At 42.6% G+C, this 72,089-nt stretch overlaps 4 protein-coding genes across 7 annotated transcripts; 3 read left to right on the top strand and 1 right to left on the bottom strand.

Moving 5' to 3' along the window:
* Window positions 1-21,981: 21,981 nt before the first annotated feature.
* LOC308235531 (N-formyl peptide receptor 2-like) lies at window positions 21,982-22,986 on the top strand (the record flags this gene model as incomplete). The annotated part of the gene is made up of 1 exon (XM_080644439.1): window positions 21,982-22,986. One exon carries the CDS (start codon window positions 21,982-21,984, stop codon window positions 22,984-22,986), a length of 1,005 nt encoding a protein of 334 aa, XP_080500565.1.
* Window positions 22,987-30,046: 7,060 nt separating this feature from the next.
* On the top strand, window positions 30,047-31,051 carry LOC308235860 (N-formyl peptide receptor 2-like; the record flags this gene model as incomplete). The annotated part of the gene is made up of 1 exon (XM_080645037.1): window positions 30,047-31,051. The coding sequence occupies one exon, from the start codon at window positions 30,047-30,049 to the stop codon at window positions 31,049-31,051; it is 1,005 nt and encodes a 334-aa protein (XP_080501163.1).
* Window positions 31,052-34,589: 3,538 nt separating this feature from the next.
* Window positions 34,590-41,435, top strand: LOC308235856 (N-formyl peptide receptor 2-like). Its single transcript, XM_080645032.1, has 2 exons — window positions 34,590-34,637; window positions 39,576-41,435. Exon 2 carries the CDS (start codon window positions 39,587-39,589, stop codon window positions 40,640-40,642), a length of 1,056 nt encoding a protein of 351 aa, XP_080501158.1. The 5' UTR covers window positions 34,590-34,637; window positions 39,576-39,586; the 3' UTR covers window positions 40,643-41,435.
* A 17,226-nt stretch (window positions 41,436-58,661) lies between these two features.
* Window positions 58,662-70,653, bottom strand: LOC308235649 (uncharacterized protein). 4 transcript variants are annotated; one of them, XM_080644676.1, is made up of 6 exons: window positions 70,476-70,653; window positions 69,555-69,695; window positions 64,374-64,531; window positions 63,096-63,222; window positions 62,730-62,825; window positions 58,662-61,939 (listed from the first exon to the last, which is right to left on the bottom strand). In XM_080644676.1, the coding sequence occupies exons 3-6, from the start codon at window positions 64,455-64,457 to the stop codon at window positions 60,186-60,188; spliced, it is 2,061 nt and encodes a 686-aa protein (XP_080500802.1). In that variant the 5' UTR covers window positions 64,458-64,531; window positions 69,555-69,695; window positions 70,476-70,653; the 3' UTR covers window positions 58,662-60,185. The 4 variants fall into 4 exon arrangements, with proteins under 4 accessions (XP_080500802.1, XP_080500803.1, XP_080500804.1 ...); XM_080644677.1 differs by having other exon boundaries at window positions 64,374-64,469; XM_080644678.1 differs by having other exon boundaries at window positions 64,374-64,469; window positions 69,573-69,695.
* Window positions 70,654-72,089: the final 1,436 nt, after the last annotated feature.

The following is a 72,089-nucleotide window of genomic DNA, read 5'->3' as shown; positions in this document are numbered from 1 at the left end:
CACACAAGAGGGGCCGGGAGGGGCAAGTGAACTGAACGAGGGTAAGAGGAACCCAGGGCTCCCTGTGCTTCTCAGTGGCCCCAGGACCCCAAGAATAAACCAACATGGCACTGGTTTTAACAGCATTTAGGGCACAGATCGGGCCCTTTTAGAAACTCAAGTACCCGACTGTTTTCCTCAACCTCAATCCTCTGTGGGGTGCAGAAGTTCAACCCTCTCAACAGCAAGATCTGGGCGTCCAGGAACTTTCTCTCTCAAAGAATCAGGGTAAATAAAGGAGCAAATACTAAGGTGAGAAGAATCAGAGGTAAGCAATGAAAGGCAGAGATGACAATGAGAGACAGGAACCGGAAACAGAGACAGCTCCCGACGAAAGGCAGAGAAGCTGAGACAGTTGGACAAGACAGAGCACTCCTCACCCACCCACCACGACCAAGACTGGTCCCATAATCCTCTGTTCCTGTGGAATTCTCTGAAAGGCTTCTAGCCCAAAGAGATGAAGGTTAGCCAAAAATTTTAAGTTTTATCCAAGGGTATCAGGAGTGATATAAGGAATTACGGGGAGACAGAGACAGAGGTAAGGGCAGTCGTCTTAAAAACATTATTCCCATGGCTTTGTATCAATTGGAATGCTTTCAATTATAACTAATTTATAATTTACAATTATCAATAATAATAAAAGGGTAATATGCTAATTAGACCGGACGTCCTTCTGGACATCATTCCGGACTAAGCCAGGCCAGAGGAAAGCAAGCCCGGGTCCCAGGTGCCAGAGGGAAGCTGGTGCCGGCAGCCAGGGGAAGGAAGGCCTACTCTTGCACGGATTTCATGCATCGGGCCTCTAGTACCTAATAATGGCTTAAACCAAGACTACAGTCACAGTTCACAAGAATTTTGGAGCTGGGTAGTGCTAGGTTAGGTTCTGTCTGAATAATATCACCAAGAACCATGTTTAGCCCTAACCGGTTTGGCTCAGTGGATGGAGCATCGGCCTGTGGACTGAAGGGTCCCAGGTTCGATTCCGGTCAAGGGCATGTACCTGGGTTGCGGGCACATCCCCAGTAGGAGGTGTGCAGGAGGCAGCTGATCGATGTTTCTCTCTCATCGATGTTTCTAACTCTCTATCCCTCTCCTTCCTCTCTGTAAAAAATCAATAAAATATATTAAAAAAAAAAAAAAAGAACCATGTTTATTTTAATCAACCCCAATGTGATGGATTTCTTCCTGGAGATTGCCACCTCATGGCAGTAAGATGGCTGCCATAACTCCTGACTCACACGATAGTATCCCCAGCCATAAATATGCAGATGAAATGGGGAATCCCTGAAGATTTTTAATCAGAAGTGGGATATGTTCAGTTCTGTATTTTACACAAATTTCTTTGGGGTCATACATAAAGGACAAATTTTAGAAGGCTGCCAAGTAAGGAAGGATAAAAAGTGTGGATGTGATCAAGAGTCAAAAGGAAGTCAAAGTTGCGAGGAATTAAAATGAACAGCATGGCTGAGGGCACTAGATAGTGAGGAAAAAAAAAAAAAAACAAGAGGCATGGGACTCCACAGAGAGTAACTGACAGATTCCCAGGTATCTATATAAGTCTGGCTAAACAGACACATAAAAAGATGTTCAATTTCACCCATCATCAGAGAAATGCCAATAAAAACCACAATGAGATTCCATCTCACACATATTAGAATGACTATCATCAATAAATCAACAAACAACAAGTATTGGTGAGGATGTGGAAAAAAGGGAACCCTCAGGCACTGTTAGTGGGTATGCAAATTGTTGCAACCACTATGAAAAACAGTATGGAGGTTCCTCAAAATTTGAAAAATAAAACTACCCCTGACCCAGCTATTCCACTTCTGGGTATTTATCCTAAGAAATCCAAAACACTAATTCAAAAATATGTATGCATCCCCATGTTCATTGCATTATTATTTACAATAGCCAAGGTAAGAAAGCAACCTAAGTGCCCATCAATAGATGATTGGATAAAGAAGATGTGGTACTTATATACAAACGGAATATTACTTGGCCATAAAAAAATAAAATCTTACCATTTTTGACAATATGAATGGACCTAGAGCAAGCATGTCAAACTGAAAGGCTAACATGGGCCAAATAAACAAGGTTTAAGTTTATGTGGGCTGCAAAAAAAAAAAGCTTCAATTTTCATAGAAACATAGGTTTATTTTGATAGAGACATGCTGAACACAAAGGGCTGAAATAAATGAGTCATCGTTAATAAGTATTCATTGTGGGCTGCATGCGGCCCGCAGGTCGGAAGTTTGACATGCTTGACCTAGAGGGTATTATGCTAAGTGAAAGAAGTCAAAGACAAATACCATATGATTTCACTCATAGGTGGGATCTAAAAAATCAAAGTAAACAATCAAAACAGAAACAGACTCATAGATACATAGAACAAACTGATGGTCTTCAGAGGGGAGGGGAGGTTGGGTGTATGGGTAAAAGAGGTAAAGGCAGTAGGAAGTACAAATTGGCAACTACGAAATAGTCATGGGAGTGTAAAGTACAGCATGGAGAAGACAGTCAATAATATCGTAATAACTATGGATGGTGCCAGGTACGTAATAGACTTATCAGTGGGATCACTTCGTAAGTTATATACATACATGTCTAACCACCGGGCTATACATCTGAAAGCAACATAATATTGAATGTCAAATGTCATTGAAAAATAAAAAAATAAAATAAAATGAAATAAAAGTCGGGCTGTTCTTCCTGGAACGGCATGTTTCTCACAAGGCCTTTTCCTGAAACATAAGAAGGTTCTGTTTTGTTCCTTGCTACCAAGGGGCTCCTGATTAACCAGGATCTGATAAAATGGACGAAGGCAACATGACTAGGATAAAGAAAAGAAGAAACGTTTCAAATGGAGTCCCATTCTGGAGTGGCCCCACTACCTAACCTGGTTAAGGCCGAAGGGGAAATGACATTGGGGTTAACCTGGGGCAAACTCTTGCCTGTGCTGGAAGAACCCCTCACTTCTCTGGTAGCTGATGGTCTGAAATGGCCTCTGTGAACAGCCATGTCTCAGTAAGTCAGGGTGCCTGAGACGGGGAAGCCAGATTGTTCGGGCTGGACACCCAGGTCTGCCCTTGAATAGTTCTGCAACTGGTAGAGTCATTCGACCCAGAGGTCAGCAAAATGTTTTCTGTAAAAAGCCAGATAGTAAATAGTTTACATTTTACAGGCCCTAGGGTCTCCATCACAACTCCTCAGTTCTGCTGTTATAGTATGAATACAGCCATAGGCAATATGTAAATGATGAGCATGGCTGTGTGCCAATAAAACTTTATTTAAGGACACTGAAGTTTGGGTTTTATATAACCTCATAGAATATTATTTTTAAATAAGTTTTTTTTAAAAAACAAAAGACAGGAATTGAACCGGCAACCTCCTGGTGCACGGGCGACACTCAACCAACTGAGCCACACCGGCCAGACAGAATATCCTTCTTTTGGTTTTCTTCAGCCATTAAAGAATGTAAAACCCATTCCTGCCTCATGGGTCATATAAAAACAGGTGGATGTGACCCTGATTTAACTTCCCTGAAGCTCAATCACCTCATCGATGAATTCAGATTAATAATACCTACAGAGGACTTTTTGAGCAAAACAAATAAGCTATTTCATACAAAGCACTTAGCATGACTTCTTGTGCACTAAACATTATCTATATGCTAGAAAAAAAATCTCAATCTTGTTTTACAGTCTCTCTGGGTGAAACTAGCCACACTGAAGGCTTCAGCCACACCTCAGTTAATAGTCTCCAAATACTTGTCTCCAGTCGGACTTTGCTCTGAAATTCCAGACATCATGGGCTCCTCTGTCCCTTCAGGCCCACCTCCAGAATGTGATCTCATTACCTTCTCCTATAAGTCTGTATTTTGGAATGAATTGTGTGTCTCTCCCCCCCCCCCCCCCGCCCCCCGCCCCTGCAAATTCATAAGTTGAAGTCCTAAACACCAGTACCTCAGAATGTGACTGTGTTAGGAGCTAGGGTCTTTCAAGAGATCACAAGTTAAAATGAAGTCGTTAGGATGGAACCTGATCCAATCTGACTGGTGTCCTCATAAGAAGAGATCAGGACACAGATACGCATAAAGGAACAACCATGTGACAACACAGGAAGAAAATGACCATCTACCAGCCAAGGAGAGAGGCCTCAGGAGAAACCAACCCTGATGGCACCCTAATCCCGAACTTGCAGCCTTCTGAGCTGTGAGGAATCAATTTTTCTTTAAGCAACACAATCTGTGGTATTTTGTTAGGACAGCCCTAGAAAACTAACATTCTGCTTCTCCTCATGGAATTCCATCTCACTGATGGCCCTCAAATCTGTCAAATGACAACAGTGTGGTGATTTTAAAGAAAATGGCCACAAAATTCCTTGACACGTCTCCCACTGAGAGCTAGGGCCTATTCCCTCTCTCCTTGAATCTGGGTGGGGTTGGGACTACTTTGACCAATGGAATGAGGTAGGGATGATGCCGCATGAATACCGAGGCTTGGTCAGAAAAGGTCATGAAGCTCTCCTGGCTCTCCGGGAATAATCATTCTGCGGGAAGGCAGCCATCATGCAATAAATCTGGTCACCCCAAGGCTGCCAAGCTTCAGAGGCTTGTGTAGGTCATTCCAGTCCCAGCCTCGCTAAGTGTTTGAGTCATTCCCACTGAAGCACAGACTTGTGAATGAAGGAGCCTGAGATGACTTCAGTCGGTCCCCTTCAAGTCACCCCCAAACCTTTGGGTCTTTGGGCAGAAACAAGCATCTCTGTGCCTTATTCTAAATTGCAGCCCACACAATTTATCAACCCAATAAAATGGTTGTTGTGTACATGTACATATAGATGCCTCTGCCCCAATATTTATACACACACACACACACACACACACACACACACACACACACACACACGTTAGTCTTTCCTGGCACAGAGCTCATCAAACCTTGTAAATTCCTAAGTGAGCACTAGGAGTGTCTTTTGTTTCTAACAGGTGACTGTGGTGGGCTCCTGGATGGGGGCTGGTCACCACAAAGAGCAAACCATGATTAGAAGCTTGGAATTTTCAACTAGTCCTGCCAACCCCCATTCTCCAGAGAGGGGAGAGGGGCTGAAAATGGGCTTAATAATTGATCATGCCTACATGAGAAAGCCTTCATAAAATCCCAATAGTACACAATTCAGGGAGCTTCCAGGTGGGTGAACTGCATGGGGACAGAAGTGCCTGTGCCCCAACCTCGCACCATGTATGTCTTCATCTGTACTATCATATCCTTTAATCCTATCTAATAAAAGAGTAATATGCAAATTGACCATCACTCCAACACACAAGATGGCTGCCCCCATGTGGTCAAAGATGGCTGCCCCCATGTGGACACAAGATGGCCACCATAAGATGGCTAGCAGGGGAGGGCAGTTGGGAGGGACCAGGCTGGCAGAGGAGGGAAGTTGGGGGTAACCGGGCCTGCAGGGAAGGGCAGTTGGGGGGGACCCAGGCCTGCAGGGGAGAGCAGTTGAGGGGGACCAGGCCTGCAGGGGAGGGCAGTTAGGGGTGACCAGGCCTTCAGGGGAGGGCAGTTACAGGTGACCAGGCCTGCAGGGGAGGGCAGTTAGGGGTGACCAGGCCTGCAGGGGAGGGCAGTTAGGGCAATCAGGCTGGCAGGGGAGCAGTTAGGCATCAATCAGGCTGGCAGGGGAGTGGTTAGGGGGTGATCACTCTGGCAGGCAGAAGCAGTTAGGGGCAATCAGAAGACAGGCAGGCGAGCAGTTGGGAGCCAGCAATCCTGGATTGTGAGAGGGATGTCCAACTGCCCGTTTAGGCCCGATCCCGGTAGGGTTGGGCCTAAATGGGCAGTTGGACATCCCTCGAGGGATCCCAGATTGGAGTGGGTGCAGGCTGGACTGAGGGACACACACACCCTGTGAACGAATTTTGTGCACTGGGCCTCTAGTCCTTTAATAAACTGATAAGTAAGTGTTAAGTGTTTCCCTGAGTTCTTCAAACTAATCAAACCTATGGAGGGCATCATTGAAACCTCTGATCCAGGGGTGGGCAAACTTTTTGACTCGAGGGCCACAATGGGTTCTTAAACTGGACCGGAGGGCCGGAACAAAAGCATGGATGGAGTGTTTGTGTGAACTAACATAAATTCAAAGTAAAGGAGTGGAGGGGAGAGCAAGAGAACCAGATAGAACATCTGGATCTGGCCCACGGGCTGTAGTTTGCCCAAGGCTGCTCTGATCTGTAGTTGGTTGTTCAGAAGCACAAGAGACAACATGAACTTGTGATTGACATCTGAAGTGTGGATGGAAGAAGGGTGGTCAGTCTTGTGAGACTCAGCCCTTAATCTGTGGGATTTGATGCAATCTCCAGAATTGAGTTAAATTGTAGTACACAAAGCTGGTGGAGGAGACGTGCTTGTTGTTGTTGAGGGCAGGGAAGACTCCACACACTTTTTGTGACTGGAAGTAAAGTGTTCTAGGTAAAAAGTAAAGGAGACACACACACACATACACAGTGGGGAAGAACTGAGTTTTCCCCTACACAGTTGTTTTACATAACTATGTTTCTGAGTGGTTTTTATGTACTAACTAGAGGCCCAATGCATGAGATTCATGCAAGAATGGGCCTTCCTTCCCCTGGCTGCCAGCACTGCCTTTGCTCTGGCCCAGAGCCGCCTTTCAGCCTTCCCACACTGCCCAGAGGCCCAGAGCAGCTGGGGTGGTGCGGAACACCTGTGTCCCGCCCTGCCCCCGTCTGCTAGGTGCCTGCGTATGCAAATTAATCCACCATCTTTGTTGTGTTAATTTGCATACTCACTCCTGATTGGCTGGTGGGCGTCATGAAGGTATAGTCAATTAGCACATTGCTCTTTTATTAGGTTGATAGTAACTGGAGCCACAATCAAGAAATGTGGGATTCATGAAGAGTCCTCCTGCCCTGGCCACTGTGGCTCAATGGCTAGATCATCGACCCGCCCCCAGAAGGGTCATGGGCTCAATTCCTCGTCAAAGGCACATACCTGGGTTGCAGATTCCATCCCATGTGTGGGGGGCAACGAATTGATGTGTCTCTCTCACACTGATGTTTCTCTCTGTCTCTCCTCCCTCTCTCCCTTCCACGCTCTCTAAAAATCAATGGGAAAATATCCTCGGGTGAGGATTAACAACAAACAAACAAACAAAAGAGCGCTCCTTCTTTATTCATTCCCTATAGCCATCCAGTCTCCAAGGCCAGTCGGCTAAGCCTGGACAATCTCTCCCCAAATCACATCTCCTCCCTATTACACTATTCCTGACCTGGTGGCTCTTCAGCAGCTTGACCTTGATCTCCTGCAACATCCTCCACTCTTGGATCTCTGCCTCCAATTGGGAACATTCTCAAACCCATCCCTTTGCAGGACTCTAGGACAATTTTCCACCTGAAGCACACACCCAACAAATCCCTGTCCTGCTTAAATGGCTTTTCATTTTCCGAAGGAGAAATTCCAAGTCCTTCTTGAAGCATTCAAGACCCACTAAGCAATGACCCTGTCACCTTCTACAGACTCATCACTTATTGCTCTCTGCTTCGCCATGTGCCCCAATAACCAAATGTAGCCTATTTCTTGGGCCTTTCCTGTGAACTTTCACTCCCCTCAGCCTGGAATGCAATTCTCGTTCTTCTCTTTGAGTTTCTCAGCCTAGGTGTTACCTCCTCCAGGAAGTGACCCTAAACCCTGTCAGTATGAGTTAGCTGTTCCTTTTTTGGGGGGGGGCGGGTCCCATAATGACCCAAGAATCTCCCTATCACTACATATACCCCACTCTTTGGTAATTAAGCACTTCACTCTCTAATATCTCCATACACTTGGTCAGTTTCTCCAGGGTAGAGTCCATGACTGATTAATCTCTACCACCCCTTGCTCCTTGATAAATGAACTCCATTTTATTCAGTTGGCAATATACCTTCATCCTAAGCCAATTTAGTCAACCAAAATCTTTTTTAATTTTGCCAGGGATTGAGCTACAGATGGGTATGTCACTCAGTTCTGCCAATGGAAGGTAAGAAGAGGTCCTATTTGCCTCTAGAAAGATTTTCCTTCTTCATTAAATGAGAGAGGTATGTGAATAGAGTCCATTTTTTCTGCCCAATTCCCTCCCTTCTGGCTTCAAAGGTTATGTAGATATGATGTCTGGAACAGTAGCAGCCACTTTGTGGACATGTTCAAGGAATCACCAAAAGAAAACCAATAGGATAATAGAGTGGAAGGATTAACTCAATTTTTTAAAAAAAATGTTTTTATTAATTTCAGAGATGAAGAGAGAAGGAGAGATAGAAACATCAATGATGAGAGGGAATTATTGATCAGCTGCCTCCTGCACGCCCCCTATTGGGGATCTAGCCCGCAACCGGGCATGTGCCCTTGACCGGAATTGAACCCGGGACCCATCAGTCCACAGGCCATTGCTCTATCCACTGAGCCAAATCAGCTAGGACAACTCAATTCTTATTCAGACTCAAGAACCTATCTCCTTTCCATTTAAAAAAAAATAATGTTTTCATTGTTTAATTGATTCACAGGTTTGCTGTAACGTATACCTGAAAATATCCAATTATACAGTGGTTTGAGGGGTGGAAATTGTCTTTATCTCTTTCTCTTGGACTCTTATTTTCTGTCTCTCCACTTTTCTCCATGGTTGTATCCACTGGGTTTGAGAAAAACACTGTATTATACTTGTGATGGTACCTAAAACTCAGACAGGGCCCATTTCTGCAGACTCACAAATTATCTTTCAGGAGCAAAGGTTAGAAGATCAATCTTGGTGATGGTGTTGGGTGTTCTTTTTTTGTGTAATACATATATATTTATTGATTTCAGATAGGAAGGGAGAGGGAGAAAGACAGAAACATCAATGATGAGAGAAACTCATTGATCAGCTGCCTCCTGCACGCCCCCTACCAGAGATCAAGCCTGCAACCCGGGCATGTACCCTGACGAGGAATCAAACCATGACCTCCTGGTTCATAGGTGTACGCTCAACCACTGAGCCATGCTGGCTGGGTGGATGTTCTTGATTACTCTTTATTTTAGCACCACTATGGTTTAAAAAAGAAACATATTTGGTCTTTGTCCCAGGTTCTAGGGACAAGGCTAAAACCCTTGCAATTTATTGAGTAATGAATGGAAGGGTATTATTTTATTCATGAGGAGCCCCCTCCTTTTTTTTAAATCCCTACCTGAGGATATTATTTTCCATTGATTTTCAGAGAGAGTGGAAGGGAGGGAGGAGGGAAAGAGAAGAGAGAGAGAGAGGGAGAGAAACATTGATGTGAGAGAGACATATTGATTGGTTGTCTCCCACATATGTCCCAACTGGGGCTGAGTATCTAATCTGCAACCCAGGTACGTGCCCTTGACCGGCAATCGAACCCATGACCCTTTGATGAATGGGCTGATGCTCTAACCATTTAGCAACACAGGGCAGGGCAATGAATTTTTGTTAATGAGGTGATTTGAATAGCCTCAATGGGACCAAGTGATGAAAGCTTTGGAACTTTTAGCCTCACACACCAACTTATGAGAGGGGGAGAAAGGCTGGAGACTAAGCTCTATAACTCTTTTTTTTACAGTGTAAAATTTTTATATTTAGAATTAGGCAGCTGGACTCAGTTTAGATGATTCCAATTTTGTTGGCAACATCCAAAGCATCATAGTCAGGAGCCAGTCGAACATATGCCTTCTTCTCGCCATCAGTCCTGATCAGGGTGTTGACCTTGGCCACATCAATGTCATAGAGCTTCTACACAGCCTGTTTGATCTGGTGCTTGTTGGCCTTGACATCCACAATGAACACCAGTGTATTGTCTTCTATCTTCTTCATGGCTGACTCGGTAGTCAGGGGGAACTTGATGATGGCATAGTGGTCAAGCTTGTTTCTCCTGGGTATAACTCTTTTTAAAAATAAGTTTTTATTGATTGTAGAGAGAAGAAGGAAAAGGAAGAGAGTGATAGAAACATCAATGAGAGAGAGTGATCGATTGGTTGTCTCCTGCAAGCCCCCTTCCAGGGGATCAAGCCCACAACCCCGGCATGTGCCCCCACCAGGAATTGAACAATAACCTCCTGGTTCATGGGTCAATGTTCAATCACTGAGCCACATCAGCCAGGCTATAACTCTTGAATAATGAAATTTGATGAACTTCTACGCTCGTGAACACATCAACATAGGGAGGCTGGTACTCCCAGAAAGAACATGGAAGGTCTGTGCACACACTCCCCCCGTACCTTGCCCTGTGTATCTCTTCCATTTAGCTTTCTTGAGTTGTAACCTTTATAATAACCTGACCAACATGTAATTTGTCCTCCTGATTTCTATGAGCCATTCTAGCAAATTATCCAACCAACGGAGAGGGTCGGGGCAACGCCTGACTTATAGCTGCTCAATTGGAAGTACAGTTAGAAACCTGGGATTTGCAATTGTCAATGCAAAGTGAGAGTAGCCTTCTGGCATTGAGCCCATTACCTTGTGGAATCTGGCCCTAATTCCAGATAGACAGTGTCAGCTTGAATTGTAGGATACCCAGTTCAGATCCACGGAGAACTGGAGAATTTCTTGATGGAGAACAAACCCACACATTTGGTGGCAGAAGTGGTAGGTGAGTAGAGAAACAATTTTTTAACTATCATCTCTGGTTTTTATTATTGTTGTTTGCCTCAAATTCTTCTCACCTCAGTACTTGTACCTTTCATTTCCCTGAATCTCTGAAAGAGAAAGGGCCAGGATACCCAGCCCTTTGATATTTAGAGGATTGAACTCCTGTCTCCCACAGAAGGTGGGAGGCAAGGGGAACATTCAGACATAAAGTTCCTAAGGATAGCATGCTGACGCTATATCGAGAGAGACTTATAGGAACTGAAAAAAGCTCTGAGTTTCTGTCACCTGACTGATTCCAGCCCCATTGTCCCTCCCCCTTGTTCTTCAATAAAGTGCTGAAGCCCTCCTGCCTGAGTTATCCACAGGAACATAGGAACTGGCCACAGGAACAGGGTCTCAGCTGGTGGTAAGTTGGAAGCCTGATAATTTAAAAATTATTATTTGAATATCTACTATGTGGCAGATACCTCCTGAACTCTAGAGCTGGACTGTCCAATAAGAATCCACTTGCCACATATGATTATTGAGTTCTTGTTAGTCTGACCCGAGAGGTGTTGTAGTCAAAAATGAATTTCGTATATTCAAGACGTAGTACAAAAATGATACAAAATATCTTAGTGGTAATTCCTATATTAGTTACATGTTCAAATTATATATTTTTTGAAATGTTGGGTTAAATAAAAATACTATTAAAATTAATTAATGTAGCCCTGCCAGTGTGGCTCAGTTGGCTGGACATCGTCCCATGCACTGAGGGATTGCCAGTCCGATTCCTGGTCAGGGCACATACCCAGGATGCTGCTTGGTCCCCAGTGGGCGGCATGCAGGAGGCAGCTGATCGATGACTTTCTCTCTCCCTCTAAAAATCAATTAAAATAATTTAAAGGTAAAAAAATGAAATTAATATATTATTAAAATTGATTTCTTTTACTTTGTAAAAAATTGCAAGTCACATAAGTGGCTTGCATTTATGTTTTTATTGGACAGAGTGACTATAGAAATACAGTACTGAAAAAACTTGGTAATCTTTGTAGCATATGTACTAATGTGGAGGGTGTTTAGAATAAAAATAAATAAATAAACAAATAAACAAGAACAGTACCTAGTGAGACAGACTATACCTGGGGTAGCTGCTTTACCTTGTGGGTCAGCAAGGCCCTCTCTGAGAATATAATATCTAAGCTAAGAATATTGAGAAAGAGCCAATGTGGGAAACTTGAAAGAAAGCATAGTAGGCAGAAGGAACAGGGGATACAAAAGCCCTGAGATGGCAGTGAGGTTGGCATGTTCAAGAAATCGAAGGAATTCAGTGTGGATCCATCACAGTGTGTGAGAGGACAGCAGGTGAGAGAGGACCGCGGATGTGTGAGGTCTGAGGGTTACCCAGGGCAGACCCACAAGTGCTTGGTGAGCTTGAGTTAGGAGTTTGGGAGCCATTGGAGGGTGTTGAGCAGAATAATGTCATGGTATGATTTGTGTTTATAAAAGGTCATTTGGCTTGTGTCTGGAGAATGGGCTGGGGCGGGGGGGGGGTGGTGGGCGGGGGGGTGCAGCATCAGTGGTAAGAAAAAGTTATTTACAAAGTTAGTGCGAATAAACAGTCAGACAAGGACCATGGACAAGGGTAATGGTAATAAAAATGATTCCAGGTGTCAACTCAGTTGCTTTGTAAATAGAATTGATTGACTTGGATTGGATGGTCAGGGAAAAGGAAATCAAGGATAAGTATTACATTTGGAAATTCAACTACTGAATGTTTTGTCTCCAAATAGGCACAGAATATTGGGTGAGTAGCAGATATGAGAGGACGGAAGAACTAAGAGTTGGGCTTAGGCAATGTTATGTTTGGGGTGCCTATGGGATTCCCATGGGGGAGATGTCAAGAGTCAGTTGGTTTCATATCAGGCGAGGACTCTGCGGAGAAGCCAAGGCTGATTACATAGATCGGAAGTTATCAGGGTAATGTTACAAGCTATGAGACTGGATGACATCGCCTATGCAACAAGTAGAGAACAGAGGAGGCAGGAGCATCACATTTAGAGTTAAATTTAGAGGAGAAAGAGGCTTCTGGTCAAGATGGCAGCATAGGTAAAAGTGGTACTCGCCTCCTCTCACAACCACATCAAAATTCACAACTCAGCCTTGGCCAGTTTGTCTCACTGGTTAGAGCATAGGCCTGTGGACCAAAGGGTTGTGGGTTCGATTCCTGGTCAAGGGTACCTCTGTTGCAGGTTCACCAGCCCTGGTAGGGACAGGTGTGGGAGGCAACCAATCCATGTGTCTCTCTCACATGGATGTTTTCCTCTCTCTCTCTCTCTCTTCCTCTCTCTCTCCCTCTCCCTCTCCCTCTCCCTTGCTCTATCTAAAATAAATTTAAAAAAATACTTTTTAGAAAAATGAACAATAAAATGGCAATAAATGCATATCTCAACTATTGAATCTAAAAATCAAAATAAATGAACAAGGAATCCAATGAATAAAAGAAAATGATGAATAAAATAGAACCAGAGGCATGGAAACATGGAACAGACTGACAAATCTCAGAGGGGGGCCTGGGAGAGATTAATCAAAGAACTTATATGCATATATGCACTATCTATGGACACAGACAATGGAGTGGTAAAGGCCTGGGGTGGGGTGGGAATCAGGTGGAAGGGGGCTGGGGGGAGGGGAAAGGGGGGACATCTGTAATACTTTCAATAATAAATGTTTTTTTTTTAAAATTAGAGGAGAAAAAGAAAGTAAATAATACTGAGTTGAAGTAGCCAACGGAGCTTTTTGTTTTGTTTTGTTAAATAAATCTTTATTGTTCAGATTATTACACGTGTTTCTTTTGTTTTCCCCCCATAGCTCCCCTCCACCTGATTCCCCAACCCACCCCATGCCCTTAACCCCCGCCACTGTCTTCATCCATAGGTGTAAGATTTTTGTCCAATCTCTTCCCGCACCCCTCACACCCCCTACCCCCTGAGAATTGTCAGTCCACTCCCTTTCTATGTCCCTGATTCTATTATATATACCAGTCCATTCTGTTCTTCAGATTTTTTATTCACTTGATTTTTACATTCATTTGTTGGTAGGTATGTATTTGTTGCATTTTGTTGTTCATAATTTTTATCTTTACCTTTTTCTTCTTCCTCCTCTTCTTAAAGAATACCCTTCAGCATTTCATGTAATCCTGGTTTGGTGGTGATGAACTCCTTCAGCTTTTTCTTGTCTGTGAAGCTCTTTATCTGACCTTCAACTCTGAATGATAGCTTTTCTGGGTAGAGTAATCTTGGTTGTAAATTCTTGCTGTTCATCACTTTGAGTATTTCTTGCCACTCCCTTCTGGCCTGCATAATTTCTGTTGAGAAATCAGCTGACAGTCATATGGGTACTCCCTTGTAGGTAACTAACTGTTTTTCTCTTGCTGCTTTCAAGATTCTCTCTTTGTCTTTTGCCCTTGGCATTTTAATTATGATGTGTCTTGGTGTGGTCCTCTTTGGATTCCTCTTGTTTGGGGTTCTCTGTGCTTCCTGGACTTGTAAGTCTATTTCTTTCACCAGGTAGGGAAAGTTTTCTGTCATTATTTCTTCTAATAGGTTTTCAATATTTTGCTGTCTCTCTTCTTCTGGCACCCCAATAATTCAGATGTTGGTATGCTTAAAGTTGTCCCAGAGGCTCCTTACACTATCTTCATATTTTTGGATTCTTTTTTCTTTTTGTTTTTCTGTTTGGGTGTTTTTTGTTTCCTCATATTTCAGATCTTGGTTTGATTCTTGGGGTCCTTTGATCTACAGTTGAATTTCTGTATATTCTTTATTTCAGACAGTGTATGCTTAATTTCTGACTGGTCCTTTTCCATTTTTTTGGCATTCTCATTAAGGTCCTTGAAGGTCTCACTAAGCTCCTCGGAGGTCTCATCAAGTTTCTCTGCAGTTTTTAGAAGATTCTTGAGTAACCTTATAAATGTGGTTTTTAACTCTATGTCCAGTAGTTTGCTTTCCTCCATTTTTTTCATTCGTGACATGTTTCTTTGTCTCCTCATTTTGCTGCTTCCCTGTGTTGATGGAGTGGTTTTCTGTGGTAGGTGACCAGTGGTTCAGCCTATCACCTGAGGTGGACACTCTTGGTACACCCTTTTGTGGGCTGAGTGCAAAGTCTTGGTGTAGTTAAGCCTTGATTGCTGTTGGTACACTGGGAGGAATTGACCTCCAGGCCAATTGGCTGTAAGGACCCGCTGTGTCTATAATGGAAGAACTGCTGTGCTAGAAACATGCTTATGGGGCAGGACTTGCTTCAGTGGGGCTTTGGTGCTCACTGAGTCTGCCTCTTGAAATGTGTCACTTATGGATGTGAGTAGTTGAAATCTGGTGTCGTCTCACACTGACCACTAGATACACTAGCTTCTGGATCTCCAATGGGGTGCAGGTCAGCTACTGTCTGAGGCCACCCAGCAGGCGCTACAGCGAAAACTACAGTTTTCTCCTCTTTGCTTGGGGTTTGGAGGTTTTGGAGCTGTCTGACCAGAGCTGCAGTTTGTTAGGTTAAGCTGCTATAGGGCAGACCATTTATATGCAAAAGCCGCCGCGTGGAGCTTGGGTGGGTTTGTAGATTGTGTGGGGCGGGGTCTCAGGGAGTCACTAGGCTAGGGCGTGGCAAACAGCGATGGCTGACAGTCAGCCGTCTCTGCGTCTCCGCGTTTCCAAGTCCCCGCGTCCCACGCCCCAGCACAATAAACAATGATTGCTGCATGCACCTCTGCAAGAAAGCCACCCTCACTTTCCGACCCGATGGCAGACAGTCCAGCTTCTCCCCATAGGAGTTTGGGTCCCCAGTGTCTCCCCAGAGACTGGAGTTCAGAGTAATCGGGAGCTTGTCTCCCTTTGGGTTGAAAAAAGCAGTGCACCCAGTCGCCCGCCGCCAGCCCGATTTGCGCACCTCCGTACCTCAGCTTTTCAGCACTTGTGCACGTCTCAATGCTCTTTTCTCTTTCCTTCTAGTAGTAGAACTTCCACTCAGCCAGCTTTCCCGTGGTTCTGGGTGATAGACGTTTTGTCTTTCAGTTGTAGTTTTGAAATTGTTGTGTGAGGCAGCAGTTTAGGTGTTTACCTATGCCGCCATCTTGGTTCGGATCTTGGCCAACGGAGCTTTAAAGACAACCAAAGTGTGTGCGTTTTACCATCTAAAGGCATAAAAAATGTGTTTTCAGAAGGAGGATGTGGTTTATGGGTCTCATGTCACTAAGATATCAGGATAAGACCTGAGAAGGCACACTGGGGCGGTGACATGGAGGCCATAGGCTTCCTTAAGGGGAGCACAGTCCGTGGAGTGCTCAGGACCTAAGTCAATTTGCAGTGAGTTCAAGAGAAAAACTGAGGTGACAAGTGGAGACACTGCCTTTTAGCGTTTGGCTGTGAATACTCTCCACTGTGAGAATTTTCTTGAGAGAACAAGGCTGAAGCTGAAAAGGAACTTAGGCCAAGGACAGTTTCTTTGTGAAGGGAGGGGCTATGATCATGTTTTTCTGATGGAATGGTCTAGTAGAAAGAATATCTTGGGGAAGTTTTGGCAGATAAGTGATATTACGATAGGGAATTTTTGGGAAGGTGGGATAGAGAGAGGGATCCAGAGCAAACATGAAGGGGGAATGAACAAGAACTCTTGACTCACTCACTAACAGGGACAGACAGACTAGAGAGTTTGCTTGAGAGAAGGCTAAAAAGTTCACAATCATTACCCTTTTCTCATTAACATATTAGTCAAGGGCATCAACTGAGAGCAGGAATGGGGAGGAGGTTACGAAGTCTGAGGAGAAATCAGAACTTCAAAACATGAAAATGCAAACATGATGAAGAAAGAGAGGAACATAAAAAGGGACTGCTGAGTTTCCATGTGAAATCTGTGGTCATAAATTCGGTGGTGCCCCGTAACAATTCTGATCTTGGGCAGGTCACTTTCTCTGCCCAATGTATGATAATACTAATCCAAAAGCAAGGATGTTGTCATTGGAGTTGATAAATTGTCCTGTAAATGACACCTTTTATGAGTCACTGAATAGCAGCCATCATAACCCATTTGAGCACCATCTGTGGAACACAAGCTCTCCCCCAACCTGCAATGAGAGTGGGCCCATAATTTCACAATTTTGCCGCATTGACCTTTCCCTAACTATCATTGCCCAATCATCCTTCCTTGTTGTATCAACATTTTTAAACCAATAATTTAAAAGATTGTTGAGCTCATCATATACTCTGAGGCCCCTGTAGGGTGTCGACTGGGTGGGCAGAGAGAACTGACCCTGTAGAGGAAGTATGGGGTGGGAGAAAGTTAAGAGGAGATTTCTGGTGGAATCCTGAGCTCAAATTCAGGCTCTACCTCTTACTAACTGGGGGCTTTCAAAAAAATGAATATAACCAGTTTAAGTCTTCACTTCCTGATCAGTACAATGGTTATACTAATTATAACTACCATGATTCCATATTTTAAAAGTCAGAGAGTATGCTTAGTGCCTTACACATATTCACACATGCAATCCTCAAGAGCCATATAAGAGGACTTTTCCTGAGGATTAAGAGAGGAGCTCTTGGCACATACAAGATGTTCGCAAGTAGTTAATACAATGATTATGAACATTGTTCTTGACCTGAACTTGAGCTTCCACAATGTATGGTCCAGGATTGTGTCCTAGGACACAGGACAGAGGCTGGTGAACACCAAGAGTCCCCACGTGTTAAAGACACTTGGTCCACCCTAAAAGATTTCCATATCTATTCTCATCTAATCCTCACCTAAAAATCTGTTTAACCAGAAAATCACCCTATTCTGTAGAGGAGCAAACTGTAGTTCAAAGAGATATCACTAACTAAACACTCATATTGGGCAAGGTGTCAGAGAGGAGATTAGAATACAGATTGACATAACTCCAGTGACCAACACTACAGTATAATACTGACTCTCAGCTAGAGGTGATTTTACCTCCTGGGGACATTTGACACTTATAACTGGAAGGTGTTGCTACTGGGTTCTTGCAGAAGAAGGCCAGAGAGGTGGATAAACATTCTACAATGTAGAGGACAGTCCCCCAAAACAAAGAATTATCCACCCAAATATCAATGTTGCCAAGACTGAGAAACCCTGCCCTACGTGAAGCAATATCCCATAGACAACTGGGTAGAAGTGTTAAGTGAAAACAGGAATAAAAGAACAACGAAAAAAAGAAAATGAAGTAAATTGTCATACTAGGGTATGGTCATCTCCAGGAAATATTGGGGGAGGGACCTTTAAAAGACAGTATTTACAGTGGCAAAGGCAGTGGCTCTGGAATCAGTTCAATCTGGTTTTCAAAGCTTGCTGTCTCCACTGACTGGCTGGGCTCATGACGGTGAACAACTACTGAAACCCTTAGACCATGATTTCCCCCTGGTGAAAAAGGGATTATAATGGATGTCTTGCAATATTGTTTATATTTTTTTAATTTCTTTCAGAGAGGAAGGGAGAGAGAGAATCATTGATCAGCTGCTCTTGCACGCCCCCCACTGGGGATCGAGCCCACAACTCGGGCATGTGCCCTGACCAGGAATCAAACTTCAACCTCCTGGTTTGTAGGTTGACACCCAACCAGTGGTGAGCCATGCTGGCTGGGCTTGCAATATTATTATACGTACTAAATGTACATCGGTGCTCAAAAATTGGTATGTCTCTTCAGGAAGCAAATTAGCCTAGGCTAAGATGATTCTCAATTTTTTAGGCCATACAAAATTACCCTAGATGTTATGCAATGAGATTCGAGGATGGGTTAATGAATGTGCATTTCAACAGCCACCCTGGGTGTTTCTGATAAAGCTCATAGACCAGAGAATGAGGAACTTGGATAGGTGGAATAGACAAGTGGGTCACACAGATATTGGGTTGAATCTGGAGGCAACAGTTACAGATGTGTTCTGGTCCAGAGGCAAATACTACTATATTTTTGTGGATTCCCATTCCTAAGAGCAAACAAATTTATGCCAAAAGCTCCCCAGGATATCTTCCCCTAGTGTTATTGTACAGGATTTGGTTATGTTCCACTGCTAAAATACTCCTTTGCAAAGCAAAGCAAATTCCAGCTACCAGTGAGACTATCAGGATTTGCCTCTAAAGATGGAGAGGAAGCCCTAACCAGTTTGGCTCAGTGGATAGAGCGTCGGCCTGCGGATTCAAGGGTCTCAGATTCGATTCCAGTCAAGGGCATGTACCTTGGTTGCAGTACGCGGGCACATCCCCAGTAGTGGGTGTGCAGGAGGCAGCTGATTGATGTTTCTCTCTCATTGATGTTTCTGACTCTCCCACTCCCTTCCTCTCTGTAAAAAATCAATAAAATATATTTTTTTAAAAAGATGGAGAGGAATATCTTCCCTGAAGAGTGAGAAACTAAATATAATTGAGTTTGGTCAGCAGAGAAGAATGGGGGAGCCCAACCATGTGGCTCAGTTGGTTGAGCATCATCCCATGCACCAAGAGGTCGCTGGTGAGATTCCCAGTCCGGGCACATGCCCGGATTTACAGGCTCGATCCTGCGTAGGGGATGTGCAGGAGACAGCCGATAGATAATGTTTCTCTCTCTCTTTCCTTCTCCCTTCCCCTCTCTCTCAAATCAATAAAAACATATTTTAAAAATATATCCTTGGATGAGGATTAAAAAAATTTTTAAAGAAAAAAAATTAAGAAATGGATATTGGGTGGGAATCCAGCAGTGAATGTCACAGTGGTGTAGTAGAGGAAGGACTGGAAGTCAGATCAAGCTGGACTGAAGTCCTACCTCTACCACTTACTACCTGACCTTCGAGGTTTCATAATTGCTCTGAATATCAATTTATTCTTATGAAAACTAGATATAATGGCCATAATAGAGTTGTGTGTTAAGTCAACTGGATATATATACACTGAGTGGCCAGATTATTATGATCTCTGAACACATAATAATCTGGCCACTCAGTGTATATCCTATATAATAAAAGGCTAAAATGCAAATTGTCCCCTCAACCAGGAGTTCGACCAGCAGGCAGGCCGGCCAACTGCCCATGTCCCTTCCCCCTTGCCAGGCTGGCCGGACCCCACCCATGCATGAATTCATGCACCGGGCCTCTAATATATATATGTACACTGAGTGGTGAGCTTATTATGCGTTCAGAGATCATAATAATCTGGCCACTCAGTGTATATATAACATTGCCATTTAATAGAATGCATGGTTTTCAATAGGAACCCCACAAATATTTTTTAAACATTTAATCATTTTTATTTATTTTTTGTTTGTTTTTGTTAATCCTCACCGGAGGGTATTTTTCCATTAATTTTTTTTAGAGAGAATGGGAGAGAGAGGGAAAGACAGAGAGGAACAGCCATGTGAGAGAAACACATCAATTGGTTGCCTCCTGCAGGAGCCCTGATCAGGGCTTGAGCCGGGGAGGACCTGCAACCAAGGTATATGTCCTTGATGGGAATCAAACCCAGGATCCTTTGGTCCACAGGCTGATGCTCTATCCACTGAGCTAAACCAGCTAGGGCAGAACCCCACAAATATTAACTAAACCTATTACTCTCAAATTCTCTATGCCACAGATACTAAAGCTATGCCATGGGTGAAAATTCCTTGTATCTCACACAGAGAAGAGCTCCATGGTAAACAGGGACAATGGAAAACAGAAGGGCCGAATTCACTAACTTCTTCCAGCACAGACTCCTCAGAATGTCGTGTTACAATATATGACCAGTAACTGTTCAAGACTGCCTTCAGCCATAAACTCAAACCACACCTGACAACTTTATTTTTTATTTTTTTTTTTAAATATATTTTATTGATTTTTTACAGAGAGGAAGGGAGAGAGGGATAGAGAGTTAGAAACATCGATGAGAGAGAAACATCGATCAGCCGCCTCCTGCACACCCCCCACTGGGGATGTGCCCGCAACCAAGGTACATGCCCTTGACCGGAATCGAACCCGGGACCCCTCAGTCCGCAGGCCGACGCTCTATCCACTGAGCCAAACCGGTTTCGGCACACCTGACAACTTTAAAGACTAATCCATCAATAGATCAAGGATTCTCACAGGGGAGGAACAGGAGCTGGGAGTCTGTGACAACCTGGGGCTGGAAGAGGTTGCTGAGCCTGCCAGCATCTATGCATTGAGTCATGGGTGGAAGAGTTGTGACCATACTCACTCTTGAGTCTAGTGCTCCCTCACTGTGCCCATGATGCCTCCCATCGATTTTCTGTTGTTTACACAACCTCAGCTCAGGATTCTGTTGATGGACAGGAGCCTTGTAACACTCTTGGTTAAGTAATTAGACTAATAGGTAGAATGTATGTTAATAATTATGGGAATACTAGGGGCCCGGTGCACGAATGAGGGGTGGGTCCCTCAGCCCGACCTGCACCCTCTCCAATCTGGGAGCCCTCAGGGGAACCCTTTCCAATCCGGGAGTTTATGTCTGTCTTTGCAATCATATGAGCAAACTGTCTGAGACCCCAACCCAGTTTGGTTTGTTGCTCACAGAATAATAGAGTCTTTTTTTTTTTTTCTTTGCTCCATTGATGGAGATTTCCTAGAAGTTGCAGGGTATCTTCCCTTTAATTTTTCCTAGACACTCTGATTTTACTTATGTCTCCCACCTTTGCTTTCCCTCCATCCCCCAACGCAACAGTAACTTGCTCCAGGCTCACTTTGCTCTAGTGTCTAGGAGATCTGTCTGCCACCAGAACTACGATTCCCAGCATTCCTGTTCCTCCCCGTGCTCTTGGTGTTCCCTTCCTGCTCTATTTCCATCCCAAGGCCTCCTGCTCTGCCAAATCCTCCAAGCCACCAGCTCTCCCTCTCTGCTCTCTGTCTGGCGGCTTGGTGAGCCATGTCCCCCAAGCCACTGCACTCTCCACTGGCTCTCCTGCTCTGCTCTTTGCCCGGTGGCTTGTGGGGAGCAAACGAGGGAGCCACATTCTCCCCAAGGCGCCGGCTCACCTGCTCTGCTTTCCGCCTGGCGCCTGTGTATGCAAATTAAACCGACATCTTTGTCGGGTTAATTTTAATACACACTACTGGTTGGCCTGTGGGCATCACGGAGTTACGGAAAACTTACATGTTTCTCTTTTATTATATAGGATGGAAAACTGTCCTTTTCCAAAGGAACAACCAAGAATCTGTCCAATTGTAGTGACTAGCCACAAGGTTCAGGAGAGTGGGTTTGGAGAGGAGGCTCTAGTGGAAGTTGTTGGCCTGAACAGAAATGCTGTAGTATGGTGCACCGCTGACACATTCTCATTGTTGAAATGTTTCAGGTGAGGACAGGATGGAAACTGGCTACACTGCTCTGCAGATCTTCTTATTTGTGGCGCATGGGATCACCTGTGTCCTCGGCATCGTGGGAAATGGGCTTGTGATCTGGGTGGCTGGATTCCGGATGGCGCACACAGTCACCACCTTGTGTTACCTGAACCTGGCCTTAGCCGACTTCCTCTTCAGCGCCACTCTGCCATTCTTCATGGTTGTAAATTCTATGCAGGCACGATGGCCTTATGGCTGGTTCCTATGCAAGTTATTTAACATTACGATAGATACAAACCTGTTTGCAAGTGTCTTCCTCATTGCTTTCATTGCACTGGACCGCTGTATTTGTGTCCTGCATCCAGTCTGGGCCCAGAACCACCGCACTCTAAGTCTGGCTAAAAAACTGATCATTGTACCCTGGATTCTGGCTCTACTCCTTAACTTGCCAATTCTCATCTTCTTTACTACATTGAAGGATGATAATGGGGATATATACTGTGCATTCAACACTGACTTCTGGGGTGACATCAGTGAAGAAGAGAAGTTGCAGAGGACCGTTACCTCAGTAGCAATCATAGGGATCAACCGGTTTGTCATTGGCTTCACTCTACCGATGTCCATCATCGCCATCTGCTATGGGCTCATTGCAGCCAAAATCCGAAACAAGGGCATGATAAAGTCCCGCCGTCCCTTACGGGTCCTCACAGTTGTCGGAGTTTCCTTTTTCATTTGCTGGTTCCCCTTGCAACTGTGTCTTCTTCTGAATACACTCTGTACCAGAGCAGTATCTGAAGGAAAGTACAACATCATTCTTCTCCTGGTATCTCTAACCGGCACCCTGGCCTTTTTCAACAGCTGCCTCAACCCAATGCTCTATGTCTTCCTGGGGAGAGACTTCCGAAAGAGACTGATCCACTCCCTGCCTGCCAGTCTGGAGAAGGCCCTGACTGAGGACTCAGCCCCAACCAGTCACACAACAACCAAATCTGCTTCGCCTCCTACAGAGGCCGAATTACAGGAGATGTGAGGTGACTGGGATCATTTATGAGCTTTGCCTGCTCCTGTCCTGCTCCTTCTTCCAGCTTCATCTTATCTTAGGTCATACTGAGTGTTAGGTAAAATTTCCCTGGCCAAGAGACTGTAGAAAGAGACTGAGGGACCCATTATTACACTCAGAGTTTATTAAGAAACATACATACAAGGCTCAGCTTGGGAGGTAGCAAGATGACATGGATGTCCTTCCTGCCACATGGCAGGCAATAAGGAGTTTATAGGACAGTGCAGATGGATGGAGGTACTGGAAAATAACCCACCTCAGTTAAAAAGAAAAAATGCCTTATATACTTGCCCAAAACACAGTGAGGGGCCGTCCGAGGAACCAGCATGCCAGGGGCTTTGGCAGGGGTTGGACTGTCTTTGAGGGAATTTCTGGAAAGCAATCTCTGCTCTGGCCTGAATCAAGCTGGATCTGGCTAGACAGTCTGGCAGCGATCACATCAGTGAATAGCCTCTTCTCCACGCTGAACCGCTCATCATGAAAAGTACCTTGGTGACCCCTGATCTGGGGGGAAGAAATGGGCATCAAGGTATATTGCCCTTATTTTTGGTTCTACCCTGGGGGTAGGTGGTCATGGGAAAGAATACAGGGATAGGAAGAGGAAGATGGATGGGGAATCTGTAAAGCCTAGATGAGAGAGTATATTAAGGCAAAAACTTTAGTATTTCATCATGAATGTTTCCTGTAGATTTGTTTTTATCTATTTTTTTTATATCTGAAAACAAGTTTCTTATTCCTACTTTACTAATGGTTTGCTTCTTTTTTAAATCACGAATAAGTGCTAGACTATATCAAATGCTAATTCAGCTATAAGTTGATCTTATTAATTATATCATTTTACTTACACCATCATAAACTGTATTTATTTTTGAATGTCAAATTACCTTTGTATTCATAGAATAACCACAGCTGGTCATGATATATTTTGTATATTTCTAATTAATCTCACTAGATGAGTTTGGAATTTCTGCATTTATGATTCTGTAAAGATGGGTTTAGTCTTTTACTTTCCTCTTATATCTATGTCAGGTTTTACATCAAAAGAAAAAGAGCTGGGAAGTGATTCCTCCAATACTATTCTCTGGTGTTATATTTTTTATTAACGTTTAGAGAAATTCACCAGTGAAGCAAGTTGAGTCTTGGGCTTTCTTTTTGAGAAGACTTCTTAGGAGACTCAATTCCTTTAATAACCTCACACTATTCAGACCTTCTATTACCTCTTCTGTGTGTTTTGGTAATCTGTGACGTTCAAGGAATTTAGCCATATTTTCCAAATGGTCAAATTTATTGGTATGAAAGAGGATGACAACTGTGTTACAGTACTTGGTAGGGGTATCTTTACCTGATAAGAATGTAATCTACCTAAGGGCAGGGTTTGGCCTTCATTGTTCATGAATGAACCCCAAAACCATATGTGTAAAATAGTGCCTGACATGTGATAGACACCCAAGAAGGAGTTATACAATTAATGACTCAGTAAATAATAGCATCATCCTGCTATCAACTGAAGACCTTTAATGTAAAATTAAATGAACTCTGAATTCATCATGATTGGGGGCCTGTTTATTGCACTCTCGCTGCCATTCCCAAGATTTTTACAAATCCTCAAGTGGTTTATCTTTCTATGAACACCTCAGATTTTGACTTTCTGTTTCAAATAAAGTACTCTGGCTAACTGTTGACTAGTGTCTTTGCTTTGAAATAAATCAATCTACAGTAGTTCTCAGCCTTTTTTCTTGGTTTCCGCAAATAATCACTCACACGTTGTTATCTAATGTGTAACAGAACATCCTGATGCATTGGCAAAGGTGAACTCAAAATAAATATTCAAATGCAAAAAAATGTTGGTTTCAGTCCCTGGTTCCTACAACTGGCATCTAAACACTTGCAATTTCCAAAATGATAGAAGTGTCTTTTATTTATTTTTTAAAAGTTTCCTGCACGCTTCTGTTAATTTTGTTTATTTATTTATTTTTGTTAATCCTCACCTGATGGTTTTTAGAGAGTGGAAGGGAGACCGAGAGAGAGAGAGAGAGAGAGAGAGAGAGAGAGAGAGAGAGAGAGAGAGAGAAACGGGGAAACCTCAATTAGTTGCCTCCCACACATGCTCCAACCAGGGCCTGGGATAGAGCCTGCAACTGAGGTACAGGCTCTTGGCCAGAATGGAACCTGGGACCCTTCAGTCCAAGGGCCAATGCTCTATCCATTGAGCCAACCCACCTAGGGCTAGAACTGTCTTTTTATCATGAGGAGTCCCTTTGGATCACACCAGAATTTATGCTAATGAGGTATGTTAGGGTGGACCCCTAGGTAGCCTCAGTAGGACCTAGTGATTAAATTTCAGCTCAACACACTGACTTCTGGAATCAATAGCTGGGAAGGTGCTGGATATTAAGCTCCATAAAAACTCTTGAACCATAGGACTTGATGAGTTTCTAGGTAGTTGAACACATCAAGGTATTGGGAGGATAATGACCCAGAGCGAACTTGAAAACGATGTGCACACACATCCCCCATACCTTGCCCAATGCATCTCTTCGATTTGGCTGTTCTGAGTTGTAGTCTTAATAATGAATTACTAAACAAGTATCAGTAAATTCCTTCCTGAGTTCTGTGAGCCATCCTGGGAAAACATTGTACCTAAAGAGGGGGTCTATGGGGACCCCTGATTTACAGCTGGTCAGTCTTAAGTACAATTGGCAACCTGGGACTCCCAAGTGGCACCTGAAGGGGGGTAGCCTTGTAGCACTGAGGCCTGTACCTTGTAGGATCTGACCCTAATTCCAGACAGTGTCAGACTGAATTAGACTGTAGAACACCCAGGTCAGGTCCACAGAGAACTGGAGAATGTTTCAGTACAGAACTCACCCACACCTCTGATGTCTGAAGTGTTGTTTGAGTCCAGAAACAAGGTTTTTGCCTCCAAATCCTCTCACATCAGTAATTGTTTCTTTCATTTCCCTGAATTTCTGAAAGAGAAAGGGCCCGGACATAAAACATCCTTGGCCCTTGATATTTAGAGCACTGAACTCCTGTTTCCCACAGCAGGTAGGAGGTGAGGGAAATATTCAGACACTAAGGTTCTAAAAAGAGTACCCTGCCCTAGTTGGTTTGGCTCAGTGGATAGAGCATCAGCCTACAGACTGAAGGGTCCCCGGTTCAATTCCGGTCAAGGGCACATGCCTGGGTTGCGGGCTCGATCCCCAGTAAGGGGCATGCAGGAGGCAGCTGACCATGAATCACATCATTGATGTTTATATCTCTCTCTCCATCTCCCTTCCTCTCTGAAGTTAATAAGTATATATTTTAAATAAATTAATAAAGTACCCTGACAACATATCCAGAGTGTTTTATGGAAATTGCAAGAAGATCTGGGCATCTGTCACCTGACTGGTTGAGTCCCATTGTCCCTCCCCCTTGTTCTTCAATAAAGCATCTGCCGTAGCCCTCCTGACACAGCAAGCCAGGAACTGGACACAGGAACAGGTCGCAGCTGGTGGTAAGTTCCACGCCTGAGGGTTTAAAAATGGTTATGAGGGCATCTATTACGTGGCAGATACGTCCTGAGCTCTAGAGCTGGACTGTCCAGTAAGAATCCACTTGCCACATATGACTATTGAGTTTTTGCTAATCTGACCTGAATTGAGCTGCAGTCAAAAAAATGAATTCTGCTGAAACCGGTTTGGCTCAGTGGATAGAGCGTCGGCCTGCGGACTGGTGGGTCCCGGGTTCGATTCCGGTCAAGGGCATGTACCTTGGTTGCAGGCACATCCCCAGTGGGAGGGGTGCAGGAGGCAGCTGATCGATGTTTCTCTCTCATCGATGTTTCTAGCTCTCTATCGCTCCCCTTCCTCTCTGTAAAATATCAATAAAATATATTTTTAAAAAAAATGAATTCTGATATTCAAAGACTTAGTATGAAAAAGGAAGAGAAAACGTCTCATTGAAAATTCTCAGATTGGTTAGGCTCAAATGATAGCCTCTATGTGTTGAGTTAAATAAAATAAATTGTTAAAATTTCTTTCTTTTACTTTTAAAATATCATATTACATATGAGACTCACAGTGTGGCTATAGAGATATAACACTGAATGAATTACGTAGTCTTCTGCTGCATGTGTATGACTGTAGAGAGTCTTTAGAAAAAAAGAAAATAAATGAATGGACAAAGAAACAAGGACAGTCCCTGGTGACACAGGCTGTTCTTGGGAAAGCTGCTTTACACTGTTAGTCAGCAAGGACACCTGTGAGAATATCATATCTAAGCTGAGATAGCAATATTTCAGAGTGCCAGATGTGGGAAGCTTAAAAGGAGGGTCATAGAAGGCAAAAGGAACAGAGGCTGAAAAAGCCCTGAGATGGCAATGAGCTTGGCACATTCAAGAAATCAAAGGGATTCTGTGTGGATTCATCACAGGGTGTAAGACGACAGTGGATCTATGAGTTCTGAAGGGTGCACGTGCAGACCCACGAGTGCTTGGGGAACTTGCGTTAGGAGTTTGGAAGCCATTGGAGGGTGTTGAGCAGAATAATGTCGTGGTATGATTTGTGTTTCTAAGACAAATTTGGCTTCTGTCTGGAGAACGGATTTGGGTGGGGACAGCATCAGAAGTAAGAACAAGCGATTTGGAAGGTTAGTACAGATCTGCAGCCAGATAAGAGATACAGACAAAGTTTATGGTGAGAGGAACCATTCCACATGTGGACTCAGTTATTTTGTAGAGAGACTTGATTGACTTGGATGGGATGGTCATGGAAAGGGGGTGCAAGGATGTGTTAGATTTGGAGATTTAACAATTGAGTACTTAAATTACAAACAGGCACGGAATACTGAGAGAGGTAGATTTGGGGGAAGTCAAGAGTTTGGTTTATCCGAGGCAACCTTCGGATTGGGAGGAGAAAAGGATAGTAAATAAGACTGAGGTGAAGTGGCCTATTGAGCTATAAACACAACCAAGTTTGTGTTGCGTGTACATTTTATCATCAACTGGCATAAGAAGGAGGAAGTGGTTTATGGGTCCCACCTAACTGAGATATCAGGATAGGAACTGAGAAGGCACTACTGGGGGAGTGACGCGGAGGCCATGGGCATCCTTAAGGGGAGCACAGTCTGTGGAGTGTTCAGGACCAAGCCAATTCGCAATGAGTTTAACAATAAAGCTGAGGTGACAAGTGGAGACATTGCCTTCTAGTGTTTGGCTGTGAATACTATTCACCAAGAGAATTCTCTTGAGAGAACACAGGGCTGAAGCTGAAAAGGAGCATGGGCCACGGGCGGTTGCTTTGTGAAGGGAGGGCATATGATCCTGTTTGTGTGAGAGAATGATACAGCAGAAAGAAAATCTTGAGGATGTTTTGGCTGAAAAGTGACACTGCAGGAGGGGCATTGTTGGGAAGGTGAGAGAGAGGGGGAAATCCAGAGCAAACGTGAAAGGGGAATGAACAAGAACTCTATACACTATACAGGTACAGCTATATAGGGGCTACAGCTTAAGAGAAGGCTAAAAGTTTCACAAACAATTATTACCATTTACTCATTAAAATATGAGGCAAGGGCATCTGCTTAGAGCAGGAATTGGGAGGAGTTTAAGAAGTTTAAAGAGAGCCAGGCCAGGGTGGTTCAGTGGTTGAGCACTGACCCACGAACCAAGAGGTCACTGGTTCGATTCCCCATCAGGGACATGCCCGGGTTTTGGGCTAGATCCCCAGTTTGGGGCATGCAGGAGGCAGCTGATTGATGTCTGTCTCTCATCCATGTTTCTCTCTATCCTTCTTCCTTACCCTCTCTCTAAAAATCAATAAAAACATATTTAAAAAAAATAAGTTTGAGAAAAAAGAAGTACTGAAACCATTATTTCCAAACCATGGAAATGCAAACATGATGACAGAGTAAAATAACAAGGGACTGCTGAGTTTCCATGTGAAATCTGTGTTCATCAATTCAGTGGGGCCCCTTAACAATTGTAACATTGGGAGGTCACTTCCTCCCATCATCCCGTGGATGATGATACCAACCCAAAAGCAAGGATGTTGTCATTGGAGTTGATAAACTGTAGTATAAATGACACCTTTTATGAGACACCAAATAGCAGCCATCATAATCCACCTGAGTACCATCTGGAACACTGATTCTCCCCCACCCTGCATTCAGAGAGTGGGCCCATAATTTCACAACTTTCCCTCATGGGCTTTTCCCCACCTGTCATTGCACAATCATCCTTCCTTGTTGTATCAACGTTTATATATGATCCCCACTTTACATAATGCATGGTTTCCAGTAAGAGCCCGCAAATATTAACCGAACCTATCAGTCTCATATTCCCTATGCCAAAGCTATACCATGAGTGAAAATTCCTTGTATCTCAAACAGAGAAGAGCTCCATATCAAACAGACAATGGAAAACAGAGGGTTGAATGTAAAGAAGGGCCCCTTCACTGACCTCCACCACCACAGACTCCACAGGATGTAACATGTTACAATATATTACCAGTAATTGTTCGAGCTATAAACTCAAACCACATTCTAAAATTTTAAAGACTAATCCATCAATAGGTCAAGGATTCTCACGGGGGAGGAACAGGAGCTGGGAGTCTGTGACAACCTGGGGCTGGAAGAGGTTGCTGAGCCTGCCAGCATCTATGCATTGAGTCATGGGTGGAAGGGTTGTGACCATACTCACTCTGAGTCTAGTGCTCCCTCACTGTGCCCATGATGCCTCCCATCGATTTTCTGTTGTTTATACACCCTCAGCTCAGGATTCCGCTGATGGACAGGAGCCTTGTAACACTCTTGGTTGAGTAATCAGCCTAATTGGTAGAATGCATACTAGTAATTATGGGAATATGGAGAAGTGTCCTTTCCCAAGGGAACAGCCAAGAGTCTGTCCAATTTTTAGTGACTAGCCACAAGGTTCAGGAGAGTGGGTTTGGAGAGGAGGCTCTAGTGGAAGTTGTTGGCCTGAACAGAAATGCTGTAGTATGGTGCACCGCTGACACATTCTCATTGTTGAAATGTTTCAGGTGAGGACAGGATGGAAACTGGCTACACTGCTCTGCAGATCTTCTTATTTGTGGCGCATGGGATCACCTGTGTCCTCGGCATCGTGGGAAATGGGCTTGTGATCTGGGTGGCTGGATTCCGGATGGCGCGCACAGTCACCACCTTGTGTTACCTGAACCTGGCCTTAGCCGACTTCCTCTTCAGCGCCACTCTGCCATTCTTCATGGTTGTAAATTCTATGCAGGCACGATGGCCTTATGGCTGGTTCCTATGCAAGTTATTTAACATTACGATAGATACAAACTTGTTTGCAAGTGTCTTCCTCATTGCTTTCATTGCACTGGACCGCTGTATTTGTGTCCTGCATCCAGTCTGGGCCCAGAACCACCGCACTCTAAGTCTGGCTAAAAAACTGATCATTGTACCCTGGATTCTGGCTCTACTCCTTAACTTGCCAATTCTCATCTTCTTTACTACATTCAAGGATGATAACGGAAATGTATACTGTGAATTCAACATTGACTTCTGGGGTGACATCAGTGAAGAAGAGAAGTTGCAGAGGTTCTTTACCTCAGTAGCAATCATAGGGATCAACCGGTTTGTCATTGGCTTCACTCTACCGATGTCCATCATCGCCATCTGCTATGGGCTCATTGCAGCCAAAATCCGAAACAAGGGCATGATAAAGTTCCACCGTCCCTTACGGGTCCTCACTGCTGTCGGAGCTTCCTTTTTCATATGCTGGTTCCCCTTTCAACTATGTCTTCTTCTGAATACACGCTGTGCCAGAGCAGTATCTGAAGGAAAGTACAACATCCTTCTTCTCCTGGTATCTCTAACCGGCACCCTGGCCTTTTTCAATAGCTGCCTCAACCCAATGCTCTATGTCTTCCTGGGTCAAGACTTCCAAAAGAGACAGATCCACTCCCTGCCTGCCAGTCTGCAGAAGGCCCTGACTGAGGACTCAGCCCCAACCAGTCACACAAAAACCAAATCTGCTTCGCCTCCTACAGAGGCCGAATTACAGGAGATGTGAGGTGACTCGGATCATTTATGAGCTTTGCCTGCTCCTGTCCTGCTCCCTCTTCCAGCTTTATCTTATCTTAGGTCATACTGAGTGTTAGGTAAAATTTCCCTGGCCAAGAGACTGTAGAAAGAGACTGAGGGCCGAAACCGGTTTGGCTCAGTGGATAAAGCGTCGGCCTGCGGACTAAAAGGTCCCGGGTTCGATTCCGGGCAAGGGCATGTACCTTGGTTGCGGGCACATCCCCAGTGGGAGGTGTGCAGGAGGCAGCTGATCGATGTTTCTCTCTCATCGATGTTTCTAACTCTCTATCTCTCTCCCTTCCTCTCTGTAAAAAAATCAATAAAATATATATTTTTTTTTTTAAAAAAAAGAAAGAGACTGAGGGACCCATAATTACACTCAGAATTTATTAAGGAAACATACATACAAGGCTCAGCTTGGGAGGTAGCAAGATGACATGGATGTCCTCCCTGCCACATGGCAGGTGATAAGGAGTTTATAGGACAGTGCAGATGGATGGAGGTACTGGAAAATAACCCACCTCAGTTAAAAAGAAAAAATGCCTTATATACTTGCCCAAAACACAGTGAGGGGCCGTCCGAGGAACCAGCATGCCAGGGGCTTTGGCAGGGGTTGGACTGTCTTTGAGGGAATTTCTGGAAAGCAATCTCTGCTCTGGCCTGAATCTAGCTGGATCTGGCTAGACAGTCTGGCAGCGATCACATCAGTGAATAGCCTCTTCTCCACGCTGAACCACTCATCATGAAAAGTACTTTGGTGACCCCTGATCTGGGGGGAAGTAATGGGCATCAGGGTATATTGCCCTTATTTTTGGTTCTACCCTGGGGGTAGGTGGTCATGGGAAAGAATACAGGAATAGGAAGAGGAAGATGAATGGGGAATCTGTAAGCTTAGATGAGAGAGTATATTAAGGGAAAACCTTTAGTATTTCATCATGAAGTAAGATGTTTCCTGTAGATTTGTTTTTATCTATTTTTTTAAATCTGAAAACAAGTTTCTATTTCCTACTTTACTAATGGTTTGCTTCTTTTTTAAATCATGCATAAGTGCTGGACTCTATCAAATGCATATTCAGCAGTCATTAAGATGATCATATTATTTTTACCATTTTACTTACACCATCATAAACTGTATTTATTTTTGAATGTCAAATTACCTTTGTATTCATAGAATAACCACAGTTGGTCATGATATATTTTGTATATTTCTAATTAATCTCACTAGATGGGTTTGGAATTTCTGCATTTATGATTCTGTAAAGGTGGGTTTAGTCTTTTACTTTCCTCTTATATCTATGTCAGGTTTTACATCAAAAGAAAAAGAGCTGGGAAGTGATTCCTCCAATACTATTCTCTGGTGTTATATTTTTTATTAACGTTTAGAGAAATTCACCAGTGAAGCAAGTTGAGTCTTGGGATTTCTTTTTGAGAAGACTTCTTAACAGACTCAATTCCTTTAATAACTTCACACTATTCAGACCTTCTATTACCTCTTCTGTCTGTTTTGGTAATCTGTGACGTTCAAGGAATTTAGCCATATTTTCCAAATGGTCAAATTTATTGGTATGAAAGAGGATGACAACTGTGTTACAGTACTTGATAGGGGTATCTTTACCTGATAAGAATGTAATCTACCTGAGGGCAGGGTTTGGCCTTCATTGTTCATGAATGAACCCCAAAACCATATGTGTAAAATAGTGCCTGACATGTGATAGACACCCAAGAAGGAGTTATACAATTAATGACTCAGTAAATAATAGCATCATCCTGGTATCAACTGAAGACCTTTAATGTAAAATTAAGTGAACTCTGAATTCATCATGAATGGGGGCCTGTTTATTGCACTCTCGCTGCCATTCCCAAAATTTTTTCAAATCCTCAAGTGGCTTATCTTTCTATGAACACCTCAGATTTTGACTTTCTGTTTCAAATAAAGTACTCTGGCTAACTGTTGACTGGTGTCTTTGCTTTGAAATAAATCAATCTACAGTAGTTCTCAGCCTTTTTTCTTGGTTTCCGCAAATAATCACTCACACGTTGTCATCTAATGTGTAACAGAACATCCTGATGCATTGGCAAAGGTGAACTCAAAATAAATATTCAAATGCAAAAAAATGTTGGTTTCAGTCCCTGGTTCCTACAACTGGCATCTAAACACTTGCAATTTCCTAAATGATAGAAGTGTCTTTTATTTATTTTTTAAAAGTTTCCTGCATGCTTCTGTTAATTTTGTTTATTTATTTATTTATTTTTGTTAATCCTCACCTGAGGGTTTTTAGAGAGTGGAAGGGAGACCGAGAAAGAGAGAGAGAGAGAGAGAGAGAGAGAGAGAGAGAGAGAGAGAGAGACGGGGGAACCTCAATTAGTTGCCTCCCACACATGCTCCAACCAGGGCCTGGGATAGAGCCTGCAACTGAGGTACAGGCCCTTGGCCAGAATGGAACCTGGGACCCTTTAGTCCGAGGGCCAATGCTCTATCCATTGACCCAACCCACCTAGGGCTAGAACTGTCTTTTTATCATGAGGAGTCCCTTTGGATCACACCAGAATTTATGCTAATGAGGTATGTTAGGTTGGACCCCTAGGTAGCCTCAGTAGGACCTAGTGATTAAATTTCAGCTCAACACACTGACTTCTGGAAACAATAGCTGGGAAGGTGCTGGATATTAAGCTCCATAAAAACTCTTGAACCATAGGACTTGATGAGCTTCTAGGTAGTTGACATCAAGGTATTGGGAGGATAATGCCTCAGAGAGAACTTGAAAATGATGTGCACACACATCCCCATACCTTGCCCAATGCATCTCTTCGATTTGGCTGTTCTGAGTTGTATTCTTAATAATGAATTGCTAAACAAGTACCAGTAAATTCCTTCCTGAGTTCTGTGAGTCATCCTAGCAAATCACTGTACCTAAGGAGGGGGACTATGGGGACCCTTGATTTACAGCTGGTCAGTCTTAAGTACAATTGGCAACCTGGGACTCCCAAGTGGCACCTGAAGGGGGGTAGCCTTGTAGCACCGAGGCCTGTACCTTGTAGGATCTGACTCTAATTCCAGACAGTGTCAGAATGAATTAGACTAAACTTTCTCCCAGGTCAGGTCCACAGAGAATTGGAGAATGTTTCAGTATAGAACTAACCCACACCTCTGATGTCTGAAGTGTTGTTTGAGTCCAGAAACAAGGTGGTTTTTTTTTAAACCAATAACTGTGTTTTATTGCTTGCCTCCAAATCCTCTCACATCAACAATTATTTCTTTCATTTCCTTGAATCTCTGAAAGAGAAAAGGCCTGGACACAAAACATCCTTGGCCCTTGATATTTAGAGCACTGAACTTCCATAGCAGGTGTGACAAGAGGGGAATATTCAGACACCAAGGTTCTAAAAAGAATAAGCTGATAACACATCCAGAGTGTTTTATGGAAATTGCAAGAAGCTCTGAGTTCCTGTCACCTGACTGGTTGAGCCCATTGTCCCTCCCCCTTGTCCTTCAAAAAGCAGCTGCTGAAGCCCTCCCGTCTGAGTTACTCCACAAGAAGACAGGAACTGGCCACAGGAACAGGTCGCAGCTGGTGGTAAGTTCCAAGCCTGAGAGTTTAAAAATTGTTATGAGAGCACTTATTATGTGGCAGATACCTCCTGAGCTCTAGAGCTGGACTGTCTAATAAGAATCCACTTGCCACAAATGACTATTGAGTTCTTGCCAGTCTGACCTGAGATGAGCTGCAGTCAAAAATGAATTTCATATACTCAAAGACTTAGTATGAAAAAGGAAGACAAAATGTCTCATGGAAAATTCTCAGATTGGTTATGCTCAAATGATAGTCTCTATGTGTTGAGTAAAATAAAATATATTATTAAAATTTATTTAGTTTACTTTAACAAAATTGAAAGTCACAACTCTGGTTCTATTGGACAACATAAATATAGGGATATAGCATTGAATGAAATATGTAGTCTTCTGTAGCATATGTGCTAATGTGCAGGGTATTTTGATATAAAAAAACAAGTAAACAAGGACAGTCTCTGGTGATATAGGCTGTTCCTGGGATAGCTGCTTTGCACTGTGCATCAGGCGGGACCTCTCTGAGAATAGAGTATCTAAGCTGAGATAGGACTATTCAGAAAGAGCTAGATGCGAGAAGCTTGAATGGAAGGGCAAAGGAGGCAGAAGGAAGAGAGGATGCAAAAGCCCTGATATGGCAATAAGCGTGGCATGTTCAAGAAATCAAAGGAATTCAGTGTGGATCCATAACACTGTATGAGAGGATAGTAGGTCTGTGAGGTCTGAGGTATACACCTCCCAGATCCAGGAGAACTTGATAAGCTTGAGTTAGGAGTTTGGAAGCCATTGGAGGGTGTTGAGCAGAATAATGTCATGGCATGATTTGTGTTTATAAAAAATCATTTGGCTTATATGTAAAGAGAGAATGGATTGGGTGGGGGTAAGGGGACAGCATCAGAAGCAAGAATAAGCTATTTGGAAGAATAGTGCAAATATGCAACCAGACAAGATCTATGGACAAAGTTAATGGTGATAAAAATTATTCCAGTTACTTTGTAGATAGAATTGATTGACTTAGATGGGTCGGTCATGGAAAGGGGATTCAAGGATGTGTCAGATTTACCGGTAGAGATTTAACAACTGAGTGCTTAAGTTCCAAATAAACACAGAATATTAAGAGGGACAGATTTGGGAGGATGGAAGAACTAAGAGTTTGATCGAGACAATGTGAGGTTTGGAAGGAGAAAAAGCTAATAAATTGGCCCTAGCTGGTTTGGCTCAGTGGATAGAGCATCAGCCTGCAGACTGAAGGGTCCCAGGTTTGATTCCAGTCAAGGGCACATGCCTGGGTTGTGGGCTCGATCCTCAGTAGGGAGTATGCAGGAGGCAGCCGATCAATGATTCTCTCTCATCATTGATGTTTCTATCTCTCTCTCCCCTCTCCCTTCCTCTCTGAAATCAATAAAAAATACTAAAAATAAAAAAAAAGAAAGCTAGTAAATTGGTCTGAGATGAGGCTGTCTATTGAGCTATAAAGACAACCAAGAGTGTGTTGTAGGTACATTTTATCATCTAAAGGCATATGCAAATGTGGTTTAAGGAGGAAAGGATTTATGGCATCCTACATCACTGAGATATCAGGATAAGAAATGAGAAGGCATCACAGGAGCAGTGACATGGAGGCCATAGGCCCTCTTACGGAGAGCACATTCTATGGAGTGCTCAGGACCTAAGCCAGTTTTCAGAAGTTTAGGAGAAAAGCTGAGGTGACAAAATTCACTAAAAGAATTTTCTTGAGAGCACAGGGCTGAAGCTGTAAGGAACATGAGCCAAAGGCAGTTGCTTTGTGAAGGAAGGGGATATGATCATGTTTGTGTCCTACGATGATTTAGTAGAAAGAAAGTCTTGGGGATGTTTTGGCAGAAAAGAATAGTGATATTGCTGGAGGGTAATTTTTGGAAAGGTGAGACAGAGAGAGGGATCCAGAGCAAACTTGAAGAGGGAATGAACAAGAACTCTTGATTTACCCACTGTATGAACTGGAATGAATAAGAACTCTATTCACTAAAACAGATGCGAGTAGATTACAGATGCAGGTAGATTGCTTGAGAGAAGGCTAAAAAAGTTCATAAATAATTTCTAGCATAGTCTCATTAAAATATAAGGCAAGGGCATCAGGTGAAAGCGGGAATCGAAACCTTAAGAAGTTCAAGGAGAAAGCAGAACTGAAACAATTATTTCAAAGTATTAAAATGGGAACATGATGAAGAAATAGAGTAAACTAATAGGAAGCTTATGAAATCTGTGGTCATAAATCCAGTTACCCTTAATAATTTAGACACTGGGAAGGTCACTTCCTCTGCCAGGACCATGGATGATGATATTTATCAAAAGCAAGGATGGTTTCACAGGAGTTGATAAACTGTCCTGTGAATGACACCTTTTATGAGTCACCAAATAGCAGCCATCATAATCCATCTGTGGATCACAGGCTCTCCTCCACCCTTATTGAGTGGGCTCATAATTTCACAACTTTACCTCAATGACCTTTCCCCACCTGCCATTGCACAATCATCCTTCCCTGTTGTGCCAGCATATTTTAAACCAATGTTTTAGACATAATTGAGCACATTATAGCTCCTGAATGAACTGGGAGGTGCTGAGTGGGTGGGTAGAAAGAAACTGACCCTGTTTAAGGAATATGAGGTGGGAGAAAGTTTAGAGCACATTTCTGGTGGAAGCCATCGGCCTGAACTCAAATGCAGGTTCTACTTCTTTCTAAATGGAGGTTTCAAACAATTAATGTAACCAGTTTAAGCCTTCACTTCCTCATCTGTACAATGGCTATACTAATTATAACCACTATGATTCCATATTTACAAAGTCGCAAAATATTCTTAGTGCTTTAAACATATTCATGCATGTAATCCTCAAAAGCATGAGAATTGCAGTGAGAGTTAAAAGAGGAGCTCTTGGCACATGAAAATGTCATAAGTAGTCATTACGGTTATTATGAGCATTGTTCTTGACCTGAATTTGAGCTTCCACAATGAATAAACGAGGACTGAATCTCAGGACACAGGACAGAGACTGGTGAGCATCAGAGGTTCCCCTATGTTCAGCCTAAAGTATTTCCATGTCTATTCTCATCTAATCATCACCTACAAACCACACTAACCACAAAGTCACACCATTCTGTAAAGGAGGAAACTGACCTTCAAAGCAGGTGTCAGAGAGGAGATTAGAATACAGATTGACTTAAGTCCTGAGCCCAGCACTACACTATGACACTGACTCTCAACTGGGGTGACTTTCCCCCAGGGGACATTTCACAGTGTCTGCAGAGACTTTTGGTTGTCACAGCAGAAGGATGCTGCTAATGGCATCTATTCGATTATGGGTAGTAATATCTAGAGGCCAGGGATGCTGCTAAACATCCTACAATGTACAACACAGTCCCCCACAACAAAGAACTCCCCAGCCCCAAATGCTAGTGTTGCCAAGGTTGAGAAAACCTGCACTACATTAATCAACATCCCATAGAAGATTCGGTAAAAGCGATGAGTGAAGACAAAAGAAGGGAAGAAGAATGAAAAGGGAAGGAATGAGGCAAATTGTCATGGTAGGTTATGGATATCTCCAGGTAATCTTGGGAAGATCCTTGAAAGGCGGTATTTACAGAGGAAAAGGCCGTGGCTCTGGAACTGGTTCAATCTGGTTTTCAAAGCTTGTTCTATATACTGACTGGTTGGGCTCATGATGGTGAACAAACTGCTGAAACCCTTGGATCACAGTTTCCCCTTGGTGAAGAGGGCTCAAAATGGATGTCGTGCAATATTATGACAAGTATTAAATGTACATAGGCACCCCCAAAATTGAGAGACATCTTCCCTGAAAAGTTTTCAAAATTGGGTTTGGTTAGCAAAGAAAATTGGGGGAACAGATGTTGGAACAGAATCCAGCAATGTCTGTCACAGTTGTGTAGTGAAGGAAGGACTTGAAGACAGCTCAAGCTGGTTCAAGTCCTTCCTCTATTACTTACCTACTAAGTGACTTCCACAGGTCTTCTAATTGCTCAGCATATCAATTTATTCTTATGAAAACTGGAAACAATGGACATTATAGAGTTGTATGAAGGTCAAACTAGATCCCTACATAGGTACCTAGATCACCACTAAAGATAATGCCTGGTCTCTAATAAAACCCCCACAAATATTAACTAAATCTATTAATCTCATATTCTTTATGTCACAGACACTAAAGCTATACAGTGGGTGAAAATTCTTTGCATCCCAAATGGAGAAGAGCTGCATATCAAAGAGAGACAATGAAAAACAGAGGGTTGAATATAGAGAAGAGCCCCCTTCTCTGACCTCTTCTAGCACAGAATCCACAGGATGTAACATATTACTACATATTACCAGTAACTATTCAAGATCCTCTTTGACTATAAACTCAAACCACACTCTAAGACTAGCACCATATTCAGCAATGCAATCCTCAAGAGCCATGTGAGGGGAGTTGTGGTGAGACGAACACCACAGTAGGTCAAGGTTTCTCACAGGAAGAGGAACAGGAGCTGGGAGTCTGTGAGAAACAGGGGCTGGAAGAGGTTGCTGAGCCTGCCAGCATCTATGCATTGAGTCATGGGCGGAAGGGTTGTGACCATACTCACTCTGAGTCTAGTGCTCCCTCACTGTGCTGAAGATGCCTCCCATCAATTTTCTGTTGTTTATACACCCTCAGCTCAGGATTCTGCTGATGGACAGGAGCCTTACAACCCTCTTAATTAAGTATCAGCCTAATTGGTAGAATGCATACTAGTAATTATGGGAATATGGAGAACTGTCCTTTCCCAAAGGAACAGCCAAGAGTCTGTCAAGTTTATAGTGACTAGCCACAAGGTTCAGTAGAGCGGGTATCCTGTTTGGAGAGGAAGCTCTAGTGAAAGTTGATGTTGGCCTGATGTTTTCACAGCTGATAAATTCCCATTGTTGAAATGTTTCAGGTGTGGGCAAGATGGAAGCCAACTTCTCCATCTCTTTGAACATATCTGATGAGATGCTCCATGAGTCTACTGGCTACACTGTTCTGCAGATTGTCTCATGGGTGATTCAAGGGATCACCTTTGTTCTCGGCATCCTGGGCAATGGGCTTGTGATCTGGGTGGCTGGATTCCGGATGGCACGCACAGTCACCACCTTGTGTTACCTGAACCTGGCCTTAGCTGATTTCTCTTTCCTGGCCACTCTACCATTCCTCATGGTGTCAAGTATCATGAAAGAACAATGGCCTTTTGGCTGGTTCCTATGCAAGTTAATTCACATTATAGTGGACATTAACTTGTTTGGAAGTGTCTTCCTCATTGCTTTCATTGCTCTGGATCGCTGTATTTGTGTCTTGCACCCAGTCTGGGCCCACAACCACCGCACTGTAACTCTGGCTACAAAACTGATCATTGTACCCTGGATTCTTGCACTAGTCCTTACCTTGCAAATTTTCATCTTCTTGACAACAGTAAATGATAAAAATGGGAATGTGTACTGTACTTTCAACTTTGCATCCTGGGCTGACACCCCTCAAAAGTGGCTGGAGGTGGCCTTCACCGTGATGACAGTTAGAGGGGTCATCCGGTTTGTCATTGGCTTCACTATGCCAATGTCCATCGTCGCTATCTGCTACGGGCTCATTGCTCTCAAGCTCTCTAAAAAAGGCATGATTAATTCCAGCCGTTCCTCACGGGTTCTCACTGCAGTTGTGGTTTCCTTCTTTGTTTGTTGGTTCCCCTTTCAACTGGTTGCCCTTCTGAACACAGTTTGGCTCAGAGAGATATTGCTCGGGAGTAAGTACAAAGTCCTTGATATCCTAAGTACCCTACTGGAAGCCTTGGCCTTCTTCAACAGCTGCCTCAACCCAATGCTCTATGTCTTCATTGGCCAAGACTTCCGAAAGACACTGATCCACTCTCTGCCTGCCAGCCTGGAGAGGGCCATGACCGAGGACTCAGCCCCAGGCAGTGATACAACAACCAAATCTGCTTCACTTCCTATAGAGACTGAGTTACAGGCAATGTGAGGGGGCAGGCAGACATTTTCAAGCTCTGCCTGTTCCTACCCTGATCCTGGTTCCAGCTTCATATTACCTTGGGTCACAATGAGCCACTCATCATGAAAACTACTTTGGTGCCCTCAGTATGGTGGGAAGAAATGGACTTATGGGTATTATTTCTGTCATTTTTGGCTTTGGCACCACAGCATATACCCTGGGGTTAGTGGAGGTGGGAAAGAGTGATAGTGAATCTATAAAACTTAGATAAGAGAGTATATTAAGTGGACAACTTTGGTATTTCACCATTTAGTAAGATGTTTGCTATGGCTGTTTTGTAAGCTTTTTTTTTTATCAGACTACAGAATTCTTTTTCTATACCCAGCTTATAAGAGTTTCTTCTTTTTTAAATCATGAATCGCTACTGCACTGTATCAAATGCGTTTCTGAATATGTTAAGATGATCATATTATATTTTCCTTTCATTTACATCATAAATTATATTCATTTTTTATTATATTCTTATTGATTTCAGAGAGGAAGGGAGAGAGAGGTAGAAACATCAATGATGTGAGAGAATCATTGACTGGGGATTGAGCCCGCAACCCAGGCATGTGCCCTGACTGGGAATCGAACCATAACCTCCTGTCTCATAGGTGGACGCTCAACCACTGAGCTACGCTGGCTCAGCGATTATATTCATTTTTTAAATTTTTTTTATATTCAATTTTGAATGTTAAAGTACCCTTGTATTCCTAGAACAAGCCAGACTTGCTCACGATGTATTTTATATATTTCTAATAAATCTTACTTGACTGGTTTGGAATTCTGCATTTATGTTTATGTGAAAATTGGTCTGTTCTTTTGCTTCCCTCTAATGTCTGTGTCAGGTTTTACATCATCTTATAATGGCCTCCTGGAAAGAGCTGGGAAGTGATTCCCTGATTCTTTTCTCTGGTGTTATCCTATATAATAAGAGAGGAATATGCTAATTATCCATTACGCCATGAGGCCTAACGATCAACAGCATAAAGACCAGATCATGGATCTGCAGGAGGGTGGGGCAGCGAACACAAGCGGGTGGCAGAGAGCTACAGGAGGGGGCAGTCAGCAAGCTATGGGGGCGAGGGGAGCTACAGGAGGGTGGCAGCGACCTACTGGCGCACAGATTCGTGCGCAGGGCTACTAGAATCTTTATAAATGTGTAGAGAAATTTACCAGTGAAGCCAGTTGGGGCTTGGGTTTCCTTTATGAGAAGGCTTTTAATAACAGGCTCTATTATGTGAATAGTGGTTAGAATCTCCAGATTTAAGTACTTTGGTACTTCACCATTTAGTAAGATGTTTGTGTTAATCAACTGACTTTCAAGGGAAAGAGTGACTGTCAGTTTTAATCAACTGTGACTTTCAAGAAATTTAGCATTTCATACAAACTATCCAATGTATTGGCATGCAACAGTATAACTATTTACAGTACTTGGTATGGCCTCCTTTACATAATGAGAATATAAGCTCTCTGAGGGCAGGAATCTGGTCTGTACTGTTCTCTAATGAATCATGATGCCCAAGGTGTAAAATAGTGACTGATATGTGATAGATACTTGACACGTAGTTATTGAATTAATGAAACAATAACCAGTACCATGCAGGTGTCAAGTGAGAATCTTTGATGTCCAATTAAAATTCTCTCTACACTAGCTGAAACCGGTTTGGCTCAGTGGATAGAGCGTCGGCCTGCGGACTGAAGGGTCCCAGGTTCGATTCCAGTCAAGGGCATGTACCTTGGTTACAGGCACATCCCCAGTAGGGGGTGTGCAGGAGGCAGCTGATTGATGTTTCTCTCTCATCGATGTTTCTAGCTCTCTATCCCTCTCCCTTCCTCTCTGTAAAATATCAATAAAATATGTTTTTTTTAAAAATTCTCTCTACACTCATGTCATGAATGGAGCCATGTCCACTGAACTCTTATCCCCATGCCCACAATTTTCACAAATCCTCATTCTGTTTACATTTTTATGACCACGTCAGATTTTGACTTTCTATTTCACATAAAGTACTCTGGCTGTTGACTGATGGCTGTGTTTTCAAATAAATCAGTCCATAATGGTACTCAGCCTCTTTTCTTGCTTTCTTCAAATAATCACTCACAGATTGCCCTTTATTGTGTAAAATATTTTCCTGACTTACTGGCAAAAAAAAAAGTATTCAAAATTCATGTTAGGTAGTCTTCTTATTAAAAAAATCCTTGCCCTAACTGGTTTGGCTCAGTGGATAGAGCATCGGCCTGCAGATGCTAGGGTCCCAGGTTTGATTCCGGTCAAGGGCATATACCTTGGTTGCGGGCACATCCCCAGTAGGGGGTGTGCAGGAGGCAGCTGATCGATGTTTCTCTCTCATCAATGTTTCTAACTCTCTATCCCTCTCCCTTCCCCTCTGTAAAAAATATATATTTTTTAAAAAAAACAACTTTAAAATAATCCTTCACCCAGGAGATTAGACTTTGGGTGGCGGACACACAATGCAATAAACAAAGAATGTATTATAGAATTGTGTACCTGAAATTTGTATGTTATTAACCTACAATTTAATATTTAAACATCCTTCACTCATCCACTGCTTTACTCAGTCACTCTTTCCCTTTCCTTCATGTCACCCCTAACGTTTTTGTATTTCCAATGCAGAGCAGTTGACCCGTTTCGCTAGCATTCTTGACTCCTGGAAATGCTTTTTGCTTCCCCAGAAATGTATACACTCCAATGCCCATCGAAGGTGTGGCCACAGAAAACAAGAAACAAGAAACCCAAGAGGGCAAAGCCAACAGCCATAAAGGATGGTGTACACCCTCTGGATCGGAGAACCAGTGCTTCCAAAGTGGGTAGTTAAGAACCCTCCACGGCCAGGGCAGGGAATTCTTATTATTCTGCCTCCTGGCCCTGGTTAACTAAAGCAATTGTGCCTGCTACATCCTCTCCACTTTTCTGTGCTTCATTGGAAGTTTCTATTGTGGACACTTCATTCCCATTGCTCCATTGTATAGTGGAAGTCTGGAAGCTGAGGATTCTTTTAAGTTTATGGAACATTTACCACAAAGAAACACTTCTAGACCTGACAGAGTCTGAAACTCCAAAATAGGATGTGGCAGAGACTCAAAACCTCTTACTCTGTATTTCACCCCCTCTTCCTTGCCAATGTTTGTGGAAATCCATACACCTAAACCAATACTTTTCTTCAGCCATCCTTTTAGGTAAGATGTGAGTAAATTCGAAGCAATGAGACACAATGGTTACATCACACCAGTACGTAAAGAATCCTCGTAAAGAATCCTCCTTCTTTATAATGCTTGCATTGTATTCCATTGATGTGACAAAATGTATTTAACCAGTCTCTTATGAATGAACATTTAAATTGTTTTCAATTGCTTCTCTGGCCTTTTGGCTAACATCCATTGTAAACTGTTTCTAGTCCTTTGCTGTTACCAACAATGCTACTATAAATAGCTGCATACATATGGGTTTATCTGTGGGGAAAATTAAAAGGTAACACATAATTCAGTTGATTCTCTTGCACATATCTAAAGCTAGGGCTATAGAGCCATTGCTACATCTCTTTTAGGAAGACAACTTTTCTTGATATATATATACATACACACACTGAGTGGCCAGATTATTATGATCTCTGAACGAATAATAATATGGCCACTCAGTGTACTTCTCTTGAGTACCTCATTTATTTGATATCAAAGATACTATAAATCGTGCACCTGATCAGTTTTCCCCTTTGCACTGGCTGATAGAAAGCTCAGGGCAAATAGGTGGTTGATCTCCAGCAAAAGTCTAGAATACTACTTTTGGTACTCATGTGAAATACAAATACACTGAGTGGCCATATTATTATGCGTTCAGAGATCATAATAATCTGGCCACTCAGCGTGTGTGTGTGTGTGTGTGTGTGTGTGTGTGTGTGTGCGCATACACACACACACACACACACACACTAGAGGCCCAGTGCACAAAATTTGTGAAAGGGTAGGGTCCTTAGGCCTAGCTGGCAATCAGGGCCGATCGGGGCCTTCCTTCCCCTGGCTGCCAGGTGCCAGCCGGGGCCTTCCTTTGTTCTGTGCCACCCCCTGGTGGTCAGCACACATCATAACAAGTGGTTGAACTCCCGGTCAGTTGAACTCCCGGTCAGTTGAACTTCCAGTCAGTCGAATTCCCGAGGGGACAATTTGCAAATTAGCCTTTTATTATATAGGAGATATATATATATGAGCCTGAACAGAAAAAAAATTGCCCTGGCTGGTATCGCTCAGTTGATTGAGCAGGCACTAAGAGGTCACTGACTCGATTCCAGGTTAGGGCACATGCCCAGATTGCAGGCTTGATCCCCAGTAGGGGGTGTGTAGGAGACAGCTGATCGATGTTTCCCTCTCTCTCTCCCTCTCCCTTACTCTCTCTCTCTCTCTAAAATCAATAAAAACATATTGGAAAAAAAGAAAAAAAAATCCAATTTCAAAACTAATTAGTTTCATTGGGTGTTAGTTGTAATATGGCTATTTAATAATTCTTGTTTTTTACTTTTTTATTATTTTTTAAAAATGTTTTTATTGCTCTGACCGGTTTGGCTCAGTGGATAGAGCGTTGGCCTGTGGAATGAAGGGTCCCAGGTTCAATTCCAGTCAAGGGCATGTACCTTGGTTGCGGGCACATCCCCAGTAGGGGCGTGCAGGAGGCAGCTGATCGATGTTTCTTTCTCATCAATGTTTCTAACTCTCTATTCCTCTCCCTTCCTCTCTGTAAAAAAAATCAATAAAATATATTTTTAAAAATATATGTTTTTATTGATTTTTAGAGAGGAAGGAAGAGGGATAGAGAGATAGAAACATTGATCGGCTGCCTCCTGCATGCCTCCTACTGGGGATCGAGCTCGCAATCTGGGCATGTGCCCGGACTGGGAATCCAACCAGTGACCTCTTGGTTCCTGGGTCGCTGCTAAACTACCAAGCCACACCAGCTGGGCCATATGGCTATTATTTTTGAAGTTCTTATCTGTTTAGAGGTACAGATTGTAGTAATAAATGACAAAATATTACACTATACAGGTTAGGAATATGTCACTATGTAGTAAAATTATAAAGGAAAAATGATGAATTAGTTACCACAATAGTCAAGATAGTGGTTACAAGCAGAATGAAGGAGGAAAAGTGATTAGGAAAAACAGGTTGTGGCTGATGGCTTGTGGAGTACTGATGCCTTGACTTGCTGGTGGTACATGGTTGTTTCTTTTACAAAAATGTATTGATCTTCATGTTTATCTTTTACCCATTTTTTCCCTTGGGTTTGTTCTAGTCCACATTTAAAAAAAATAGTTCCATCAAATTTAGCTCCTTTTTCCTTAATACCAGGAGAACTTCATAGCTTCTGGATTCAGGCTGCTTGAAGCAGGGCAACCCATTCATATCGACACTGCAATTCTCTACATTTGCACTTACTAGGATAGGGAGCGGACCAGTCAAAGGCAGCCGTAGCAAACAGTCCTGGCTGACCGGCTTTGGTGTGTCCAGGGCTAATGAAAACAAACTCATCAGAAACCGGGCTCCACCTTGTGGCTGAAACCCAAAGCAAGGAAATGGAAGTCCTGCCTCAGCCTCAGCTTCATGACCTCATTGGGAGAGAACCTCTAGGAATGCTTGATTCCTTTCCCTGTGAGCCACTCCAGAGTGATTTCTATGAGCCTCTGAATAGAAACTGTACTTTTTAAATCCAGGAAGTCCCCTTCAGCTGAGAACATACAGGAAGAGTCTGCAGATCTCTCGTGATCTCATCCCACCCTAAGAGTTACCACTGCTACTAGATCAAGGAAATCCAAGTGAAGTGTAAATATTCCCTAACTTGGGGACGCTGAGGATTGGCCAACGGTGTTTTTCCCTCACATTCCCATCTCAGGCCTCACCCAGCTCCACACACCATCTAGGTACCTGTTTCCCACCTGTCGATCTACAACTAATACTCCAGCAGGATTGCTTGGGTAGTATTTTTAAAATGTGGGTTAGGGCTGAAATCGGTTTGGCTCAGTGGATAGAGCGTTAGCCTGCAGACTGAAAGGTCCCGGGTTCGATTCCGGTCAAGGGCATGTACCTTGGTTGCGGGCACATCCCCAGTAGGGGGTGTGCAGGAGGCAGCTGATCGATGTTTCTCTCTCATCGATGTTTCTAACTCTCTATCCCTCTCCCTTCTTCTCTGTAAAAAATCAATAAAATATATTTTTTAAAAAAATAATGTGGGTTAGGTTCGCCAATGATACATCTGATAAGGGGTTAATATCCCAAAAAATATGAAGAACTTATAAGACTCAACACCAAAAAAACATACAAACAATCCAATTAAAAAATGGGCAAAGGATCTAAATAGATACTTCTCCAAAGAGGACATACTGATGGCCAATAGACATATGAAAATATGCTCAACATCACTAATCATCAGAGAAATGTAAATTAAAACTACAGTGAGGTATCACCTCACACCTGTCAGAATAGCAACTTTCAATAAATCAACAAACGACAAGTGCTGGTGAAGATGTGGAGAAAAGGGAACCCTCATGCACTGCTGGTGGGAATGCAGACCGGTGCAGCCACTGTGGAGAACAGTATGGAGTTTCCTCAAAAAGTTAAAAATGGAACTGCTTTTAGACCCAGCAATCCCACTTCTGGGTATATATCCTAAGAATCTCGAAACACCAATCAGAAAGTATGAAACTTTGTTGGAAGTATATAAACTAAAAAAATCACATGAATTTCCTTGTTGAATAATTGTATACAAAATTATACAAAACTTTCAGCATAGTTTTGACATCTGGTGCCATGCTAATGTTTTGCATACAAAAAATAAATATAAAGAAGCATGGGTAGAAAATTTCTAAAATAGAATATAAATAGAAAATAACTAATTTAACTATATATTATTCATAACCGCACCAAAGTGATTTTAAAAAATGTCCAAAGTAACTTTTCAACACTGTACCCCAACATTTGGGACAAAAAAAGTAAATATTTTTAGAATAATGGGAGAAAGATCTTGACACTGTTGGAGAATCGAGTAACAAACATGGAGAGGGGGAAGACTAGAATGAGTCCAAGGTGTTGGATGTAAATGAGAATTACCAGTGTGATTCATGGTTATATAAATACACAGAGATATACAGGAGTGTGAGTCCTAGTTCTGTCCACTGAGCCTAAAAAGCAATGACCTCAGTAGCAATGGGGATACCTAGCACCCTGATCGTTGTTTCTAAATACAATTCTGCATCTTAAAAACCTAGGACACCTTGGAGAAATCACCGATTCCAGCACTGGGGCAAGGAAAATAAAGGCGCCTGGGCCAAAATAAAGTACTCACAAAACGGTTGGAACATGTCAAAAATACACAGTTGTCCTGGCCAGTGTTGCTCAATGGTCAGAGCGTCCGGGTGGGTGCAGGAGGCAACCAATTGATGTTTCTCTCTCTTTCCTCTCTCCCCTCCCTCCCACTCTCTAAAAATCAATGGAAAAATATCTTCCGGTGAGGATTAAAAAAATACACAAAAGCCAAGTTGACAGGACTTGCATTGGCCAAATATGAGGAAATATGAGCTCAAAACAATGACAGCAAAGATGATAAAGCAGTGAATAAAACAACTCTTGAATCCATAGTGACATTAAAAAAATTTAAAAAATAAGCAAATAAATGGAGGAAAGAGAAAAGCCCTTTCTTACAGAATACCAAATATTAAATATATATAGAATAGTTAGAAAAATCACTATTTTGTAGTCATCATGGTAATAATGAACCAGGTAAGAATAACCAGTGGCTGATAAAACTAACAAAGGTCTGATGAGGAGCATGGCATTTACACAGTCTCAAATTATCTCTGCAATTTAATAATTTCTAAGGGGAAACAGTAGCTTTAGAGTGGAGAAACCAGGCAGGCCCTACAACTGATCACAATTCATACCATCAGAAAAAAGTTATTAATTGAATAATATCGTATCACTTGGGGTAGTCATCTATAAATGACCCATCTTACTAACTCTGTGGAAAATACTTTCTTAAAAAAATACTTCTGGTATTCTCTCCATTTTACTGTGGATGGACATTGGAATTGTTCCTCATTTTTGTCTATTATAAACTGCTGCTGTGAACATTCTTGTGTACCTATCCTGGTACACAAGATAACTTTTTAAAAGCCTAAAATAAGAAACATATGCAAATTTTAACTATTGTTGTCTTTAGGTAGTATATTTTGAGGCAACTGGCCTGTTTCTCACTGCCTGTGTAATAACCAGAAAAAAGAAAATACTCAGGTGAAATATACAAAAACCTCAAGGACAACAGGCAGAAGCCCCAACTTTCCTAACACAAATTATTGCAGATTATCTAATCACTTTTGAAAAGGGGTTCCCCAGACCCGATTCCAACATGTGTGTGGAGGCTTCCCCATACCAACAGCAATTTCTTGGCCATCATCAAGGTATCTGAGAATTCAACTCACTTCTAACACTATCTGCCCAGAGACAAAATCAGATTCCTCAGGTAAAGGGCTCAGTCCCATATGCTGCTAAGGTGCTAAGGTCCTTTAACTGTACTTCTGACCAACTGGATATAAAGAGGTTCCAACAAACTCCTCCTTGGGTTCCATTAATAGCTCACAGAACTCAAGAAACCCCATTTACTCACTAAATTGATTTATTACAAAGCATATTAAAAAACACGAATCAGCCCTAACCGGTTTGGCTCAGTGGATAGAGCATCGGCCTGCGGACTCAAGGGTCCCGGGTTCGATTCCGGTCAAGGGCATGTACCTCGGTTGCGGGCACATCCCCAGTGGGGAGTGTGCAGGAGGCAGCTGATCGATGTTTCTCTCTCATCGATGTTTCTAGCTCTCTATCCCTCTCCCTTCCTCTCTGTAAAAAAAAAAAATCAATAAAATATATATTTAAAAAAACATGAATCAAAAGCCAGAAGAGATATAGAGGTGGAGTTCTTGAACACAGGAGCTCTGTCCACCTGGAGCTTGAGGCCCACCACTCACGCTACGTGGAAGTGGAAGTGTTCTGGTTCCCCCATGTGGAAGCTTTCTCTCTCTCTCTTTTTAAAATATATATATTTTTTATTGATTTCAGAGAGGAAGAAAGAGATAGAAACATCAATGATGAGAATCATTGACCGGCTGCCCCCTGCACACCCCCTACTGGGGATCGAGCCCACAACCCAGGCAGGTGCCCTGAACATGAATCCAACCCTGACCTCCTGGTTCATAGGTCGATGCTCAACCACTGAGCCACGCAGGCCGGAAACCTGGAAGTTTTCTGAAAGAAAGGGGCCACCAGTTGTCCACTTGGTTTTTTATGGGGGCTTCAGTAGCCATGATTGATTAATTCCCTGGATGCTGGTGAGGAATTCAATCTCAATCCCTTCTCCCCTCCCCAGAGGTAGAGGTGGGGGTAGGAGTGGGGAAGGTCCAACCTTCAAATCATGAGGTTGGTTCTCCTGGCAACAGCCTCCATCCTAGTGTGGGGCACAAAGTCACCTCAATAACCTAACACTTTATCCCTCTTCACACTTAAACGCCAAAGGTTTGGGGAGCTCTGAGCCAGGAACTGTGAAGACCAAATGTCTTATAAAAAACCACAAAATCGCAACTTCAAAGTCTTTTCATTTTTCATAGAAAGAGTAAGACAAGAACCCTAGCCTGTTTGGCTCGGTGGCTAGAGGGTAGGCCTGTAGACTGAAAGGTCCCGGGTTCGATTCCAGTCAAGGGCACATGCCTGGGTTGCGGGCTTGATCCCCGGTGTGGGGCGTGCAGTAGGAGGCCACTGGATGATTCTCTCTCATCAGTGATGTTTCTCTCTCTCTCTCCCTTGCCCTTCCTCTCTGAAATCCATAAAAATACATTAAAAAAAAAAAAAAAGTAAGACAAGAGCATGACTTGGGGTCCAAGGAGAGTTGAAAATGGCCTTTGAGGAGAAGACTGGCTAGGACAGACTAAATTCTGTCAACTGTGAGAACTACGGCGCCAAAAAAGCCTGTTCCCATGATCAGAACCTGTGGACTCAAAAAGTACTGAACCGCCCGGCCCATCACACTTAAATGGTCACCGCCCCACACAGCCCCCAGACACAGCGGAAGTTCCCGAGTGACCCGGGGCCGCCTCAGGCTCACGCCGCACACTGACCCTCAAAATGACCCACTCCCTTGATACCGCCACTTACAGCCAAGCGGCCCCTCCGGCAACTCATCACCATCAGACACCCCCACCCCACCCCCGCCAACCGCTAAACGCCCCCAGGCGGCCTTCAGCGAGTACTGACGCCACCAACGTCCCCAAGCAGTTGGTAACAGGCCTCACCGGTATCCGAGCGACCACAGACTCCTCAGCGACCCAGGAAGTTTAAAAGAATTCCAAACATCCTTCGGCTTCCGGTCACACACAGAGTCAGGCCCCCTTTCTTGTTCAGCAGTGGCAATTTGATGTAAAGTGTGGCTTCCTTGCAAAGAACGGGATTCTTTCCCGCCGTGGGCAAGATGGCCGCTCCCCTTGCGAAGTCAGAAGTGGGGGCGGCCATCTTGGAAGATGTGCCCGAAGGCCACGCCCCCGCAGCCAGCCAGTGGCTCTGCGCATGCTCAGTAGCATACCAACCCCCGCCCATACTCACCCAGAACCAGGGCTGCGCCCGCTCTTTTGTAACAGCCGCACCTATTGTGACGCTTTGGACGGCGGCTTAGAGCTGGCGTGGTCGTCCCCACAGCGGAGGATGTGTTCTCTAGCAGAGGTAAGAGAAGACCTGATAAAAGACACCGCGCTCTAGGAGGGACATGGTAGTACGTGCATTGAGAAGTAATTCTAGGGGCCTTGGTCGGGTACCTCAGTTGGTCCCATACGCCAAGACTGCATGTTTGATTCCCAGTCAGGGCTTGTAGGGGAGCAATGGATCGATGTTTCCCTCCCTCTCCCTCTCCTCCTCCCGCTCTCTCTCCCTTCCCCCTCCCTCCCTCTTTCTGAAATCAATTGTAAAAACAACATATCCTTAGGTGAGGTTTGTTTGTGGTTTTTTTTAATTGATATTTTACAGAGAGTAAGGGACTTAGAGAGCTAGAAACATCCATGAAAGAGAAACATCGATCAGCTGCCTCCTGCACACCTCCCACTGGGGATGAGCCCGCAACCAAGGTACATGCCCTTGACCTGAATCGAACCCGGGACCCTTCAGTCCGCAGGCCGACGCTCTATCCACTAAGCCAAACCAGTTTCGGCGGGTGAGGGTTTTTTTAAAGAAAAAAAAATTCTAAGATTTTTGCAAGTAGAGGTCATGGAAGCGGAAAAGGGCGAGGAATTACTGGGTCCAGTAACAGGCAGAGGCCATCACAAAGGACAGGCTTTTTTCCTGGATATGGGAAGTGAGGTCCGGTGGAGCTCAGATGCAATGGGCTCTGGACTTTGGCCAAGAAACTGGGCCAATTCTAGGACCAGGAGCCAATATCGGGAATGTCGCTTCTCATCTCTAGCGTAGGAACTACTGAGACACCTAAACTCATCTGGTGGGCTCTGCAGCCAACCAGCCAGTCCTACTCCAAACTTTAGCCTTTAACATCCTGGAAAATCAGAGATCCAAGTGACTTCATCTGAACGCTCCACCCACCTGTGGTTTGGTGATTGACATTAAGTACGTGATTTAAATTCCTCTTCAAATTGCAGAAGGGAATTTTGTGATTCCCCAATGACAACGTGGAGACTCAGGCTTAAATACGATTTGTCATGTTAATGTGACCTGCTTATTGCCGGCCTACAGCAAAATCTGGTGTATATAGGATGTCCCAAAAAACGTATAAACACACTTTGAATAATTATAAGGCTGTGTTTATTAAAACACAACCCAGCCCTTGCTGGTGTTGCTCAGTGGATAGAGCATCCACCTGGGGAATGAATGGTCCCAAGTTCCATTCCGGTCAGGGGCACATACCATGGTTGGGTTGTAAGCTCCTCCCTGGCCCCAAGTACCATGAAAGAGGCAACCAATCGATGTGTTTCAATCACATTGATATCTCTTTCTGTCTCTCCCTCTCTCTTCCACTCTCTCTAAAAATCAATGGAAAAATATCCTCAGGTGAAGATTTAAAGAAAGAAAAGAAAATATACACTTCATTTTCAAAATTGAGCTGTCAGCTTGTAAAAGTGTGTATACATTTTTGGGGCACCCTGTATATGGAAAACCCAGATTCCTGAGCCTACCACAGGGCCTCTCTGAGCCTGGATGGTCCATGAATCTCCATTTCCAGTGGGTTACTCAGTTGATTCTTATGCAGACCAAGGTCTGAAAAAATGTGCTTGAAAGCCATGTATCCTGAGTGATCCTGACTCGAAAAGAGTGTGTGCTGTGCAGTGGGCTACAGTTTCTGGCAGAGATCCTAAAACAGTTGGAATTCCTAAGTGAAAAGAGAGAAAAAAAAATATTAGTTGTTTACCTTAATTGCTATTGTCTACAGTTGACAAGGAATTTCTATAAGAAGATGAGCTCTGAAAAGAATTAGTCACTTAAGAAGGAATGAAAAATATACAAGGAATTCTGGGATTTTCAGGGTGAGCATGTATAACATAAGGTGACATCTGAATGTGGTAAAAGATAAAACTAAGAAAATCTTTTGAGTGTAACAAAATCCAATTAAAACGCCCTTCGAAATTTCAGATTAAGATCCCTCATGAACATAAATGTAAAATTGATGAACAAATTATTAGTAATCAAATCCATCAATATATGAAGAGGACCAACTTCATGATCAAGTACCCAGGAATGCAGCGATAGTGTGTCACCTGAGAATAAATGTATGGGACATCTCATGCCAGTCATGCTTGAGTAAGATCAATATAGTTTCTCACTAATTACAACTAAAAACATTTAAAATGTAACTACCTGGAGGCTCTAAAAATAAGTAATCGCAAGGAGACTGGAGAAGAAAGTGTGAAATTGAAAAAACAAAAAAGAGTACAACAGTGAGTTTCTTCATTTTTCTTTATCTCCCACCTTTGACCTGAATAAGGAAAAAATTGGGGAACTGTGCAGCTGGAATAAAAAGCAAAGATACTAAAAGAAGCCAGTTACAATGGCCAGAGGACAGAGAAAAGTAATTCCCACGAGTCAGAAAGTGTGTGATGGTAATCTGCATTTTCTTTTATCTCTTCTTCTTTTTTTTTTTTTTAGCTTGGTTCTGCCTTAAGACTTACTCATCTCAAAACCACACTGTCACAATAGTGGAAATGGTATGGACACCTAAAACCCTGAGAGAAAAATTCATCTCTATGAAAGCAACACTTGGAAAAGCACTCCCTTTTTTTTGCAAAAAGCCTGGAGGAAATCCTTTTTTTTCTTCATCTTTTTTTTTTTTAATTTGATAAATCTTTATTGTTCAGATTATTACAATTGTTCCTCTTTTTCCCCCAATAGCTCCCCTCCACCCGGTTCCCACCCCACCCTCTGCCCTTACCCCTCCCCCCACTGTCCTCATCCATAGGTGTACGATTTTTGTCCAGTCTCTTCCCACACCCCCCCACCCCTTCCCCCACCGAGAATTGTCAGTCCACCCCCTTTCTATGCCCCTGATTCTATTATATTCACCAGTTTATTCTGTTCATCAGATTTTTTATTCACTTGATTTTTAGATTCACTTGTTGATAGATATGTATTTGTTGTTCATAATTTTTATCTTTACCTTTTTCTTCTTCCTCTTCTTAAAGAATACTTTTCAGCATTTCATATAATACTGGTTTGGTGGTGATGAACTCCTTTAGCTTTTTCTTATCTGTGAAGCTCTTTATCTGACCTTCAATTCTGAATGATAGCTTTGCTGGGTAGAGTAATCTTGGTTGTAGGTTCTTGCTATTCATCACTTTGAGTATTTCTTGCCACTCCCTTCTGGCCTACATAGTTTCTGTTGAGAAATCAGCTGACAGTCATATGGGTGCTCCCTTGTAGGTAACTAACTGTTTTTCTCTTGCAGCTTTTAATATTCTCTCTTTGTCTTTTGCCCTTGGCATTTTAATTATGATGTGTCTTGGTGTGGTCCTCTTTGGATTCCTTTTGTTTGGGGTTCAGTGTGCTTCCTGGACTTGTAAGTCTATTTCTTTCACCAGGTGGGGGAAGTTTTCTGTCATTATTTCTTCAAATAGGTTTTCAGTATCTTGCTCTCTCTCTTCTTCTGGCACCCCCATAATTCGGATGTTGGTACACTTGAAGTTGTCCCAGAGGCTCCTTACACTATCTTCACATTTTTGGATTCTTTTTTCTTTTTGCTTTTCTGGTTGGGTGTTTTTTACTTCTTTGTATTTCAAATCTTTGACTTGATTCTTGCGATCCTCTAGTCTGCTGTTAGATCTCTATATAATATTTTTTATTTCAGTAAGTGAATGATTAGTTTTTAGTTGGTCCTTTATCATATCCTCGAGGATCTCGCTAAATTTATCAGCCTTTTCTAGAAAATGCTTGGAAAACCTTATAACCGTGGTTTTGAACTCTATATCCAGTCATTTGCTTTCCTCCATTTCTTTCATTTGTGATCTGTTTCTTTGTCTCTGCATTTTGGCTGCTTCCCTGAGTTGATAGAGTGGCTTGGTGTACTAGGTGTCCTATAGGGCCCAGTGGCTCAGCCTCCCCAGTTACCTGAGGTGGACACTCTTGGTGCACCCCTTTGTGGGCTGTGTGCACAGTCTTGTTGTAGTTAAGCCTTGATAGTTGTTGGTATCACTGGGAGGAATTGACCTCCAGGCCAATTGGCTGTGAGGATCAGCTGTGTCTACTGCTGGGAGAACTTCTGTGCTGGAGACACCCTTATGGGAGGAGACTTGCAAAAGCCTCTGTGCTCAGCTTGGAAGGGGCGGAGTCTCAGGGAGGAGCAGACAGCATTGGTTTCCCATCAGCCCTGCCCTAAAAGGCCCCTGTGTCTCAGTGTCCTGTGGTAATCGCTGCAAGCACCTCTGAGAGAAAGCCACCCTCAAGTTCCTCCTGCTGCCAGACAGTCCAGTTTCTCCCCAAATGAGTCTCGGTCCCGAGTCTCGCCCGGAACTGGAGTTCAGTGCAGTCGGGAGCTTTTGTCTCCCTCCTGCTTGAGAAAGCCAGCCACATATTCAGTTGCCTGCCCTCTCCGCACGCGCCTTGGTACCTCTGCATTCCGCAGTTCCTCTGAGTCTCAGTGTGCTTTTCTCTTTCCTGACAGTCCAGTTTCTCCCCGAATGAGTCTGGGTCCCCAGAGTTTCACCCAGAACTGGAGTTCAGCACAGTCGGGAGCTTTTGTCTCCCTCCCGCTTGAGAAAGCTAGCCACGCACTCAGTTGCCATTCCTCTCCACGCCCACGTCTCAGTACCTCTGCCTCCTCAGCTCCTCTGAGTCTTGGTGTGCTTTTCTCTTTCCTTCTAGATGTAGAATTTCCACTCAGCCAGCCTTCCTGTGGTTCTGGATGATGTCCGTTTTGTCTTTTAGTTGTAGTTTTGAAATTGTGCCATCTTGGTTTCTCCTTAATCTAGAGGAAATACTTTAATATTGCTATTTGCCCTTTCTCCAGGCGGCTTGCCAGCCAGGGGGCAGCAGAAAACCAGAAACCTTCTCTTTATCTTTTATATCACTGCTTTGCCCTTGGGTGGGCCTAGAGCAAAACTGCCTGACATCATGGAAGACTAAAACAATGAAAGAACTCCATCCTTCTAGCCAGAGTACTAGCAAGTACTAGTAAAGGAGGTCCCAGGGAACCAGGAACTTTGGGGGTGGAGGGAGAATATGGAAAGAAAAAAGCTGAAGAAGGATAATCCTCTAATTCTGTGACATAAATCCCAGAGTCCAGACTCAGGACATGTAAAAAGCACAATAAGAAGCATAATAAAGTAGAACTTGACTATGATGTAGACCAGTACCTAAAGCCTAAATGAACTCCAAAAGGTTCATGTGAAGAGCACACCCAAAGAGCATAACAAGGACTTTGAAAATTGAAACTGGTCCCACTACTCACAGAAGGATTTCTGGTTCGAATATAATCAGGTTGATTGCATTCTAAAACAAAAAGAATTAACATTCTCCAGAGGATTGTAATGGGACAGACTCTCACATTATAATCAAAATATCCAGGGTGCAACACAAAATTACATACAAAGGACCAGAAAAATCTGACCAATTATAAGGAGGAAAGACAATCTTCAGATGACAAACCTGTGATGACTGAAGCATTAGGACCTCCAGAGAAAAAACTTAAAAGTGGCTATGAAAACAGTATTTCATGAGGTGTACACATCAACATTCTTGAAATAAATGGAGTTCTCAGGTTCTCGGTGGAGAAATAAATGCAATAGAAAAGAACCCAAGTGAAATTTTACAATTCTTGAGTCATAGCTTCCCAAACCTTTGGAATTTCCTAAGTGTTGAGAGTGATAAGTATGTCTTTTATCACGTTATTGAGGTAACTTTGGGAACCACCTAAGGATGGGTGTTGGTTGCCAGTGGAGGCAACATTGTTATTTGAGGATTGGAAATTTCATTTCCACACAACCCCAACTCCAGGAGGGCTCAAGATGGAACCAATAGTCAATGGCAGTGATGTAATCAATCATGGCTATGTAATGAAGACTCTGTAAAAACCCAAGAGGATGAGGTTTGGAGAGCTTCCAGGTGGAACACAAGGAAATGTGAGGAAAGGGCATGGGAGCTTCGTGCTGCTTCCCATTTTGCTTGTGCTATCCATCTCTTCCATCTGGTTGTTTCTAAGTTAGAGCCTTTTACAATAAACTAGTGACTTAGTAACATGTTTCTCTGAGTTCTGTGAGCCAGTCTAGCATATTAAACAGACCAGATGAGGGGTTGTATAAACTATGATTTATAGACAGTAGGGCAGGAGTACAGCTAACAACTTGTACTTTCGATTGGCATTCTGAGTTGGAGGGGGTCATCGAAACCTCCAGTTTATAGTCATTGGCCAGAAGCATGGGTAAGATCCTGGGACTATTGCTGCCATCTGAAGGGAGGAGCAGTCTTGTGGAACAGAACCCTTAACCTGTGAAATAGATGCTGTCTCCAGGTAATATTGTCAGAAAAGAGCTGAACTCTTGAGCAGCCCTGCTGGTGTCCGAGAATTGTTTGTTGGTGTGGAAAACTACCCTCACCCCCCAGAAAACACACACTCTGAAACCAGTACAGGAACCAATATACCTTCCCTCCAAAAGAAGTATGTTTAAGTCCTAACCTCCAGTACCTCACAGTGTGACTGCATCCTATCTAAAAAAGATGGAATATGCAAATTGACTGTAACTCTGCAACAAAGATGGTGGTGCCCACAGCCAATAAGGAGAGAATATGCAAATGGACACAAGGCGAGAGGTGGAAGGCAGCTCTGGCCGGAGCGAAGGCGGTGCTAGCAGCCAGGGGAAGGAAGGCCTATTCTTGCATGAATCTTCATGCATCAGGCCTCTAGTTTGGAAATAAAGTAGTTGCAGATGTAATTAGTTACAATGAAGTCATAATGGACTAGGGTGGGTCCCAAATCCAATGACTGGTGTTTTTATAAGATGGCCAAATGAAGACAGAGAGGCATTTGGGCAAAAGGCCAAGTGATGACGAAGCCAGAGATTAGATTTATGCAGCTGCAAGCTAAGGAATGCCAAAAATTGCCAGCAAGTCACCAGAAGTTGGGATGCAAGAAAGGATTCCACAAAAGGTTTAAGAGGAAGCATGACCCTAATGACCCCTTCATTTTGGACTTCTAGCCTCAGAACTTTCTGTTGTTTTAAGCCACTCTTCTTACAGTACTTAGAGCAGCCCTAGGAAACTAATAAACTGGGTTTCATGGACCTAAGCCACATTCCTCATATGAGTAATACCACCAAAAAAGGTGACATTTTAACTTTTTTTTTTTTCTTTAAAAATAGCTGCTTCCACTTTTTCAGGACTCCATTCAGGAAAGAAAATTTGTGATTACTCATCACCCTTAAATCTCAATTATTTTTAATGGGTGTTTTTCCCTGTATAAAAACCAAATGACAATTTGTTTAAAAATTTTATTATTCCGAAGGGCTGAAAAGAAATACCAGTTCCATTTACATATACCAATAAACAATAAGCATGACGTTATGTGTATGGCATTATGTTACAGTCTTCTTCAATCTTAAGCCTAATTACTTCCCTTACAATTTATATGATATACAAACATTTACAATGTTGGCATTTTTTCTGTGGATACTACACATACAAACTGTAACAAGAATTTTGTGGTACACAACTTTATCTTGTGAAATCTAAAAATGAGTATATACATGTTGTACAAAAATACTCAGAAATAAAGCAAATATATACATCCATAAACTTTAATTTACTCCTTTGACTATCCAATACATCCAAACACAAACAATGTTATTTTGCATGCTGACGTTATCTGCTCTTCATAACTGACTACTTTGTAGTACATTTTCTATAAACATAATGTGTCAGGATCAGAGCTTCTATTATAAAGTTGTTTACATAAACAACCTTTCTAACCATAATTATACTATATTAACTCTCCTTAATATTATATGATGCACAATAAGTTTGGATTAAATGCCAGAGGCATCTCTTATCACAAGTCTTCAGTCATCTGCATTCTTTGGTATGAAAATTCACAACATTGGTTTTCCTGTAAAAACTGAAAATTATATGATGACCCATCAAAAACCTTTTGTGCACTCAAAAGTTTTCATTTCTGTGTGGTGTATAATGGGATTTTTCTTAAGAAACTATTTTAGCCCTAGCCAGTTTGGCTCAGTGGATAGAGTGTCAGCCTGTGGACCAAAGCGTCCCACGTTCAATTCCGGGTAAGGGCATGTACCTTGGTTGCAGGCTCCTCCCCAGCCTGAGCCCTGGTCAGGGCTCGTGCAGGGGGGAAACCAATCGATGTTTCTCTCTGTCTTTCCCTCTATCTTCCACTCTCCCTAAAAATCAGTGGAAAATTTTCCTCAGGTGAGGATTAACAACAACAACAAAAAAAGATTGTGACTTTTCAACTCATTCATACATATTGCCTTTCTCTAATGAAATATGAGGCTAAGTTGGTGGCAAATAATTTTCCTATATTCACTGCATTTAAAAGATTTCTCTCCTGATAAGTTTTCTGAAACTTGCAGAGATCAAAATAGAAAAATATTCCTTCACCACATTCATATTGTGTCTCTTTGTGTGAATTTTTTTATATTCAATGGGATTTGACATCTCACTAACATCTTTCCAGCACTTAATGTGTTTCTTAGATTTCTAAGACAAAGGGTTTCTCCCTTGTATGTGTTCTCTGATGTACAATGAGCACTACCTTTCATACAAAAGCTTTTCCACATTCACTGCATTCATAGGGTTTCTACATGTGAAGTGAGAAAGAACTCGACAGAGAAAGTATTCCCACAGTTATTGATAAGATTTTTGTCCTACATGACTGCTCTGATGGACACTGCTATATGATTTCACAAAAAAAGGCTTTCTCACACTGTGTACATTGATATGGTTTCTTTCCTGTGTGATATCTCTGATGCCTAATGAGCTGTAAATTCTAGCTGAATATCTGACTAGATGGAATGCATCCATAGGATTTCTCACCAGTATGGCATCGTTGATGGATAATAAGATGGCTTTTTTGGCGGAAAGCTTTTCCACATTCACTGCATCCATGGGGTCGCTCTCCTGTATGAATCAGCTGATGTGTACTGAGCATTGCCATACTGCTAAAGGACTTTCGACACTCAAAACAGACAAAGGGTTTCTCCCTTGTATGCGTTCTCTGATGTACAATGAGCACTGCCTTTCGTACAAAAGCTTTTCCACATTCGCTGCATTCATAGGGTTTCTCTCCTGTATGTGTTCTCTGATGGACAATGAGATGTGACTTGTATATAAAAGCTTTTCTACATTCAGTGCATTCATAAGGCCTTTCTCCTGTATGAATTCTCTGATGTGCTATGAAGGATGACTTATAACTAAAGGCTTTTCTACATTCCCTGCACGCAAAAGGCTTCTCTCCTGTATGAGTTCTTTGATGAACAATAAGCTGTGAGTTGTCTATAAAAGCTTTTCCACATTCACTGCATTCATAGGGTTTCTCTCCCGTATGAGTTCTCTGATGGACAATGAGATGTGATTTGTCTATGAAAGCTTTTTTACATTCAGTGCATTCATAAGGCTTATCTCCTGTATGAATTCTTTGATGGGTTATGAGGGATGACTTTTTATTAAAGGCTTTCCCACATTCCCTGCATTCATAAGGCTTCTCACCTGTATGAGTTCTTCGATGAACAATAAGATGTGAGTTGTCTATAAAAGCTTTTCCACATTCACTGCATTCATATGGCTTCTCTCCCGTATGAATTCTCTGATGTCTTATGAGGTGTGACTTTTTGTTAAAAGATTTCCCACATTCCTTACATTCATAAGGTTTTCTTCCAGTATGATTTCTCTCATGTACAATGAGTTGTGATGCATATACAAAAGCTTTTCCACATTCACAGCATGCATAACGTTTCTCTCCTATGTGAGTTCTCTGATGTGTTAGGAGGTGTGCGTTTTTAGTGAAGGCTTTTCCACATTTCCTGCATTCATAGGATTTTTCTGTATGAATTCGCTGGTGAACAACAAGCTGAGACTTACTACAGAAGGCCTTTCCACATTCTCTACACCCATAGGGCTTATCTCCTGTATGAGTTCGTTGATGGATAATCAGGTTTGACTTCTGCATAAAACCTTTCCCACAATCACTACACTTAAAAGGTTTCTCTCCTGTGTGCGTTTTGCAATGTAACCTGAGCTTAGTCTTCTCACTGTAAGCTTTTCCACATTCCTTGCATTCATAGGGTTTCTCTCCTGTGTGAGTTCTCTGGTGTATTATGAGCTTAGACTTATACCTGAAAGATTTTGGACATTCGCTGCATTCATAATGTTTCCCCTCTGTGTGAATTCTGTGATGTCTTTTAGGATTTGTCATCAGACTGAAAACCTTCACATGTAAATTTGGTTCATAGTACTGGGGATGAATGTGAGAGGTTTCATGTAGAGTATGAAAAAATGATTTCCCAGAACCATTTAACTTATCAGAATTCATGTCTGCATAGTTTTTACTCTGAAAATTTGAATCTGAATTTTGTTCCGAAGTGATTTCTCTTGAGATACATTTATAGGATTTTTTTTTAAATGGAACAAAGTTTTTGCTAAGATAAAGTATTTTGCCCAATGCATAATTTTCATGATCTGTCTCCACAGGTTCATCCTTCTCAATGTCTTCCTGATACCAATCATAAACTTGCCACATTACTTCTAGGGGGGAAAAAAAACAATGAATTCTACCATTATCATAACATGGAGGGTGATGAAATCTCAAGTCAACAGTCAAAAAGAATGAAGAAGTCTATATAGCAGGGGCACAATATAAGTCTGAGGCATTCAATAAAAGAACCAGTAATACATAATGCACTGAAAAACATGGGTGTCATCAAACTTGGCAACAATCTAGGAATATTTGAAAGTGTAATATAAGAGTTATATGAATGTAGATAAGAGGTGGAGGAGGCTGGTTGTGCCTACTAAGCTTCAGTAGAACAACTAAGCAAACAAGGAAAGACCAGATGAAATAGGCAAAGATCTGACCCAGGGTAGATAAAAAGAGGTACACCTCCTAGGTGGCTAGAAAAAGAGTCCTATATGGAAGTGTGGTAAAAGAAGCAGGAAAAATTCATATAACATACCTTTTTTTACTCACTCTAACCTCTAAAGGTTCAGAGACTCTGAGAAAAAAAATATTAAAATAACAAGGGTCCCGCCCTGACTGGTTTGGCTCAGTGGATAGAGTGTTGGCCTGCGGACTGAAGGGTCCCAGGTTCGATTCCAGTCAAGGGCATGTACCTTGGTTGAGGGCACATCCCCAATAGGGGGTGTGCAGGGGGCAGCTGATGATGTTTCTCTCTCATTGATGTTTCTAAATATCCCTCTCTGTTCCTCTCTGTAAAAAAATCAATTAAAATATATTTTAAAAAATAACAAGGGTCACACACCAATAACCAACTATTACTTTGCTTCCACTAACTCCCACTGCTTTGGTTTCACTCACCTGGACTAAAATTACTTGGAAATTCCCTCTCTACTATTCCTTGTTCTTCTCCTTTTTCCCAGTAGACCATTGCTTCTGGCTTGGTAGCTTGATAACCTATCAAGTAATCACAGAGAGCTGATGAAAAGCCCTGTTTCAGAGAATGTATAGTTTAAATCTCAGCACAATAGACATTTTTCATTTGGAAATAAAAGTAAGTACTGTCACTCTCTGGTCATAAAGAAAATAAGATCTAATTTAAAATAAGTCCTACATAAGTCCCAAGTTCAAAATCACTGAGAATATGAGTACCCATAAATTGTAGCAATGGAAAAAAGACAGGCAATTCATGGCTTTTGCTGAGATATTTAGGAAAGTTGTCTTTACCCAATGACATTAGGTTGCTATGATTTTCCAACATCACATCCTGGTAGAGATTCTTCTGAGCAGTGTCTAGTAGCTGCCACTCTTCCCAGGTGAAATATACAGCCACATCACTGAATGACAATATGCCCTGTTATAACACAATCATTTTTAGTCTGGAGTTAATATAAAAAAATATATAAAATAACTATAGGATATTCTGATTATTTATACTATGCAAACTCATAAATATTTCTAATTTTGATTTGTACTTTTGAGCTGAATTCATTAAAAACTGTCCTCCCTTTGTGCATTCTTCATTCACTTCATTCATTCATTCACCCAACATGAAAGGTTAAAACTTTGAATTACATAAAAATCATCTGCAACTGCGTCAGGAGCATTGAATGTTACCTACTATGTGATTTACAATAAAAACTAGAAATAAAGCCAGGCCCTATGTCATACAGCTTCTAATCTATTTGGATTTAAGGAACTGCAAATAGGTCAGTGAAACAGGAGAAGAAGCTGATGAGAACAAATGGCTAGGTAACTAGCAGAAACTGGTCTTGGAGCAAGTGTACATATTTCCTATAGACACTGGTAGTCACTGCAGTGCTGTTCATATACAAACATATGCTATGCTCAGAACTGCCTATTAGAAATTGTGCTACATATTAAATCATGATATTTATAAGCAAACATAGAGTTCTTACTATGAGCTGTGCATCATTCTAAACATTTTATAAATATTAACACAACAATCTGTATAAACAGCCCTTATGTAAGTTCTGTTATTATCTACGTTTTATAGGTAAGAGACTTTTACAGTTTTCTAGCTGTGCCTTTTATATCTCTCACATTTCCTTAGGAAGATGACTGTTCACAGGGTCTATATTCTAGACAAGAAGAATGGAAGAGGAAGACCCATCAAAGACATTTCTTCACAATGTCAGGAAATATTTACTGATCTCAAGGAATACATGTGCTTCCTCCATATCTACAAAGTAAATCTTGTAACATGTTTTTATTCTCTTGTGATGGTTTCCAGTATTACCACAGGAAAGTTTGCAACTCAGTTCTGGATCCCGCTGCTTATGTGGCAATGTCCTAATTATTAGAACTTTGCAAGATACACAGATAAATCTCCCTTCCTGATGGCTACTCTGAATCATTTATTCTGTCTCCCAATCCAAGCACATGTCTCCCAGCCACAACGTGCCTATATATGTTGTTCGCTTTGTACACATTTTTATAAACTTCCAGAAATCTAGATAACAAAAAGGGAAATAACAAGCTCACCTGGGACTTAGTCATTTCAGCAGCTTTCAGGAAGTGGCCACCACTTTTAGTATCTTTCCTGAAATCCTGATACTGGTGTCTCATCAAAGGTAGCCTCTGCAGGGAATAATTTCTGGACTTGAGATCTACCTTTTTTCATTTACAGAAGCTGCCTCATTCTATGGAGTCAAGGAAAGATTTTTTTGGCATGAAAATGATAATAAAAGCAAGTTCCTAAACAAGCAAGGAACTGTTTTATGGATGTTTTCTCACTTAACCCTCACAACAATCCTATAAGATACTGACTATAATTATTCCATTTCAGAGAAAACCAAGAAAGAAAAGGTCAAGCACCTAGCTAAAAGCCACACAACTAATTCATGAAGCAAGGATAAAACACAAATCCTCATTATCAATAAATCTTCTGATTCCAGGGTGCATTACAAGAATCATCCTTGATCTTAATCAACTTTTTAAAATGGAATATATCTAGAACAACTATTTTTAGACACAGAAATCAGAGAAGAGGAGAAACAAACCCTCTGTGTATGCTGCAGCTCGCTGGCTGGAGAGACTTTCCAGGCCATAACACAGGGAGAAGGAACCCCCAAAAAGGCTGGCAGTCTTGCTCAGTTAATGATACAGAATTCAATGAGGAAGCAAAGATGGTAAGTTTGAGGCAGAACATCAGGGTAAAGGAAGAGGGAGGGAGGGAGAAAAAAAAGGAGAAACCATATCCACTGATATATAGAAAGCATTATATAATACATAGCTGACTTCACTTCAGGAATGTAAAGATAGTGTAATAAGAACCATCTCAGTAGATGGAGGAAGGGGGAGGGAGAGTAAGAGGGAGAGAGAAAACTGAAAACTCATTCTTTAGATGTGCAGATGGTTCCCCTGTGTCTCTGGCTAACTACTAATGAACTGTGAAGAAACTACCAAGGCCCTAGCCCAGGGGTGGGCAAACTTTTTTTTTTAAATATATTTTATTGATATTTTACAGAGAGGAAGGGAGAGGGATAGAGAGTTAGAAACATCGATGAGAGAGAAACATCGATCAGCTGCCTCCTGCACACCTCCCACTGGGGATGTGCCCGCAATCAAGGTACATGCCCTTGACCGGAATCGAACCTGGGACCCCTCAGTCCTCAGGCCCACGCTCTATCCACTGAGCCAAACCGGTTTCGGCAAACTTTTTGACTCGAGGGCCACAATGGGTTCTTAAACTGGACCGGAGGGCCGGAACAAAAGCATGGATGGAGTGTTTGTGTGAACTAATATAAATTCAAAGTAAAGGAGCGGAGGGGAGAGCAAGAGAACCCTCCGCTCTTTCGGCTCCGCGGGCCGGATAGAACAGCCGAACGGGCCGAATCCGGCCCACGGGCCGTAGTTTGCCCACGGCTGCCCTAGCCAGTTTGGCTCGGTGGATAGAGCATTGGCCTGCAGACCACAGGGTCCTGGGTTCAATTCTGGTCTAGGGAACGTAGCTCGGTTGTAGCTCGGTTGCAGGCTCCTCCCCAGCCCAGGCCCTGGTCGGGGCTCGTGCAGGAGGTAACCAATCGATGTGTTTCTCTAACATCGATATTTCTCTTTGTCTTGCCCTCTCTCTTCCACTCTCCCTAAAAATCAATGGAAAAATATCCTTGGGTGAGGATTAACAAAACAAAACAAAAAACAACAAAAAAAGAAACTACCAAGATCATTGAAAGGAGAAAGCATAACAACTCCTAGAGCTCACACAAGATCAGAAATAGTCTGTGTTCTCACTAGCCAGGATGAAAAGACCTTCTAATACACTGAGGGGAGGGGAGGGGGTGGAATTTGCCTTAGTAGCAGGAGCAAAGTAACCCTACACAAAAGACTATTTTGGTCCCACCTAACAAAGCTAAAAGAACACCTCCAAAGAATCCAACTGAGCTGAAACCGGTTTGGCTCAGTGGATAGAGCATTGGCCTGCGGACTGAAGGGTCCCGGGTTCGATTCCGGTCAAGGGCATGTACATTGGTTGCGAGCACATCCCCAGTGGAGGGTGTGCAGGAGGCAGCTGATAGATGTTTCTAACTCTCTATCCCTCTCACTTCCTCTCCGTAAAAAATCAATAAAATATATTTTTTTAAAAAATAAAAAATAAAAGAATCAACTGAGCTGCAATATTCTCAGGAGCATTGATCCTATTCCCTACATCTATCATCAGTATGGCTGAAAGAAACTCATAAAAATTCAAAAAAGAAGGAATCAAACTGTTACAAAGTAACTTAACGATGACCCAGAGCAAACATCAAAAGTACTTAAAAGAATAAGAGAAAAATCCCACAAACAACAATGTAAAATTGACAATATCTGACATCCATTCAAAAATTACCAGACATGCCTGGCCCTGACCAGATAGCTCGGTTGGTTGGAGCATCCTCCCAACACACCAGGGTTGCGAGTCTGATCTCCAGTCAGGGCACATACAAGAAGCAACCTATGAATGCATAAAAAAGTGGAACAACAGCCCTAGCCGGTTTGGCTCAGTGGATAAAGCGTCGGCCTGCGGACTCAAGGGTCCCGGGTTCGGTTCTGGTCAAGGGCATGTACCTTGGTTGCAGGCACATCCCCAGTGGAGGGTGTGCAGAAGGCAGCTGATTGATGTTTCTCTCTCATCAGTGTTTCTAACTCTCTCTCCCTCTCCTTTCCTCTCTGTAAAAAATCAATGAAATATATATATTTTTTTAAAAAGTGGAACAACAAATCTGTCTCTTGTCTCATTTCCTTAGTTTCTCTCTCTAAAAATATCAATTAAAAAAATTTTTTTAAATTACTGGACATGCAAAGAAGCAAAAGAACTTACGAGAATAGAGCTAAGTTTAAGGACAATATGAGAGAGAAATTTATAGGCCAATCTCATTTATGAACTTGGCTATAAAAACCCTAAATGAAATATTAGGAAACCATTTCCACTGATATATAGAAAGCATTATACAATGCACAGCTGACTTCATTTCAGGAATGTAAGGATAGTGTCATAACTTCATTTCAGGAATGTAAGGATAGTGTCATAAGAACCATCTCTGTAGATGAAGAAAGGACATGTAATAAAATAGCATACCCACTCACAATTTTTAAAAATATTACTCAACTAGAAATAGACAAGAACTTTGTTAATTTGATAAAGAGTATCTACAAAAAAATCCATACCATTTCTTTAAGCTTAGGGACATGACAATGATAACCACTCCGAAAATCTTTACCCAAAAATGTACCACAAATCAAACCCTGACCAGTAAAATGGGAAAAATTAATTGAAGGAATGAAAACTGCAAAAGAACAAAACTGCCATTATGCAATTGCTTTAGGATCAATACAAATACTCATTGAAATGTCATGTTCAAACAACAAAAATATTTAAAAGAGAAAACCCACTATTTACAATAACCAAAAAACCTGTTAGGTACCTGAAGGGAAAATGTAGAAAATGACAGTTTTCTTATAACAAAAAGATACAGATCCTAACCACCCTAGAGACACAGAGTGAGGTTTGAAAGGATCCCAAACCAGAAGTTTCCACTGTCCTTCCCCCTTGGAGTCAGGTCACATAACTCATCCAGCATATCTGTGTGTAACAATACGCAGGCTATTACCAACCAAAGAAGCTCACGTTTCAAATGTCCATGGTTTTTATTAGTTTCATTAAATAAACATGATTAAATAATCACTGCCATGGGACTCATCCTCCTGCCACCCTACTCTCCTGGAGATTGGACTGATATTACCTGGCTCAAAACCCCAAATCTCTAATCACCGTGCATAAGCAGCCCCATCCTGAGTCATCTCCCTAGCATAAACAATCTACGCACCCACCAGGTGTCACCTCCTTAGCACAAACTATCAGGATCCACCATGAATAACAAGACACTGCTATCACTCAGGACATTCCAACAATTTAGAGGCTACCTCCCAAGAACTGGGGTCAAAGGCCAGTCAATTGTTTAATACAAAATAAGTAACAAAAGACTACTACTCCAGGCTCCGGCCAGGTAGCTCAGTTGGTTGGAGCATCATCCCAATATGCCAAGATTTCGGGTTCAATCCTTGGTAAGGGTTCAGACAAGAATCAACCGATGAATGCATAAATAAGTGGAACAACAAATCGATGTTTCTCTCTCAAATCAATCAAGATTAAAAAAAAATACTACTATTCCAAATATGTACTATTTCTATAAATCAGTAAAGAGCCGGGCTGGTGTGGAACAGTGGTTGAGCGTTGACCCAAAAACCAAGAGGTCACCAGTTCAATTCTCAGTCAGGGCACATGCTCCGGTTGTGAGCTCAATCCCCAGTAGGGGGCATGTGAAGGGAGCAGATGGATGTGTCTCATTGATGTTTCTCTCTCTCTATCCCTCTACCTTTCTCTCTCTCTAAAAATCAAGAAAAACATTTTAAAAACCAGTAAGCAAAAACAAACATCTCAGGTTTAAAATTGGCCAATGAACATGTAAAAAAATGATCAACCCTGTTAGTAATGAGAGCAGTGCATATACAGACCACAATGAAGTGCCTTTTATACCCAAAAGATGATCAACAAGCCAAAATGGGGCTATCATCTTAGAAAATAAACAGAAGGATGGTATACCCACTGTCACAAACATAAAGAAAAACCTGGTATATATACTGTATGTGGAAGCATTATCTAATAGAAAGTTATTGGGTAAGTTTGGTAAAACTAAATCAGAAGCCTTTGAAATATGCATTTAATCTGACCTACTTTTACTAGCATAAGTTATTAAAAAAATATCCGGCTCTGGCCACTGTGGCTCAGTTGTTTGGAGCTTCATCCCCTGCAACAGAAGGTTGCCAGTTCAATTCCTGGTCAGGGCATATATCTCTCTGACATGGATGTTTCTCTCTCCCTTCCTCCCTTTCTAAAACCAATTTTTTTTAAATCCATAATATATAATTCAGTTTGAAAATACATTTGAAAACATGACAGATAGTTTACAGTTAGTAAATTGAAGGTGGTTTTTAGTCTCTGCTTTTTATTGATGACAAGCATATAATGATAATGTGATAAAAAGTAGCAATCTCCATTTAATTTCAAACAAACTCATGTAGAGAATATGTATAATACATATTATAAAGTCAATAGAATTGTTTTAAACAGAAAAACTCCCACTTAAAGGTATATACCTGAATAGCTACTTTTTGTCAAGTACCTACCTGTATTAACAGACTTACTATTGTGCACCACAAATTCGTATGTTGCAACACTAATCCTCAATTTGATGTTATTTGGAAATGGGGCCTTTGTGAGGTCATTAGGGGTAGCCGAGGTCATGGAGAGGCAGGGCTCCTGAGGACCTGTAAAGTAGATACGAGTTAAATGGAAAAACTAAGTCTTAGAAGTTACCCAGTCACACAGACAAGTAGCAGAATTGGCATAAAACGCAAGAACTAACGTGCTTTCAGCATGTGTGCACTGACTGACACATACGCACAAGTGTTTACAGCACGATTTTAACACTTCATGGACCTAAATGGCAAGTATTAAAGGTGGTCATTTTGCTATTCTTCTGACTTTTCTGTACGCTTGAAATTTTTCGGACTAAAACGTTTGGGGAACAATACCCCAATGTTTAGGGCACACCCAATGTGTGTCCACCTGAAGCCTCCTCTCGTTCCAACCCCACCAACCTCTCCCGAGGGTCCCTAACGGCTCCCACCCGCGCTGGGCGACGCGCCCATTCACAGCTCCCCAGGCACCCACTTCCACGTGGGCCGCGGCCCCTCGGATGCTGCAACTCAGACCACGACAATCCCAGACGACTGACCCCCAGTCCCTGTCCTCACCCACCACACCCCACGGTCAGGGACCATCCCGACCCCCCTCTGCACTCCCCGCAGCAGACCTGTCACTGCCCCTGGCTCTCGCTTCTTCCTGAACCCGCTCCCCTAAACACTGCAGCCGGGCAAGCCACGCACCTCGAGCATTACGAAGCCGCCTGACAGACACCTCTCCCCCCACCCCACCCCCACCCCCCAGTAACCGCCACAAAGCACGTCTCACGTCACGGAATCCCCACGGCGCGGAATCGTTAACGACGCCTGCGGAAGTCGAACGTGACCTCAAGTGAGAATTACCTGTGGAAGCTGAGCTTCGATGCGGGCTATTACGCTGACTCAGTAACACCGTGGAAGTGAGCGATGTACCTACAAACGCCCGGTTGAAAAATACACTCTGGGCAATATGGCCGCGCACAGTCCCGTCACACTGTGTTTGAGAGTGGCCATCTTCGATTGGGCGCCGCCATTTTGGATTAAGCTCCGTACGGAGAGTGAGATGGCCATTCCAGGTGAGCGGATTCCGCCGGAAAAGGGCAGGCTCAACCGACCCGTTCTCTAACTTTCCAGACGTTCCCCCTTCGCTTCTTCTACTTCCACGGCGGCTGTTAGCATCGCCGCGCGTGCTTAGCAGCATTTCACCAGTCGCCGAAGTCTTCCGACCGGACCCGAGAGCTAAACCAATCACGGGTCGGGCCTCAGCAGAAAATGGCCGCGCCCACGTCGCCTCGTAGCCATTTTGGAAGACGCAGGACGGACGCGGCTATATTGAGAACGTTCAGGTCCGTACAATAACGAACTGGCGTGGAGCCAAGAATTGGGGAACGTTTATGGAAAAGATACCGGTAACGCGCTGGGGGAAAAAAAAAAAATGGGGATGAGGGGACTGGAACTGGATGTGGAGCAGAGGAGGCAGGAGGGGAGCGTGTGGACGTGCGCTTTGTGATGAGAGACAGCGAGGGTTTAAGGACCGGGGTTAGAAATAATGGCCACCATAGTGCACGACGAAAAAAAGTCAGAAAAAGTCATTCTCAGAGGATTACAGGGGAAAATGGAGGTCAGGAAGTTAGAACTCAGGGTGACAGAACTAGTCCTGGATTTGCTCCAATATTCCCAAATCTGAGAGGGGCCCTTAGGCCCTCAGAATTCCCCTTCCTGAGAACAGATATTCACTTTTCTGGGGAGGGGACTCCACACCTGTGAGCTTAAAGTTACTACTGAGAGTAGTCATCCAGTCACGTTTCTCTTTATGCTCATACAGCCATGCAAAATGGTTCATTATTTACACTATTTCCCAGATCCTTTGGTGTGCACACTCAGGACATAGTCTCCAAGGTAAAAAGGTGCCTTAAAATTAAACATCTACCCCTGAGCAGTTTGGCTCAGTGGATAGAGCGTCGGCCTGCGGACCGAAGGGTCCCGGGTTCAATCCCGGTCAAGGGCATGTACCTTGGTTGCGGGCACATCCCCAGTGGGGAGTGTGCAGGAGGCAGCTGATCGATGTTTCTAACTCTCTATCCCTCTCCCTTCCTCTCTGTAAAAAAATCAATAAAATAAAAAAATTAAACCAAATGCCAGATCATGTTGTCAATCCTCAGATATACGAAGATTAATTGACCTGGATTTTTGTTCCTAGGGCGCAGAGCCTGGTGTGGGAGATACAAATATAAAATCTAATATGGATAAAATATAAGTCATGCCATGAATGACGCATATAAATTAAATGGTATTGTGGAAACATGTATTTGGGATTCCAGCACTTAGTCATTCAGTAGTGATATATGTAAAGTTTCATTTTTATTATAAGTTATTACATTGTTCTTCTAAATGATGAGATTAATATGTATACCATAAAGAATGATACAACCATCTATAGAGAAGAAAGTTATTCTGTATTCTCTACCTCTCATTTCT

Source organism: Plecotus auritus, assembly GCF_963455305.1.
Source record: "Plecotus auritus genome assembly, chromosome: 10".
NCBI lineage: Eukaryota > Metazoa > Chordata > Mammalia > Chiroptera > Vespertilionidae > Plecotus > Plecotus auritus.
Note: the sequence above shows the minus strand (reverse complement) of the source record. Positions and strands in the feature narration are given on the sequence as shown.

Bases quoted from the DNA above. Each gene is read 5' to 3' on its own strand.
- LOC308235649 (XM_080644676.1), bottom strand. From the start codon at position 64,457: ATGAGACACCAGTATCAGGATTTCAGGAAAGATACTAAAAGTGGTGGC. The intron at 62,826-63,095 runs GTAAAGACAACT...ATTACTTGATAG, and splicing joins TAGCAACCTAATGTCATTGG to GTTATCAAGCTACCAAGCCA. The intron at 61,940-62,729 runs GTGAGTGAAACC...TTTCCCCCCTAG, and splicing joins TCCAAGTAATTTTAGTCCAG to AAGTAATGTGGCAAGTTTAT.
- LOC308235856 (XM_080645032.1), top strand. From the start codon at position 39,587: ATGGAAGCCAACTTCTCCATCTCTTTGAACATATCTGATGAGATGCTC.